We start from the raw sequence: 72,089 nt of genomic DNA, 5'->3' as shown, positions 1-72,089 counted from the left end.
TGTCGCTGTCTGTTTTCTTCTTCTTCAAAAACAACCGACGGAAACCAGAACCGAACCACTGTTTTGGGAAATAAGGAGTTGTCTTTTGAGCCCTACTCCCTGACATTTCAAGGTACAAATTTGCAGGATCATGCTAGATGGTTAAACCATTTTCTGCTATAGAACAAAACACTGCACTCTGTCGTCATGTGAATATGAATGTTTGATAGACATAATTTCAAATTGCACCTTGAAATCTAACTTCCAGGATATTCACCCCGAAAGTCAGACAGATTCGATTCAAAAATGAAATATATTGGCGTGGAGTTTTTTCAAAACAATATTATTTCAGAAACCATGTTATTCTCAATTTTTTCACATAAACTCTTTAAAAAAAAAAGTCTAAAGCCTACACAATTTACCTGCCTTCTAGGATTTTACAAATTTTGTCAGTCCTCATTTTAGGCTTCGGCTGGAAAACAAAATGTGCCAATTGTTGAAAAAGCAAAGCCAGTTCTTCTAATTGCCGAAAAAGACACGAATCCAGGTTTTCAACTAACACTAAAAAAAATTGTGTAACCTAACTCCGTAAATACGGTGACAGCATTCTGCACTTCGTATAGAATGCACAAAGCACAGAGTTCTGGCAGTTAGCTTCCTCCATAGCAATGAAGTAACTTAACTGATAAAATTGGTGTAACGTTATGAGCGATGCGTAACATTACACCAATTTTATCAGTTAAGTTACTCCATTGCAGTGGAGGCAGATTTTTGCCACTGCTTTCATGGAGTAAGGTTACACATTTTTTTAATTTTTTTTACAGTGAATGCAGTCACCAAAAATAACGAAGCTGTCTAGATGTTAATTCTAATATTTGACTCTAGCTATTAACAATTACAAAGAGCCGTTTAAAACAACTTCACTTTTGCACTTAATTCGATGCTACACTTAAAAAAAAAAAAAATAAATAAATAAAGTGTAACCTTTCGCTGTAAAAGCGGCGGCAGCTTAGCTTCCTCCATAGCAATGCAGTAGCTTAGCCGATAGAGTAACTGATAAAACTGTTGTAGCGCTCATACTTTACACCAGTTATATCAGTTTAGTTAAAATGCCGTGGAGGAAGCTAGCCCCCGGAATAAGGTTACACAAAGTGCAGAATGTTGCTAAGGTTAGGGAGTGAGGTTACACATTGTTTTTGCAGTGTACAATTAATTAAATTGTAAAATTGTTTTGTTATATATTGATTTTTGTCTGCTCAACGTGTTTTTTGTATTCCAGAATTCGTAAATAAAGTGAAGCAGTGTGAACTACCTACCTTTTTTTTAATACTAATATTCCCTCTAATTATGTATGGTTAATTTAATTAGGCTAAATTATCTGATAGTTACAAATATCTATACACTCTAGTGACAGAGGTTCGAACTGAACTTTGGTCCATAAAAGGGGTCCTCTGGCTACAAAGCTTGGGATGCCCTGTATAAAACAGTTAAAGACTGCGTCAAATATTTGTAGATCTCAATTAATACATAAAATGTTAATAACCAGAACTTGGTAATTTTATTCAAGCCAAAATAATTTTTGACTTACTACAAAATATTACAATGTGAGTATCAATTTGTGAAAATTGCTTGTATTTTTATATGTTTTGATTTTCAGACGTAACTTTTGCTTACTTGAGTAGACTACATTTCGGACCACATGGGTAAAAAATTATCAGATATGTGGCGCTAAAAACATGGTAAATATTTTACCATATCACTTTGCTCTACATTCCTTCATATTAACGTTATTCAAATCCAACTGTACAAAGTCACTACCAATCACAAAACAAGTAAAGGAGATTATGGCAAGTCATGACATAGATAAATCAATAATCAACTTTGATTACTGAGGAAAAAGAAAAGCTGTACACTCTTTTGTGCTGAATTTTTATAAAAATACTGTCGTCATTAAACTTAAAAATCAAACTCAACACAGCCACTATCAATCACAAAACGAATTAAAGGAGATTAAGCCAAGTTACAGTGCAGTATAATCAATGAGCCAGCTTAATTGTTCAAAAAAAAAAAAAAAAACTCTACATTTTATTTATGCTGAAATTTAATTACATTTACTTACAATAGGGTCATAAGTTTATCTTTATCTAAATAGACTCAGCAACATCCAGTTGCCGCTACAATCACAAAATGAATCGCAGAAGATTGCGCCAAGCCACGGCATCGTGAAATCAAGAAGCGATTTTGAATGATCTCCCCCCCCCCTCCTCCAAAAAAAAAAAAAAAAATAAGAAAATATATAATGGTACATACCTAAATGCACGATACATATGGATAAAAAAATTCTTTGTTTACCGCTAACATTTATTCAGCATTCTACAACCTTCTCAGTGTTCATATGACATGACCATTCTCAGAGTGAGATCTCCCCTTTAATGAAATATCCTTCAATATTAAAAATTTATTTTTAGTCACAAACGTTTAAGTCAAAAACAATCCCGATCAACCCGTTGTAACTGACTTTCAATAAGAGAAACTTTCAAACACGATATCTAGATAAGTTTAATGCCTGTCAGAAAGTATGATAGTGTGTCAGAATGTGGTCTCTCATTGAAATTCAGATTTGAATGAAGAAGTTTTGGAAGTTTTATGATCGTTGGAATGGATAAGAAATTCTCTCTTGCTGTCAGACATGATGTAAGCTCGCTAAAAGCATTCTTTAAATCTTTTTTTTTTCTTTCGGAGTATGGATTCAGGAGTTTTTTTTTTTAAAGAGTAAAATGAATACTATTTTCGGAAGGATTTTTCGGGTGAGTTTCAATTTTCTTGCTCATGTTTTAATATAAAGTAGTTTTAAAATTTTCAACAAAACAGTGAAAGTTTTTTTTCCCTTTAATTGTATTTTTTTTCTTGAACACGCAGTTTGCACGTTTTATGCAATTTATGCCATTTATATTGCTTTATTGCACTGCATCTTAAATTAGTTTGTTTTTGATGGTTTTGCACAATCAATGTTGACGCTTGACATTAATGACTCCTACGAAAGAAAAACAAGTGTCAGGGTTTTTTTTTCTTCCACTTTCCGGAATTATGTATGCTTTTTTTTGTCAAAAATTAGACTGAATTGATGTATCTGATAAAAAAGTATTTCATTTTTAGTTTTTTAAGAAAATAAAACAACACTGTAAAAAAATTCCGAAACGTTACTGGTTATTTCCGTGGAACGTTTCGTGATTTCAGAGGTTTTCACCTATTTCCCCAAAAAATCAAGTATATTCGCAAAAAAGTTTCCTGAATTCCTAAAAGATGCACGAATGCAGATGTTTCACTGGTGTGAAAAATATTTTTTGCTACCAGTTTGAATATTGACGGAGCGTGTTTATTAAGTGTGTCGGCTTTAGGTGGTTTATGGTCTGTCCGGACTGACTAAGCTTCCAATGGGAGCAAATAAGTCACTGGATAGCTTTGCGAGGTGGGAATTGCAGGCAAGGAATATGCTAGGTTCTGGCTTGCAATTTTCGCGTAGCTTGGCCGTGGTTGCTCTAATATTTCTGGAGCTTTCTTGATAATTCAGGAAAGTTCTAATCAAATAAATTGAACCTATTTAAGCTTCCTAGAAGGTTCACGACTGGATTTAATAAGGGAGATTGCTTAATATTTCAGAAAGGTTACTGACTTTTATCGGAAAACGTTCCTGGTTTTTGCAAGATATGTTACTGGCTGAAATTGGGCACATCAGCTGCCCATTATTTTCCAGGAACGTTTCTGAATCGTTTTTACAGTGAATATTTAAATGAAAATAAAACAATATTTAAATGAAAGTCATTTACTTGGAAATATTTTGAATTTTACTTGTCTGACTAAAAGTGAAGGAAAACGAAATACACCCAAACCTGCTTATATGCGGTGGATAGAGACCGCATTGAAAAAATCGGATAAAAAAATTGTTCAAAACTTTACGAGTGGCTATAAAAAGTTGTTTTCACAGCAGTTTTTTTATAGGGTGACTAGGGACCGCATAATAAAGGTCTCACGTAGAAAATAAACTAAAAAGTAATCTTTAAGTGAAACCAAAGTAAACAAATGAGGATAAGTTTGCTGACTCTCGAAAAAATTCCTGAATATGGAAATTTTTGGAACGTCACTGTGACTTCCCTTCCAGATACCCCTCTCGTCACTTAAAGATACTGCCTCGCACTTGTTTCATAAATAATTTCCTCTCGTTTTATAAATAATTTTAATGTGCCGCACAAAAAAAACACACACACACACACAAAAAAAAAAAAAAAAATCTGCATAAAAAAAATCACAAAAAAAAAAAAAAAAAAAATCATCGTACAAAAACATGTTTGGGTGTATTTCAAAAAGTGAGTAGATTAACGCCCACCGCAGTTATCATTAATAAAATTACACAGTTCTGTACATATTTAAGTTTTCTGGCTATGATTAAGCAACCCTTCTACAGCGAGTTCAGTATAAGATAACCTTCACAGTTAAGTATAAGATAACCTTTTTTCCATCACATCTGGGTTATTCAAGAAGTAGAAACATTGAATTTTGAAAAACAACAGGAAATTTTTGACTTCAATATGCGTTGAAAAACTGTTCTCTAGTATTCATTTATTTCTAAGTTCTTATCAGGATTGTCTTTATTAATATTCCTCAGATATATTTTTTATTCAGACTTTAATGATTCCTTTCTTTGTATTTTGCATTGCTGAATCTAGAATGAATTTCATTATTTTTCTTTTTAGTTACACAGTTTATCAAGTAAATATACATTTTTTGTCTTACGTTATGTATTATGGCATTTTAGTTGATTGGAGAAGCCTCAATCAGAAGATTATGGATTTATTGACTTCTTTATTTCTGATAAAAGATACATCAAACTAAAAACAAACTGAATTCTTATAGCAATTTGATTACTATTCTTAATAATCGTTATCGAGTAGGGTTTTGTGCTGTTATTCTCAATCTACACAATATGCCTTTTTTAATTGTAGTTAGATAACGTCGTTGTATGATAATATCTCACGCAACGTAATGAAGTGAATCAAGAGTGTCCTTCCAGTGATATAGATAGTTCCATAGATTTCTTAAATTAGGGGTCCATGATCGAAGGTCCACCATTCTCATATCATACTCCAACTCACATCCAAACATATCTTGATTTTTTCGCAATGTTGGGAACAAAAAAAAAAAAAAAAACGTGTAAAAATGTTTGAGTAAATACTAAGCATTAGTTAATAAAATGAATTTATATGAAAACAAATTTTTATTTACTATACCAGGAAGGGAAATAATAAATGTTATTGTTCTCTCATAGTTAAAATAAAACCAGCGAACTAAAATAATAATTATAGAACAATTTACAGTATATCCTCGATTTATAGATTCTCAAGAGACTGGAAAAATATATCGTTAAATCCAGGATATCGTTATATCGAGGAAGATATATAGTAAATGCTGTCAAATCCAGCCCAGTGAATTGTATCATTTAATTGACGAAGGTATCGCTAATTCGAAGATATAATGTATGTTCACATACAGTTCGATTTTTTAGGGAAAGAAAAAGAGAAAATTTAGTTGATTTATTTATTTTTTAAATCTAAAAAGTACAGTTACCATTGCTTGGAATTATTCTATATACTACATGCATAGGGTTGTAGTCAGTGAAAAAAAAATCAAGGGTAAAGGGAGGGTTCTGGAACCCCTTGACCCTCCCTTGTGTGCGCCAATGGTTCAAATATCTTGTGTCTACAGGCATAAAAGGTAATTGCTTGAAAAACAAAACACAAAACTAATGCAAGTTAAAAATATGTTTATTGTTTGAAAAGTTAGCATACTAACTAGAAAATATCTATAGAAATACATGTCTTGTGAAAAAAAAAAAAAAAAAAAAAAACGAGAATGGGTTTGGAAAATTTCCATTCGTCTGTATCACTAAAAGTATACTTATAAAACTAAGTACAAATAAACTTTTTTCCCATTCTAAGAAACACTCCATGGCAGCTGGTAAAAGTAAATTATTTTTATATTTCTCTTTTGTATTGGGATCAAGTTGTGCTCTAAAACTGCAAAGTTACACAAGAATTTTGAACATTAACTACCATGTTATTACGGGTAGTCTGGTTCTGCACTGTAAAAAAATTCCGAAACGTTACTGGTTATTTCCGTGGAACGTTTCGTGATTTCAGAGGTTTTCACCTATTTCCCCAAAAAATCAAGTATCTTCGCAAAAAAATTTCCTGAATGCCTAAAAGATGCACGAATGCAGACCTTGCACTGGTGTGAAAAATATTTTCTGCTACCAGTTTAAATATTGACGGAGCGTGTTTATTAAGTGTATCGGCTTTAGATTGTTTATGGCCCGTCCGGATTGACTAAGCTTCCAATGGGAGCAAATAAGTCACTGGATAGCTACAGCTTTGCGTGCCAGGAATTGCAGGCAAGGAATATGCTTGGTTCCTGCTTTGCAATTTTCGCGTAGCTAGGCCGTGGGTGCTCTAATATTTCTGGAGCTTTCTTGGTAAATCAGGAAGGTTCTAATCTGATAACTTAAACCTATTTAATTTTTCTAGAAGGTTCACGACTGGTTTTAATAGGGGAGATTTCTTAATATTTCAGAAAGGTTACTGACTTTTATCGGAAAACGTTTCTGGTTTTTGTAAGATATGTTACTGGCTGAAATTGGGCACATCAGCTGCCTATTATTTTCCAGGAACGTTTCTGAATCGTTTTTACAGTGTGATTGCGTCTGCAGTCTGGTGGTCGCTGACAATCAAATAGGCAAATAATAAACGATAAGAGTAATGACTGCCCGGAACTACTTCCCAAGTAAAATCAATACTTGGCTCTGACAAATATATTTTATAAATAATTTTATAAATAATTTGAGATGATGGAGAAAAATTGAAAATCATTTTAAAACTAAGCGCTACAATACACTACATATGAATTCATTACAAAATGTTAAAATACATGAAACAACAATAATTTCAGACCAGTGTTATAATAGCTAGTCTTATTATGATTTTTTTAGGTTTTGGTGATTTTTATTTCAATCGAAATTTAAAATTCTTCATAACTTCTTGCATAAGTCAATGTTACTGAACATCATTTAAAGAATGTTATCAATGTCTCGAAATGAAAAAGGTGCACATTAAATATTAAAAAATATGCATATCATTATAAAAACGAGCTAATGTGTGCATCACATGACTTCCTTTTACTCCAATTTAATGTCATTTTCTCATTATTGGCAGTTTTAATATGATTCAATAGTTTAGTCTCTAAATATCACCAACAGTGGCCAAATTAAAACCAATTTTTAAAAAAATCGCCATATTTGTTGCCAAGTTGGCGACAAACCTTGGCGACCAAAAGACTGGCGATATATCGCCAAGTGTCCGGCAAAATATAACACCACATTAGTTTACATCGAAATTAACAATGATTTCCCCCCAAAAAGGAGCAAAAGACCCCTTTGGAGCATACTGTTACAAATTCTGTAAATAGTAATTATTGCAGTAACGTGACCTGTAAATAGTTTCCCGTAATGAGTATACAACCCCTTAAAATTCGGCTATAGTATACGATCCCCCCATTTCTTTTTTTGTTCATTGATAAAATTTGATAACGGTCTACGCATTTCGAGAAGCATTTGGAAATTTGTAGAATATTTGAGAGAGTTCTTTCGATGTTTATAAAAGCGTCCCACTGGATAAAATGTTTAGTTTCGATTGAGAATTTGTGTTGAGAGTGTATTAGCTCTGTTGATTGCGAGGCATTTCGCTGTGTTGTTTTTCGTATTTGGAAGTAAATACGTGTGTAACCGTTGAGTTTACGTTTTGTGTGATATTTGCTTAATTGCTGACGATTAATTTAGCAGTTGTTGACGATCTTCCCTGTACATAGTGTAAAAAAAATTTCCTGTATTTTTAATCAAGAACTGTGTCGTCCTTTCAAGAAAGTTGGAAGTCTCACCGGATCAGTTACAATTTGGCGCCCAACGTGGGGCTACTTTAGGACTTTCTTGGAGTAAGTGTGACTTTTTACATTTTTTTCATAAACACTTTTTAAATTTGGACTTTATTTTTATGGTGATTACTCGCGCAATGGATGAACAATTAAAACAACTTCTTGACGCAATCACCTCTATGAAGAGTGATATGGCGGCTAATCAAGAACAATTGAAAAATGATATGGCGGCTAATCAAGACCAATTAAAAAGTGATTTGACTGCAAGTTTTACTGCAAATAAAGAACAATTAAAAAATGACATTGCGGCTAATCAAGAACAAGTGAAAAATGAATTAGCGACTAACCAAGAACTGTTAAATAGTGATTTAACTGCTAAAATTACTACAAGTCAAGATGAAATAAAAAGTGACCTAACGTCGATGAAAACCATGATGGAGAATCAACTAACCGCCATGGGAGATAAAGTCGATGCTCTGGAAGAAAATTTTGATACTGTGGAAGAGCGCATCGCCAATGTGGAAAATAAGTTGGAAGAAGAAGACAAGAAATTGACTTCATTTAAAAAAGAAATAGGGGGATCGTATACTATAGCCGAATGTTAAGGGGTTGTATATTCATTACGGGAAACTATTTACAGGTCACGTTACTACAATAATTACTATGTACAGAATTTGTAACATTGTTCCCTTCCTAAGGACTGCATGTCCCGGGCAGTACAATCCCCAGAAAGGGTGCCAAACTTCTATCACATGTTCACAAATACACACATTAAATAATAACCAATAATGTATAGGAAACACAATAATAACAAGAAATATTACTAATTATTAAAAGCAAAAAAATTATCTACAACTTTTATGTTATCAACCATGGTTGTTTACGTAATACTCATGAACTATGGCCATAGTATGGGGCTAACCGATCATAATGTACAACCCTAGGTTTTGCATTAGGTGATTTTTGGATCCTCACTACGACGTCATTCAGTCGGCTAAGGACTTTGTAGGGTCCATCCCAATGCGACTGCAATTTGGGAGAAAGACCTTTCCGTCGGATGGGATTCCATAACCAAACCTTGTTGCCTTCGTTGAATTCATGTCCAGTAGACCTTGTGTCGTATCGGGTCTTCATCTTCTCCGCCGCGATGTTGATTCACTCTCGTGCGAAGTTATGAACGTCTTCCAACCGGCCCTGGAGATCCTGGATGTACTCCTCAGGCGATGAAGGCGCATCCGGAGGACGACCGAAGACGAGATCACAAGGTAGCCGAAGCTCTCGTCCGAAGAGCATCTGAGATGGGGAATATCCGGTAGTCTCGTGGACAGCACTGCGGTAGACCAGCAGGAACAAAGGTAGCTTCTTGGTGTCAGAAGTGGGATAAAACAGCTCCGATGCCCTCGTTGCTCGCGTCAGTGTCCAGGATGAAGGATTTTTCAGGCTGAGGATAGGCGAGGATAGGCGTTGATGTTAAAGCTGAATTCTGTGTTGTGTATGCGATGAAGTTGGAGGCCGCCCAGCAAGCAACCCGCAAGGATCGCCATTCAATCCGCGACGTGAAAACTGATGAGCTTGATCCGGTTTCGTCACGTTTTGCTGAACTTGAAAAGCAAATAAAAGAAATTGCAGGAACCCTCAAAAGGATTTCGGCTCCCAAGGACCAAAATCGACAACCACTTAAGTGCTGGAAATGTGGCGGCGAGGGTCACTTACGAAGAAACTATTTACAGGTCACGTTACTACAATAATTACTATTTACAGAATTTCTAACAATACGAATGCAACCAAAAAAGAAGGTGCTCAACTAGACTCCAGTAGGAGTCTACGTATCAAATTTCAACTTTCTAGGACATTCCGTTCTTGAGTTATGCGACATACATACACACAAACACACATACGCACATACGCACATACATACGTACATACCTACGTCACGAGAAAACTCGTTGTTATTAACTGGGGGATGCTCAAAATGGATATTTCGGGTGTCTGAACGTTCCTCGGCACATGTCCACGTGTGGTCGGGTTGAAAAAAAAGCTCAACATTCATTCGGGGGCAATCAAAATGGAAATTAAGGCCGATTTTTGGGTGAAATTTTTTTCGCGAATACAATTTTTCCTTTTTTGTAAAAGGAAGTAAAAATAATCAAAATAAACTTACTAATCGACCCGTGCGGAACTCCGCACTGTGCTTCGAATCGTTTCATAAGGTATTTCGCTCTTTAAGAATTTCAAAGGAAGAACATTATGAAGAAGAACCGAAAAAAAAGTAAGCGCAGAAGAGAAGGCATGTTATTTAAAGACATCAGTAACAAAACCTCGTTAACTACAACGTTGTGATAATTTGATCATCGCTCACCTTTTGGTCGTACATATTTTCAATTCAAACATAAATATCATTAAAAGTGTGGCTGAGTAGTGACTCGTGAAAAAGCAATAATTGTGCATGTAAAAAAAAACAGGTTGTGGCAAACAGAGTCCTGCCCATGTGAGCATCTGACGGGAAAAAAAGAAATATTAAAGAGATATTTATTGGCACGGATTCGAATTGGCGCCATTCTGAGTAACAGCCCGACACCCCAACAAACCTAGCAATTGCGCCTTCCTTTTCGAAAGCTATTCATTGAAGGAATGCGTAGCAAAAAACAGCAAAAAAGCTTTTTGCCAAAAAAAAAATTAATAATAATAATAAGATCATGCTTCTATGTTTTGTCATTAACCAGCATGATACGATTTAAAATTATTCGAAAAGCATGGAATTTGATTAAAGAATGACGAAGATCTCACGTAGCGATTGAAACGAACATTCTAGAGAAGTAATAAATTAGATTGAAAATAAATGTTTTTATCTTTGAATATTGAACTATTTCACATAGAAGGTTGCTTTAACAGTTACGGCTTAAATGCCCGCACATGTTTCTCTTTTAATCGAACACTTAAAATTCAAAACCAAAACCAGTTGAACTGAGTCCGTTTTTTAAGTGTAATTTTTCCAACTAAGACAAAATGTTTTTTTTTTTTCAGCAGAAAGCAGAGGAGTAGAAAATGATTTCTTGCTAATGAAGTTGATGATAATTTTAATGCTTTATATCGTATTCGCGCGAATAAAAAATTAAAGGTTTACTGGGTGAAACTCGTAGTTTTAATTTGGCGTAGTATTTTTTCATTTGTACAAAAGGTCGAACACTGCTATTAGAAACATCTACATTTCAGCATACAATGAAAATGTTTTTCTGCACAAAAAGGATTTCCTTTTGGTAAATATAATACTTTTTTATGCTTACATTATGCTGAGTGGTCTGGATGTAGTCAAAGCTTAAAAAAAGGAAGAACACTCTTCGATTAACAGTCAACTTATCCGAATGAGAACTGTAGCCTGCATAAAGGAGTCGAAACACCAAGTAGCAATCCCACTGCATTTTTTTATTACGTTTGTATGTTATGAGTACATGTAATGCGTAATACTAATATAAATTTGATATTCTTTCGGACAGCCCAAACTTGCCCGAAGTTCGAATAGTTTATAGCCGAACGCTCTACCGAAAAAAAACTTATCAATTTAACCGAACAACTAAGTCCAGTGCTTTTAAGCTTTATTAAAATATGAACACACACACAGGCTTTTTTTTTTTTTTTTTTGCTGAAAGCGACGTAAAAAATGGAAAACTGCATTAGAACTTTGCTTTTAAAAAATGCATAAGAACTACAGGCAGCATCAAGGTTTTGAAACAGCAAGGGGCGTTTTCGAAAACTTGATTTTTCGACCGTAAGTCTATTTTTCTTCATTAGCCAGCCTGATAAGTTTTAAAATGAGAAGGGAATAATATATAAGATAAGATATTTAAGAAACATTTTTTTATTCTTGAAAATGTTTACAATTTGTTACCGCAGGCTGCTTGAACCGTTATGACTTAGATGGCAGCACGTGTTCATCAATTAACAGTACGGTTAAAATACAAAATAAATTGAACTATGCTCTTTTTTTAAGCGTAGCTTTTCGAATGTAGTAAAAATGTGATAAGCTATTTGTTTTTTTGCAAAAAGAAGAAAAAATATATATTTTACCCTTCAAATTGAGGTAGTAATTTTTTTATTTGTACAAAGAGTCAAAAACTCATTAGAAGAATATATATTTCAATATACGATTTATTATTTTTTTTCTGAACAAAAAACAATTCTATTGTAGTCTGAAATCTTAAACCTGTTACTTATATTTTCGCTCACATTATGCTTTAATTTTCTTACCAGAGCCAAAGCTTAAAAAGAAAGAAAAATACGCACAATTCCGAAGAAATTTAGCACAACGTCACTTCAAGTTTTCATATCAGCAAGGAGCGTTTCCTTCTCATTTATTTTATTCCTTTATATTCGTTATTCACTTAATTAAGTGCTCATGTAATGCGCGATATTTCTCTTAATTTTGTGTTGCAGATTGTCCGGACGTGGGCCCGAACACGGATTCTCCTGGTTACGAAAAGAACACTCTGCCGATCAAGCTATTCAGCTCTGTCGGTCATAGCGCAAATTAAAGTTATAAGTTTAACCGAAAACCTCATTCTGGTTCTTTAAAACAGGTTTTTTCGGCTGAAAAAAACAATTTTTAGACCGTGGGTCTATTTTTCTTCAGTAGCCAGCACCATAAGCTTTAAAATAAGGCGTAAATCAAAGAAATCGATCAAGAATTGAGGAAAATCTGGCGTAGAAACCAAAAACAGGCTACAGAAATAATATATAAGGATTAAAAAAAAAACCTTGTTAATAAAAACACAAACGTTATTATAAATATTTTTACAAACTCTCACTATAATGAAACTGTACCAAAATACTCAAGTTCAATATTTACTGAGACCAATATTTTTTTCAACAGTGATAGAAACACGCTTTTGTTAACACTTAGTTACATATGTCAAATGTTACTGAACATTATTTTAAGCATCCTATTCATGTCTCGAAATAAAAGAAAACTCATATCGTGATGTGAAAACTAAAGGCACATTAACTATTAAAATTGATGCATAACACTATAAAAAACAATCAGATGAAATTATAATTAAAAAATTATAATATTAAAATAACATAAATGAAAAAGCAGGTTAATAAGAACAAGAAGTTTTATAATTATTTTTAAACACTCTTACTATAACTGAGCTGCAACAAAATACTCAGGTGTAACATTACTGAGACTAATATTATTTTTAACAATAATATAAACATTACTTTGTTAACACTCAGTTACAAGTTTTTTGTTGTAACCATCACGATTTTACCTCTGAAACTAGCAACGTTTACTTCCTTGGAAAATGGCATTCTATGTTATTTTTAGTTGCTGTATCATGTTTTAAAAGTCTTTGTCAACTGAAGGGAAAAAAAGAACAAAAAACTGTTACCGTTAAAAGCTTTTGAGAAAAAGAAGAAAAAGTAGTAAAAATGGAACGAAGTGTTAAGCGAGAGCAAGCAGGAAATAATTTTGTTTTGAAGAAAATATCAACATGATTGTCTTTTCCTTTCATATTCAAGAAAAACTCCGGAATGAAAATTGATTGAAAGAAGCGAAAAAACCTTTATAAAAAAGTAATTTTTATCCAAAAATCTTTTTGTTTCTTTGGTGATGCCAACAAAAATAAAAATATTTTGAAACAAAGTCTTTTGTTTCTCTGTTTTTTACTTCATAAAAAAGGAAACTCGATCCATTCTTTTCTCTTAACGAATGAGGCCAATTGATGTTCGATAGTGTTGAAAATAGTGTTGAAAAACCCTCAAAAGAATTGAAAGTTTCGGCCTTTGAAAAAAGAAATTTTAATTAGATCTTGTCTCATCTTATATTTTCGTCGTAATTGAGCAGAGCATTAAACAATTTACGAAACATTTATAGATCTCACTTTCATTAGGCTAATTGGATTTTTAATAGATGCATGTGCATCGATGTTTATGTTAATTAATTATAAAAACTAATTAAAACAGTAAATTTAAAGAAACGTTCATGTTTTAAACGCATATATAACTATTATAGTAGCTTACCCAATAAATGGTATTTAGATCAACCGTACTGAGGTTATTAAGGGGATCCGGGACACATATTGAAAAAAAAAAAAAAATAAATAGTTTAGTTTTGCACTGATTCACCATCTATTTAAAAAGCGAAATCATAACATAAATATTATAAAACCTTATTTATTTATTTATTTATTTTGTCGATTTTCATTTTTTTTCAAGAAACTATGCCCAAATCTCTAAGTTTTAATTTTTATGTGGCGATTAAAAAAATATTAATTCAACAAAAAATAGGAAGTATTTGAAGAAATAGTTCGAAAAATTCGAAGATACATTTTTTAATCATATTTTTTGAAATAAACGTTTTTTTTAAATTTTTGGAGTAAAAAATAAAATAAACTGATTGAAAAAGATATGCTACAAGTTTCATTATTTTATCTTTATCAGTTTTTGAGTTATAAGAGTTTGAATAGACAAAATTTGGAAAAACTGCATCATGGAGAAAAAACGTTTGAAAATTTCAAGTTAAATAAAATTTTAGTTAAATGCATGCAACAAAAAATTATATCTTTTGATATAATTAAGATAGAAACAAGATACAAACTTTCTTTTAAGCAGAAAAAAACGGATTTTTTCATATGATTAAAAAAACTGCAAAATTTAACGACTTTTTTTTATCCCGGACCCCTTTAAATCTAGGTAAATTAAGAATTATATATTTTAAAAAACAATTTGGAATTTTTCTAAGTTACAAAAAGTCCGGAGTACTGGTTTTCGTTATATGTTTTATAAACGGGTTGTATTTAAATGATTTACGTGTAACTCTATCCTAGTTTAACTCGAGTAATAATTTAACAAATGCTTTCCCAATTATTTTCGGCGTCAGAAAATATTTTTGCTAGAAAATTTTCCTTTCTGTTTCTCATACTTACGACTCTTTTTAACGTGTTCAAAGTTCCTATATCAAAAAGTAGCTGCGCACTCTATAAGGGTCTTTTAGTATGTATAGTACTTATGATTTCGTAGAGTTAATTTTGATATTCATGTCAGAGTCGTCATTGCAAAAATAAAGATAAATAAAAAATCGATAGAATAAAATGCGAAACATTGTGGATAAAGTGTAAATTGAATATTTCTTCCGCGGCTATATGATAGTTTGTTGTAGATATGTTGTACATATGTTTTATTACATTGAACTATACTTCCTATATTTTAGTGTATTAATACCTTATAATTGTACTATATTTATTAATTGTTACTTACTACTGTTCTTTGAGTAAAGGATGTGCGGCCAAATCCAGACGGTGATCTATTGGTACCTTCAAACTCGCCATATCTTGAAATTTGTTACGTTTCTTAAAATTTCGCTGCCTATAATACCTCATGTCTCAATACCGAGTGCACAAAAGAAAAAATAAATCTTAAAAAATGTCTCAAAGTGCAACTTGATTGCTGCCTCATTCAACTTTTTTCGTCATTGCAGTCTTCGTTTGGTTCTCTGGTTAGAATTAATGCTAAGCATTGACGATAGTTACATGATGTATCTCTGTTAAAAAGACTTTCTTCGGTTCGTCACAACTTAAGATGCATACTTTTAAATTGTTCTTTAGTCTCCTTAAAGACAGGAGTTTCAAATATTTCACCACAACCAGCAAAATCCTCAACAATGCCGGTGGTGTAAATTTAAAAAAAAATGCCAAGAATCAAATTGACTAGTTCTTTAATATTTAAAGGAATTGGAAGTTTATTTGGCTTCTAAAATCTGAGTGAGTTGAAAATTATTTTATATGCTCTAGACGGTATGATATATAATTCGAAAAAAAAAACTCTTATACTTAATGTAAAGGAAAAAACGTATTTCTGTACATACCTACTGACGCGCGAACATAAGTACCCGCAATCATTTGCTTTTAATTATTGACAAAAATACGTTATATAATAGGCGTACAATAGTCGTCAGTAGTACACATCATAGTTTTATTCAGGCGTACAATAGTCGTCAGTAGTACACATCATAGTTTTATTCAAATAGAGATGATCAGTGTAGCATTGTTTCTTGGCGCATATAAACAACTTTTCCTTTTCTAGAGACAGGTGTAAAGGTATGGAGACTACTAATTGGCCACCAAGAAAACACATCACGCAGCTCTTCCTGTTTGGTAGCTTAAAATATTGTTTCGTTTCCAAACAAGATCTTTTACGCATCATTTAGGCATCATTCGAAAACTGGGGGAGGGGCATTCATACTTGCGTTGGATGAGGGGGAAAATGCATAGTCAAACTTTTTGAGTCGGCTGGTCAGTCAGAAGTCGTAAAACCATTAAATTGTCTATAGCTCAGTAAAAGTTGTTTAAATGCTTCACCGACTCTACGTTCCTACTTAACGCAAAAGATATACCAACCGCAAGGTTTTTTCTTCATTCTCTCTCTTTTCCGCCTTTAGTATTGAAAGTATAAATTACGTGATTTTTTTATCTTTCAAAATGTACGTTTTGCGCAGAAATCTCGAACTCGTGCTTCTTTACTAAAAATGTATCAGATAAATAAAAGTTGAGGTAATATGGGGAAAAAATTTCACCTGTGAAAAACCGTTCCCGCAGATTCTCCCTCAGGCTGTAAACTAAGGAAATGAAAGAATCAAAATATAATACATTATATCTTATTTTAAAAGCGTGAAACTGAAACAATGTTTCTCCAGAAATTAATTAACAAAAAGCGTTTTTTCTTCGTTTTTTCACTTATCCGTTACGATTAAGAGAAAATTATCTCAACTTCTCTCGTCACCTTAAGAAAAAAGGTTTAGGTTTTAAATTAAAAAAAAAAAAAAAAAAAAAAAAACATCGCAGCAAATAATCTTTTTGTTCATCCTTTTTGTAAAGAAAGGTGTTAAGTTCTAATTTGACACAAATATTTTCATAAAAACTGAGAAAACGTTCTAATGGCCGAGATTTTAATTTCTGAATAAACTGTTTCTTGACGAATAATTGCTTTCTTTTAAGTTTTAACATTTGTCTATATTGTTATTTTTTAGATTTTTTTTTTTTTTTTTGAGAACTCAAATATTTATTTTATTATTTATTTAAATGTTTAAAAATCCTTTAAATGTTTGTCTTTCGCGCAATACAGTTCATATTTTTTTAGCAAAACTAAAGAAATATCGTAATAATGTAATATCTTCAATTTTTTCTTTCATTAAGTTACATATTTATATTAATGCTCGAATGCTGGTATTTTTTCACTGATGGACCGTCGCCGATTGTTGGCCCATTATTTAAAGACGACGGATAGCCGATTACCGATTTTTCTTGTTTTGAATGGCATATGTCCTCGGCTGGTGGGAACACCAAACTAAGAGCCGTTAAGTTGTACGCATCAATTTTTGCTTAAGGAAGCAAAAATTACATTGTACAAATCTAACGCAAGGCGTAATTTAAACAAGAAATACTTTAAACAAGAAACATAACAAATCTGGCACCACACTGCCGCGGGTCAGATTTTATATGCTCGCCGCCACTCCAGGCACGCGGACCATATTTTGGAGACTCCCTGATCTAAACTAATTGCCAGGTTTTGAACCACAGTTGTACTTTTGAAAATAAAAAAAAAATCTTTACCTTTTTTCCATACATTTCTTTCTCTTTTTTTTTTTTTTTTTTGTTTTATTTTTGCAGGTTTTTTCTTAATACTTCGTAAAAATGCAAAAGAAGGACATCATATTATTTTCTTGAAAAATAATCGAATAAATCACATTGTTGCTGTTTTTCGAAAACATACCATTAAAAAATACCGTTATATTGAAAAAAAAAATGGATTTTTAAATAACCGTTCTAAGCGTAAATTCCTGGTACGGGTAAGCTAGTATCAAGCAATAGCGCATTATAATTTCATGTATTTTTAATGTACACCATGAAATTTTTCACACAGTTGCAAAGAAAATCATATGCGGATTAACACCCTGATTCACCCTATTGTTAGCACTTAGAATGTCGAAAAAAAATCTTCATTTTTCTGAAACTGAGAAGCGACTTACTGGTAGATTAATACTAAAATTACTTAATGTAACTAATTTATAAATAAAAAGCTTACTTTTGTTTTATTGAGTATCGATGTTTTATGTTAGCGGTACTAATGCCGTTTCTGAAAATCTAATTTGTGTCGTAAAATAAAACGAACAAAAAGTTTATTTTTCCTCATTCTATTTTTAAAAACAATTTTAATGTATACTTGTCTTCTATAATTGCTTGTTTTTTCAATTTTCGGAAGGGTTAAAAATAATTTTAATCTAATCGTTGATAATTGCGATAAAAAATGACTTGGCAATATTTTATTCACGTAATTTTAGTTTTAAAATTTCGAAATCGAAATATGTTATGCTATTGTCAAAAAGAGGATTACTTTCCTCTTCTTTTAAAATCAAATTTAAAAATAGTTTCGTAAAACGTTTTAAAACATAAAAAAACGCATTAAAGGTTTCACATAGTTGATACTGATCAAAGAATACATACGAGAAAAGTTTTATTCAGCATTTTTTTTCACTATTATTTGCGCTTGTTAAGAATAAATGTACTGATACAGGCGATAACGACATAAGGGGCTTTTAATAATCCATTTACATCTAATGCACATGGTTATCAGTCATTATTCGATACACCTTTTAAACCAATTAGGCACCTTCACAAAAATACTGTGATAAATCTTATTATTTTTGAGATGACTATGCATTTTTCTTGGGCAGTCCCATTTTGGGGGGATTTTTTCCTTCTCAATTTTTAGTTACAGTAGAGAAAAGAAATATCCTTGAGATTTTAAAAGTACTTATATCTTTGAAAATAATAATGTTTATAACTAAAAGCAGTAAGTATAAGTCCATAAAATATTTTATGAATCTAAAAATGCACTATAAGCTTAAAAGTCATTTACGATGGAAATATTATTTTTAATGCGTTGTGAAACTAGACTATATTTAGTTTTTTAGAGTGTTCTTTTTGTTTTTGTTTTTCCTTATCGCAATATGACATGAAACAAGTTATAACTATTGCAAAAACACAATACTTACGGGAACGGTTAAACCTTGGGACTCGGCTAATTTCTAAGAATATATTTTTAGCGGCCATAGTTTAGCAGTAAATGGTACTACAGTAACAATCAGCATCAAATGAGCTAAAATGAGGATTTTGTGAGATAAAGAAAATTTCAAAGCTTCAAAGTAAATATTTTCTTCGTTTTTATTTCACTTTCTCTTTATACTTCAAAAACTAATCAACTGAATTTTATTTTGTCATAGAAAAGAAGTTCTTTAAGTATTTTGGTTATAAGAAAATGATGATAGTGCATTTAGATTGATTACCGTTTTGGTTTTCCTAAAATCACGTCCTGATTGTACCTTCGGGCCCCTAAACATATTGTACTTTAAGAAACTTTCCAAGGTACAGCATATGCATAGTTTTACTAATTAAGATGTGTTTAGGAACATGGAAAATGTTCTAATCTGATGTATTTTTCTTAGCAAGATTAATATTAGATAATAATTCATGATTCATGATACATTATTCGTGATTTAATCCATTACCATGAAAAAAAAATGTTTTTTTGGTGCAAAATTGGATTAAGTATAAGGATGTTTCCTGAATCATGAATAGTTTCCCATGGTACAACATATCGTGTTTCAAAGTACGAAGGGATGTTGTATCTTGGGACAGTTTAGAACTCTTTCTTTAAATGGCTGGCAATATTTTATTTTCAAACTGTCTGAATTTTAAAATATTTTAGGGTATATTAATGTGACTTTTAGATTTTACAATTTGATTTAAAAGAATTGACAATAACTAATTAAAATATTAAAAATGTCCCAAGAATACAACTCTATTCCCCTATATTTAAAAAAAATTCTGTGCTTTTCCGCGCTTTGAGATACAAATATTTCTTCCTTTACTACTGTTGGATTTGCAATAACACTAAAAATAGCCAGAAAAATGGATGATTTTTCACGTTTTACGTAAAAAATACGAGGAATGCTTTAATTGCCAATTCCCGTACGCCGCCTACGGTGGCTCAATCAACAACTCGTCCTCCGCAGTATAGCAAAGGGGGCTTCGGATTTCCTTCTTCCCTGTGGTTGCTGAGCAGTATTCCCGCCTTCGGCATTGTACCTCGAGGGCTCTATCACTTTACTAGTGATTTGGCGATATTTCACCAAATTTGTCGGCAGTGCAGGTAATTTCTTCCGAAAACTGGAGTTCAAACATGATAAATGTCGTCAAATTTAGGGCTGCCAGTATGTCATTAAAGAATTTCAATGGTATATGGGCGAAATAGCTACTTCCAAAAAACTGTGCGGTCCTTCTACATATAACTAAGTCATATGCTGTTTTTTTTTTTTTTTTTGTATTGATTTGGCCAAATGCATACTGGGAAGCCCACGAAATGTAGCAAAACTGAAAATTTTTACGAATCAAAAATGTGTTTGATTAATCAATAGCATACATAGCTTGGTCGAAACTCTGATCTGTAACTATACATAGCACATTTTTTATATTTATGTCACGCCGTAGTTAAATGCTGACTTATACCAAATTTTCAACAAACATTTTTGTACATGTATATTGCCTATAAAAATTTGCACATTTTGCAAATGTAATCGAATATTCGTTTCCCCAGGTCGACCGGAATTTTTAGCAGTCACAGGAGAAATGGGCAGTCTTCCCTGCAACATTTCCTACCCCTTTGGAAGACGATGCAGCCACACTAATTCTATGGTACAGGGAGGACCTGGACAACCCCATATACACACTGGACATCAGGAAAGCTGCCTTGAAGAATGCTCGACACTTTCCAAGTCCGGAGATGGAGGGGAAGGCATACTTCGACACAAGCGTCCATCCGCCTTTGCTCAAGATATACCCCATTCGAAAAGAAGACGAAGGGGATTACAAGTGCCGAGTAGATCTCAGAAGATCTCGAACGTTCATTCATTACATCCGTCTAAAAATCATAGGTAATTTGAAAAATATTTTTTTTTTACCTGAAACTTCTGAAAAGGATATAATACGTAGTAACAAGTTTATTTATTTTATTTTTATTGCAATGCTAATACATTTTGTAGTAAGCCGAAAACTTGCGTTTAAAACAAGCAGGAAATACCATATCATTTATTAGCACAGAATTTTCTAATAACTTAGACCAATGTATGTTAGGCAAAATATCTGTTTGTGTACGAGTAATGTAACAGCAATGTATAACGACCAAGCGTTTCTTTAAAATAAGTCCTTTTTATCACGTGACTAATATATAAGTAGATTACTTTAATGTAAGTGTTAATCATTAACAAGGAATTAATAGTGTAGAAAATTGGTATAAAACGGTGTCATATACATATATATATATATATATATATATATATATATATATATATATATATATATATATATATATATATATATGCATATTTGATGAATAGCATTTTGCCAATGCAAGCAGTATAATATGTTTTGTTTTGTTTTTGTTCTGCAGTGCCTCCAAAAGTTGTGATAACCGATATACAAGGTCAACCTTTACAAGATGTCATTGGTCCCTATGACGAAGGATCTAGCGTATCTTTAATTTGTGAAGCTTCTGAAGGTGAGTATGTTTCAAATTCACTCGTCTAAAAAATTAGTAAAGTACTTGTATATTGAGTTCTTGGTAAGAATATTCAAAGAGATATAATATGCTGAACAACGTCCTCCCGTGAGCAATTTTACTTATTGTATTAACAATAGAATTTTCAAAATGTACAGCACAATAGTATTACCGGGTTGAGCTATAGCGGGAAATTTCAAATTGTAATTATAGCACGCTCATCTGATACCATGGAATGATCCATGCTGATAAAATACTTAATAGCCAAAGTTCGATCCTTGTCTGCTTGGCCATCTGGTGAAAAACTGGAAAGTATAGGCAATAAAATTTTATCTCTTTGTACTCATCAGTTGAGCTATGGTCAAGAAAAACTTGATTCAAAAGGTGTTAAACATTTATGATGCTCTTATTACAGAGGAATGTATCTAGTTAAGGGGAGTTGCCAGGTAGTAATGACCTGTGACGATTTGAGTGAGTTCGACAGGAGAGCCTGAAGGGAGCAGGTGATCCACCAGATCAACTTTTATAATCTCGGTCAAACTTTATTGTTGTGAAGCGGTCAGAACCTGCACTCTGATCTGCAAATCCTCATCAATGCAGACAACTTAACAGGAAATAACAGCATTTAGACAGCATTAGTACAGGGTGTGGGTAAAAAGAAAAATAATCCTCAGACAAAAGTTCCGTCCTCGAACAGAAGTAAACTTGTTTTTTTTTTATCAGTGTTTTTATTTCTTTTGTAAACCATTCTAATTCGAAATTATTTTATAATGTATAGTCTAGTTTACATATTTATACTTTGTCTTTTTTTATTTTGTAAAGCGAACGATCTGCTGTTTTAAAGTTGTTAAACAAGAAGAACGACAGTTCATTTGCACAGCGTGCCTCGGGAAACGTTGTCTGATGCAATCAGACTTATGAATGATCTTGGAAATAATAGTTTCTGGCGGGGAATATGACAAATGCGTTCAGTAAAAAAGTCCATTTTTCGTAAAACTATCAAAAGGCGAGCTAAATTAATTTTGTTTGTCTCCACGAGGGAGGCCGAAATAAAAATATGTGAGAAGTCATAGTGACTAATGGAAAATTAGAGCTCAGGAAGAAGCCGAATAAGTTCATTAACCTTTCATTAAAGAAAGAAAAAAAAAAACAAGGCAAAAACTTTTGTAACTTGCCACCAGTCAGTACTGACAGAGATTCCATTATATATATGAGAAGCTCTTTATCGTCCAACCAGATCATCACTCGAACGAAAGGAATTATTCTTTAGATACTCCAAACTAAATGTCAAAGTTAAACATGACCCAAAACTTAATGTCTTTGTTAGTTGCACAAGCAACAAAAAATCTTTGGGTTTTGTGTGGGTGAGGATGTTTAAATAAATCAAAACTTCTACCAAAGGCTCCTTTTAGCAGATCTTGTACTTGCTTAGTCCAATAGGAACTTCAGCAATGAAGCCTGGACAATTTTGTATGAATCTGCCTCGGCCAGCAAGGCGATAAAGACATCAAAACACGGCAATTTTTCCTGTTTACCTGAATTTACTGGATAACCTACTCACTACATCTCAATCTCATAGAATGCAACGTTTGATAATTGCATCACACATAGAGTAAAATCATAATATGACAACATGCAATGATTTTTTTTTGTTTACACGCAAGACATTACAAGAAGGATTTACATCTCTCGTGAGAGGAAGAACAACCAGGGAACCAGCAAGAGTTGAACCCAGAATGTGCACACGGTGTAGAAAGTAATTGTTCTTACCACTAAGGCATGCATGGAGTCCTAACCCACTATTTCAGTTGTACAGGGTTTCTAAAAGCCTTTAACTTCTTAAAAAATATCATCAAAAAAAAAAAAAAAAAGCAAATTGTGGTACGAATATGCGGTTTGCGCCATAATACTTCGCAGGCTCAAGATTTTTTTTTATGACATCGTAAAACAAAAAGTGCAAGTATAAGTACCTTACTTTGGTGGTTGTATCATCAAAGTAAGGAAAACCGGATACAATTATTTTTGCTTCTTTTTTTTCTTGTCCTAAACTTAGAGAAGAGTCTTTAACATCTTTTCGTGCTGCTATAAAAACCTTTTTATTTTTCTAAAGAAAACTTTAATAAATGTATGTCTTACAGGCGATCCTCTTCCATCAGTCATGTGGTGGAAAAGCAGCAGTCTTATAGACGATACCTACAACATTACTACAGAAGATATCGTACAAAATGATGTGATCCTATCAGATTTACAACGATCAGATCTTTTAACAGAAATATCATGTCATGCATCAAATACTAATCTTTCAAAGCCTAGAACTGCAATGGTGATATTAGACCTTAACTGTAAGTAAAAACATTTATTTCCAATATGTTATAATTATTATCATTGTCCATTGATTATTTATTTTATTACTTCCAGTTTGTATGTTTAAAAATTAATGCTGTAAAGTTGATAAATAATGTGAAAAGTTACTTAAGTGGAAAGCGTAATGTTTGCCCTACTTCCCTGGAAAACAACTGGCACTTTTTACCCTAACAAAACTTTTAACTAAGCAATATGCTGCAAATTACGAAACAAATAACGTACATAGTTTTTTTTTATCATTTACAACTGCACTGTTAAATAATTAATAAACTTTTATGGTAAAAATTAATGTAAAATGGAGTGTTTACAGTACCGAAAAAAATGTAGTAAATTGTACTAACAAAAATAAACGAATACAACGCCAATCGATACACCATGTGACTTAAAGAGTAAAGCACATAACAACGTATTTCCCTTCACTCGATGTGTCGCGACTTGTATGATAGGCAGTAGAGGCGCCGGGTAATTCAAGGTTGAAACCTGCTGCACGCATTTTGCGTTTTTGAACTCTCGTTTATTCTAATCGAAAATGTTACAGTAAAAATTGATTTTACGAAAATAGTTTCTCGCAACATGGATGTCAGTAACTTTTACCGCAAAATTTCAACAGTGTGGGGAAAATGTTCGTGATAGTAGAAAAGTTTTTTAACTGTACGACGAACAATACTGATATCAAGAGCATACCAGAAGGAGAGATGAGGCAATTTTTTATTTTTCTTTCTATTATTTTAAATAATGGTTCAGTAAAACGTCATTGCTTGTTTTTGACCGTAAAAGTAAGAGAAATAATAAATATGCGAGAAAGGAGACTTTATTTATCTAAAAAGTACCGCTAAAAACAAAACAAAAAAAAATATCAAAAATTAAACAGATATTTAAATAATTATCAGAAATTAAAAATTGGAATATTGTGATTCAAGATACAGAAAATGTGTATAATTCGGTCTGTTTGTCTCCTCCCCCCCCCTTTAATAACTCTCGAGTGAACAGTATGATTCGAACAATTTTTCCATCAGTTTTTAACGTTTCAAAGCACTTAAGATAGCTTCTACTAGCAAAACTAGTTCAAAAACGCCGACCCAGGGAACATTTCAGGCACATATAAAACCGACAGTAAGAAGCAGATTTGCTTTAAACTACCTTTTCGGGGAAAATTCGTGGGTAAGAATAAGAAACGATTTTTTTTTTTATTTGGCTATTTTAAGGCTATTTTTTGAATAGTTCAAAACTTTTTAAAATTAACGACAATGCAAAAAAATGGCACCAAAGAATTGAAAAAAAAGGGACCGATTCCAAATACTTTCGCAATTTTTGGTTTCAAGAAATCAAAAAAAAAAAAAAAAAAACATTAATTAGAAATTAAATACCACATTTCGTACACTTAATATTGACGCAAGAGATGAATATGATTTATTTAAAAATAAACAAATTTAAGGCGGAAGGGGGTTTGGATTCAGTAGGAAAATGACCAACTCCCAACTTCGGCTCTGACTTATATAAATTTAGGGCCTTAGATTTCAACTCTTGTAAATTCTCAAATCGGTCTGACTCCACTTCTTCTTCCGCAACCTTGTCATATATACATACTCAGAGGGGAAATGAATGACTCCGACACATTAAAATTTACTCCCGGCTCCGACTCCAACTTCTTTACCCCATAATCAATCATACTCCGACACCCTGACTTCTGATAAAAATAAATTATTGTTGAGATGATTTGTTTTTATTTTCATTCTAGAGATTTAACTAACTAACGTTTTGTTTATCAACGGGAATTAAATAGAAATTCGGAATGTTTTACTTTTTATCAGAAATAAAAAGATGTACTCGTATGGAAAATTTTGACGAATTATTTAAGAGGGAATTCTACTATGTATGAATATATTTTCTAAAATATACTTATTTTTTGAGTGTTTTAAATCGGGGGAAAAATAAAACCTGAGGCGTTTAATTTGTGTCAAAACAAAAAAAGAAGAAACGTTTTGTTGTTAAATAAAATCTTTAAGTTTGAGGAAATTTTTATTTTAACTTTTTTTTTGAAGAAAATCTTTTAGTTTGCGAATTTTTTTTTACCTCTTAAAAAATTAAAAAAATAAAAAGGACATATTTTAGGAAAACATATTTTAGCTGCATTGTTTAAAAATTCTACGACTTTTTTTTGCTGTTTTTTTACGTATCTATTTTATCAGATGAAAAAGATATGTTTTTAAAAATTAACTGCAAAAGTTTAACAGGTATGTTTGACATAATTTGCACCGTTAGCTTAAAATTTAATACTGATCAGATGCTAAAAAACCGATGTTAGCATACGAAAACTTAGACTCGTATAGTTCAGGAGAGAACTCTTTGTTCCCTAACAGTTGGCACTCTGGTAACGTCTGTAGCACTTAAAACATTTGCAATATTAGTTTTTTCGTCATTGACAGTGCTTGTAATTCAGGCTTCATTGTAAATTGCAATCTGACTAAACTTTGGTAACTTCTGTAACTCTTCAAACATTTGCAATATGTGTTTTTTCATTATTTACAGCTTATAACTTAAACTTCATTGTAAAAAACAAGCTGAGCAAGCTCATTGAGCTGTGGAAATTGCACAGCACGTTGATTATAAAAGACCAAACTGTTCAGAGCAAATGCATCAAGTTTTGCAATAAAAGAATAACAACTAAATTTAAACCATACGAAAGAAGCAGACTGCTTTCAGTGAAGCTTTCTCAGCATTTTTCTTGTACTTGTTTTTGACTTTTTTGTTAAAAAATATTTCTCTTGTAGCTCAAGAAGATCCTTAAATGTCTAATATGGCCCCTTGCGACATTCGGCTATTCCCCAAACTAAAGAAGCCATTGAAAGGTTAGGGCAGCTTTTATCGGTTCGTCAATTTACGTGAAATTAAAAAACCATCCCCAAGTGCAATACAATTCACATCAGTCAAACTCTGACTGTCAGCGACTGACACCATTTTAATTTTCCTGACTTTTACTAATGAAATTTCGTTCTACTTCACAGTAAGACCAATCGAAGTGAAAGTGGTGCCCAGGAGACGAGCCCTATCAGTTGGGTGGATAGCTCAACTGGTTTGTGAAGCTCGTGGTGCTCGCCCTCAAGCAGTCCTAACTTGGTGGAGGGAAGACAAAGAAGTGCAGGGTACAACAGAAACTGTAATGGAAGATGGAAACCTCACACTCAGCACATACGCATTTACGCCAAGACCGGAAGAAAACGGGAAAACTGTTACTTGCAAAGCTAGTCATCCTACACTGAAAATGGAGCCTATACAGGACACAGTCACCCTTATAGTTCATTGTAAGTAGATTTGACAAATTTGTACACTTCATACTAATTTTGCATTTAAAAGTTAGTCATACTCTTCTAGAACTGAAATACTAGAGGCGTTAAAAAAGTAAATTACACTCGAACAATTTAGGTCAAAAAACATTTTTTGAGAAGTGTGCTATAATACAATACTGCCGTGCTAAGTGCACGGTCGTGCTAAAGTCGTATCTGCAGCTGAGGTCAAACCGAAAAACTGCTATTTAAAGTTTCATACCTCCATGTATTTGATCCAGGTTTCACTTTTTTAGATTTTTTTTTAAAAAATAGTTCAAATCCACAAATGACAATAAAACATTGCATAGGGGTAAAACATGTTATAAAGAACCACCTCGCGACAATAACTCAATCTTGACAAAAAGTGTAGATACCACTTTTGTGCTTAGCACGGCAGAATAGTACACAGATACATCACACTGTTTTACTAGAAAACCTCCCAGTCGCTGCAGACATTCGTCGAACCGTAGCAATAATCGTTCGATGCCCTGACGATAGAAATCTGCTCCCTGGTCCTTGAGCCAACTTAGAACAGCTCTTTGAACCTGGTGACCGCTGGTAAATTTTCTTCTACCCAATGTTCTTTGAGTTTGCCGAGCGCGTGGAAGTCGCAGGGCGCCAGATTGGGAGTGTAGGGTGGATGCTGTCAGATCTCCCCTCAAAAACTGCGAAGCAAATCCTGTGTTGTGCGCGACTTGTGAGGTTTTCCATTGTCGTGCAAGTGGACAACACGATGAATCTATGTACTTGTTAAACGTTTTTCCCATAAAAACGTACTGTTCCGCGGACTTCATCGTTGGAGTACGTTTCCAGTTGCCGCGCCATTTTTTTCTTGTGCTACGCAGCAACGATTCCAACTATCCGAATGAAATTAGTACAGTTGGAAGCTGTGGAACTAAAGTATCGTTTGCGCAAGTTCCCTTCTTGTTACGGGATGCTGCCATTTATGGGGAAACAAGTGTAACTTACTTTTTGAATGCCCTAAATGTATGAACGATAATTTACACAGGTAAGTTGAGTAATCCTGCAGGAAATACAAAATGTGCAGTAAAGGATGTATGTTATGGGATACGTTCACAACTGCATCAAAACTGTTATTTAATTACTAGCCGTGCTCTTCTAGAACTGAAACAATAGTTTACGCAAATAAAATAGTAACCCTGTAAGGAATACACAGCGTGATGTGCAGTAACGAACGTATCTTATGACATGCAATCGCCACTTCTTCAAAACTGTTATTTAATTATTGTTTCTGAAAATTTTTGGAGTTTAATTGCATTACGTAGAAGTAGAAATCATGTTCTTCATGAAGTGCATGCATTTGAACGAGTATCTAATACATTTGGAACCTTGTAGAGAATATTGAACTACGACAGATGCGTCTGTTACCGTAGAAATTGAAATCTGTTGCCATATGGAACGAAATCAATAGGATTAAAAAAAATTTGGAAATAAATGATTGATCTAGTTCAAGCAAAAATATTTTTTTTACAGAGTGAATGATTATATATTTTTGTATTTTTTTAATTCTACAATATTAACATAAACAATAATTAGAATTGAAGAAAATGCATTGAATACTATGAATTGACATTGTGGATCATCCAGTAAGTATTTTATTGCGATGCAATATATATGCACTTATTCATATTTTTTCCCGCTGTATCTCAGTTAAATATTTACAATTTGTTCATTACCCTATACTTATATTTACATTTGCCATAAGTTTTTTTCATTACAAGTTAATTTTTCACTCACTTGAAATACGAATTTGATTCATGAATTGAAATTGAACTTCTAGCTCGCGCATATAAGTAATAGCATCTATTTTGCATTTATATACTTTTTTCTTGCATTCTTTTTATCATAACGCAATCTGAAAGTATCGATAAACTCTGCAGTTAAGTGAGTATTAATATAATATATATTTTTCATGATTAACTTGATGCATTTGTTAGTTTTGCGGTCATCCAATTTATATTAAGAAACTAGGAAAATAAACACAAACTCACGGTGATCTGTATGAATACCGTGATAGTGGATGAACACTTAAAAATATGTCTTTGAAAGGTGTGGTTTGATAGTTTAAATTTATATTAACATTATAGTTGTTTTGGTAACAGAGTACATTGTGCTTTCTTTAATATTAATAAAAGTCTTAAAAATACTTTTAAACACATTATTTTTGATTCAATTTAAAACTCCCTAAGCTTCGGTTTTTTTGTCTAGAAGTAGTACTTATTTATTTTACATTCAGGGTAAATGTCAAAAATAATAATTCCTATGTTTATGCTCTCAAAGTTTTGCTTGCATTTGCATTGAATATAACTGAAGTAAACAAAGAGATTTGATGAAATTTCCCTTCAAAAGAATTTCACGCAATAAAAGTATAATATTTCAAAATATATTTCTTTCGCTTGAGAACTTTCAAACAAATATTACCCGTTCCTGACTTCAAAAATTTTATACGCAGTCTGAATTTACGACCGTTGAACTAAAGGTAATCTTTAGATGTTTGAAAAGACGAGGCATTCGAAACTCGCAATAAAACTGCAAGTTTGAAAAATGTTTACATGCATAAAAATTTTGATTTTAGAAGAAATACTCTTGTTTCTAGTTCTTGCCTCCATAAAAAAAATATGTACAGAAATGATTCCACTGTGAATTAGCTAGTTCGTTTACATATAAAAAAATAGAAAAAAGGTAAAATATTGCTGCTGAGGTAATGTAGTAATTCTTTAATCAATTCTTAATTTTTCTGGAATATATTTCTATCATATAGGAAATATTTTGTGTTTTAAAAAAACATATCACATTTACCAAATAAAAGCAAGAAAAAAAATACAATTACGTGTTTAGCACAAAAATATATTTGCTCAAACCAAAATGATATTTGGAGAAGTAGGATCTGGTGATAACGGGCTCACTAAAGTGCACGGCTTTTTCAACCTATATGTAAGCATTTTAGTTCGTAGTTTTTCATACAGATTCATGAAATATGAATGGTTCCATTTTAAAATGGTTAAATATAGATTTGAATGAAAATATAGATGAATAAAGTTGTATTTTTAAAAATTCTACACATTCCATCTATGAATGGAGTGACATGGTCATATAATTATATATTTAGAACTGTAAAGGACCTAAGTTAAATATTAAATACTAATCTTTGTTTTATGCTTCTGGAGTAAAAGATAAGAATATTTTCAGATTTATCTCATAAGGTTGAACAGTTTTTTTTTCACACCCATTACACTTCATCTTATTTTATATCAATGTAGGCACATACTTGAAGATATAAATATTCATTTTGAGAATATTTTTTTCTTTCCATTATCAAATGACATTTTCTTACAGTACAGCTTCGAAAACTTCTCAACATATAGGTTTCTCTTCGTTCATAAAATATATAAACTATAATAAAAGTTTTGTTTTACTACACAGATTTATTTTTATTTACTACATGCAATTTTCAACTAAGAGTAATATAATTTATTACTATACTTGTTGCAGTTGCACCTCAACTAATGTTGGCTTTGGGAGCCAGCAATCAACACTCTGGCATCAAGGAAGGCAGTGATGTGTATTTTGAATGCAACATTAAAGCCAACCCTCCTGTAATGAATGTTTCTTGGTTTGTTGGGAGTGACCAGTTGAGTAGCAACGTATCTAGAGGCATTATCGTCGACAATCAATCGCTCATCTTGCAACGAGTAACCAAGGAACAGAGAGGATTTTATAGATGCAGAGCAGCAAACACTGAAGGGGAAGGCGACAGTGATGTTGTAAAACTAGACATTCAATGTAAGTAAACATACTTTGTAAACATTATTTGCAAATAGTTAACTACTACGCTTTGTTTTAATGTGTATGCTTTTTTTTCATGCAAATTAAAAGTAGCACTACATAGTTATACAATTATACATTTATGCACATACATACAAATCTGCACATTTTGACCAGATTTTTAAAAATTTAAACATTTAAATTTTATTTATTAGCAATGCTTTGAAACATAGATTTTGAGTCATAAAAATATTTTTACTTAAAGAACTGTGGCAACTGTAAAGAAATTATGAAACTTTGACACCTAAGTAAAAACACTCAACCGTGGTAACTTTGTCATATACGGTCTGGTAGGGTTAGAGGGTCACAAAGTCCAAGTTTTTTAACACAGATGCTAATAAATAAAATAGATATTTAAACAATTGAATTTTTTGCTGTTATTTTCTATTGCAATGATAAACAGCAAAATGTATTGAATTTTAAGGAGAAAAAAAATATCAACCATTAGTGCAATAATTTCTTTGAGTGTTGTTTTATTCTTCATATTTGACCAACACCTAACAATTCACAGAAACACTGAGTTTCAATTTATTGTTCGTGTAATTTATCTAACACTGGAAATAATCTAGATTATATGCAGTTTGATGAATTTTTGATGTATTCACTATGCTGTATATTTTCCTAAATGTTCGTGACAACGAGAGCTGTTAGCTGTTGCTGCGTTATTGAAAGCCATGTTTAAGTTTTATTTGAATTTGAGGCAAAGACCTGCTGACTTACTTCACATTTTGCCCGTAGTTTATACAGTTAAAATAACAAAATATATAACTTTTGATTTTGTTGCGTCATTAAAATAAATATCTGAGATTTTATTACTAGACATACGTTACGTGGCACTTTCTTCAACGATGTGCAGTAGAGTACGCAAAAACCAATAAGAAACATATGAAGTGCACTTATAAGTAAAAATAATTGTCTCTCTAAAGTGGTTAAAAACGTATATGATGAAGTTTTATAATGTATAAATATATTCAACCAAATCAATTACTGAATTATGAAAAAATTGAAATGAAAACGTTAAACAGTCTAATCTTGTAGCAGTTACTTACAGTTAAGTAGTTTTTTTATACATTCTACGGCCTTTTAGGTTCTAATAGCTAAACTTCGAGTCGAGATTCGTTAAGTTTCTATTGAACGATATTAAAAACGGCTTTAGCTCTTTTACGCGTCCTTATGCGGAGGCAATATATTATTTTATAACTTTTCATGCAGTTACAATGCAAGTTTCTAAGGAAATATTTGTGATGATGTCATTTGACGCTAACATGAGCAAAACTTTCCTCCAAACGTATGCACCAGTTGCACATCTGGTAAATTGTAAGAAAATATTTGCAGAATCATGTCAATTATTCTTGCTACTACAATATAAGTTTCTAAGCAAATATTCGTGTTAGTGTCGTCTGAAGCTAACAGCAACTAAATTTTCTCCCAAATGCACCAATTGTGCGTCTAGTAAATTTTAAGAAACTATTTTTCACAATCATTTCAATGAATCATGCTACTTCAAGATCAGTTTCGAAGCAAACATTTTAGTTGGTGTTATTTGAATCTAACTTCAACTAGATTTTCTTCCAAAATTATGAATCCGTTGTACGTCTGGTAAACTGTAAGAAAATATTTGCAGAATCATGTCAATTATTTATGCTACTAAAATATAAGTTTCTAAGCAAATACTTGTGTTACTGTCATCTGAAGCTAACATCAACTAAATTTTCTTTGAAAGTATGCACCAGTTGTACATCTGGTAAACTGTAACAAAATATTTTCAGAATCATGTCAATGAATCATGCTGCTGCAGTATAAGTTTCTAAGCAAATATTTGTGTTTGTGCCATCTGAAGCTAATATCAACTAAACTTTTTTCCAAACGTACCCACTTATTATACATCTGGTAAATTGTAAGATAAAAGTTTCAGAATCAAGTCGTAATAACTATCGGTAAAATACTGATTTAAATCCATCTTAACCAGTCAGAAATCTCAAGTTTGAATTAAACTGCAACTCCTAGTTAAAAAGACTAGTTCTTCTTGCATAAAGGTACCGCACAATATTTTTCTTACTTAATTTAAAGTTGTTTTAAATCGGAAATTACTTTTGTCTCATGAGCCGAAGTTCATGTCAAAGAAATTATATCACTGAATTGTATATAACCTAACTAATTCCATTTGAATCTCGCGACCAACTTATAATCTTTCACGTTCTAATTCTTGCACTAAAATAAGGCATCGACGAATTTCACAAGAAATAGCAGAGTACAAAACTCATTACTGGTAATTACAAAAATTCCCAAATTCCGAGTGAAATTTTCTAAGTAATTAAAGAAATAGAAGTATGTATGTGTACTGCGTCCAAATCCGAGTTAGATTAGTCTCAGAGTATAACGGATGGGATGGTGAAAGAGGTGGAGAAAAGTCACAAAACTCATTTAGTCCAAAACGAACATTTTTCACGGGCTCATCAATGCGATTAGCTCTGAGTCCCTAATGATCATTGAGGTACTTACATATGCATTGCATCGAAACAACATAGGATGGGTGTGTTTTTTTCCCTCTTAGCTGCGTAAGAGATTGATAAAAGAAATTATTAACGGTATCTCTTTGGTTCGTTTCATGGTTCTTGTATTTGTAGGAGAAACGGGACACTGATATTGTTTGTCTTAATTATTATAGCATGTGAATAACTTAAAAATTAGTAGTATGTATACAATCATTATTAATAGCGTTACTATATTATATTTTACTGAAGACTTGACACACAAATCTTTTGCGATAGTGACAAATAGTTCAATGGCATCCAAACTTTTTTACACAACGCATTCATGTGTAACGAACATTTTACAAACATTTAATACGACCGAAAACATGTAAAATTTCGACTTACGCGAGCAGTCTTGGAACGCATCTCTCGAGTAAGTCGGGACTCGACTGTAATGGACGATGAATTTCTCGCTAATATGGCTATGTTCATTTGCTCGCCTATGTTACGGTTCCACGTTATGATAATTTTGTAATTTACTCCTGCACGTTATTATAATTTGCTGAGTAAAATGTTTTAAAAATTGGAATAGAAAAAGAACAAAATCGAATTTTTGAAAAATCGCTTCGAGGTGCACACCCCCATGCTACAAACTAATTCTGCACCAAGTTCCGTGAAAATTGGCCGAAAGGTTTAGGCGCTATGCGCGTCAAAGAGATCCGGACAGAGATCCAGACACAGACTTTCAGCTTTATTATTAGTAGAGATTTAGTTTTTAAAAAATCTTAAAAGTCCAGATGAGAGACTGCATTTCTATAAAATTCAATAATCAGTATAATGCTTATGAGTGTTTTATGCATTGCATATTATTATCGTAAAGTGTTTCAAAAAATTAATAGGATAATTCTAAGACAGCAACGAACATTTTACGCATAAACCTGGTATATTGAATTCATCAACGTGGAAAAATAGTGTATAGAGAGAGTAAAAATAATAGTTTTACATGAATTTTTTGTGCACCTTTAATTATTTTCCGATTAAAATATTTTCTTTTTTTGAGCAATCACGATTGCTTATTGTTCTCACTTGACTGTTTTGATGTCCTTTGATTTTATTTTCCCACTGCCACCTTCTGCAGCATCACCGTCGACCGGGTCCTCACGATGCTGCTCCTATAGTGACAACCGCCTCCAGGTTGCATCCATGTCCTACACACACGCACATACATACAACTACACACACACATACACACAAAAACACATACACACACTCATACAAACAACTACCCACACATTCATGCCTGCACACAGACACAAACACATATGCCTACACACACATTCATACACACACATTCATACACACAACTACTCACACACATATGCCTGTACACAGACACAAACACACATGCCTACACACACATACACATACCCCTACACACAGCACACATACCCCTACACACAGCACACATACCCCTACACACAGCACACATACCCCCAACACACAAACACACACGCCTACATACACAAACTTGTGATTGCGAAAAACATAATTTGAGTTCAAGATGTCAAAATTCAAATTATTTTTTTTTCTTTTTACGAGACATCAAAACAGACGGTACGGTTTTATCTTTTCCTTCCGATATTTTGCCGTTGTATTGCGAAACTAATGTAAATAGTTGCTTGATTCTGGTTAACTAAGTTCGGATATATAGTTTTTTTTCTTTTTTTCCTTAATAACTAAAAAAAAATTTTTTTTTCTTTTTTATTATTGTTGGAAAACATGGAAAAGTAGAAAAATATACACGTATTAAGAATTGTTGCTATCATCACTTAATGGTTATTTTGGCAATGTAAACATTTACATTTCTTTTCCATAAACAAATTTCTGAGCATTTGACCCCAAATTTGTAACATCATGACTGATTGTGTGGTTTTTATGTTACATGTTATTACGCCAACGTTTGTTCATCTTTGGGTAGCATTATTGCGTAACTCATAGTAATTACAGATACACAAAAATTAAGAATACAGTAGGATAACGGGCAAATATATAGTTATTTTTAAAAAAGGAAGTACCACAATACCGTCGTTTCATTTTTATACAAAAAAAAAAAAAAAACCCACCAAGCTGGATTGCAAAGTTAAATGTATGCTGAAGTTCCGCTGTGTGCTTCATCTTTTGTTCCCTGAAAAATGTAAAGATTGAATAGTTCAAGCAAGGCCAAGTTTCATTATTTCACTGGTTTAGAATAAGTAGCGATGAAACAAGACGAAAATCGCATCACATTGCACAAAAAAAAAAAAAAAAAAAAAAAAAAAAAAAGGAAATGACGCAAGCAGTCTTGTCAAACAGTCGGATTTTTCTTCTTTTTAAATGTCACAACTTATTACGAAAACTTTTGCTGATTCTCTTTTTTTCTCCAGCCATTTTATTCTCTTGCATGATTAATAATTTTGACGGTGGAGTAAGAATTTCTCTTCACAAGATTAGTTTTTTTCCAGTATATATCTAGATTATTTTTAGTTTTGTGATGATTCTACTAGTTTAGAGCCCCCACCCCCCTTTCCCACGCTTGCTTGGTTCTTATTTCTAGTTTTTAATTATCAGAACTTCGGATTTTTTACACAATTATTTTTCTTTTAACTATTTCAGAAATCAGTATTAAGTTTCAGATGTGGATTTTTAACGAATTTCACTACTGAAGGTTATTTTTTAGCCTCCTTTTTCTATTTCTTACAAAACGCTCAATTACATTTTATTTATTTAAAATAACTTAAAAACGACAATAAATTGCTATTGTTACTTTTCGAGAATTTTTGTACGTCATAAAAACAATTTTATATGAATTTTTCAAGATGAAACCCCTATATTTTACAAAAATGCAATGAAGGTTAAATGTTTCCAGATGTGTAAGGTATTTCTGATTAGTATCCCATTAACTATTGCTTCATTCGTGGAAAAATATTGCTAAATTTAAACATAGACATAAGTCATTATGTCGCAACAATCGCGAGTTTTGTTTGGATAAGAAGAAGTAGAGTACCAAGTAGCCGGCGAATGTGAAAAGTATTGCACAGTCAACTCTTAAAGACCCGAAGTCCCAAGGGTCCTTCTAAAACGTTCGCGTTAATGGTAGTTCGAGTTTCCACTACAGTAACAAAAGTTTAAGACCCGACGAAAACTTCGAGTCAAAGGAATATTCGAATTATAAGCTTCGAATTATCGAGATTCCACTGCGCTTATTTTTATTACTCGAGAGAAAAGCCTAGAAAAGTGACACATTGACCAGTCTTCTGGCAACAAGTATGTTTACTTCTGCTTTCTCCTTTCCTTTGACGCAGATTAGGCAACTTTTTTAGAACGAAAACAGAGACCAGTAACTTACGGCTCGCGAAGAGCCAGTGGTTCTTGCGTAGTTGAAACATCGCCATTGCCAAACAATTTTTAACATTCCAGTAGGCATGACCTCTGTAATATTCACATGTGAAGTCTCCCGTATTTCTTAGATATAATACTGTAAAAAATATATTTCTAACAAGAAAAACATAAAATTATGTTGTGATTAGCTAAAAATTAATGAGTACATTTAAAAAAATCCCAGTTCCTCCCCCCCCCACACACGAAAAAAATCAGCACAAAAACGACATAAAATGACCGAAGCATGGTTAAAAATTACAGTAGAACATGTACAATTGTCTATATTTTGACTCATCTATGTAAATTTGGAATATAAAAGATTAAAAATATTATGAATGTTTAACAAAAAAGCAATATTCAAATAATAAAGTCAAATTAAAATACGCAGTTGTGCGTAGATATCTCAAACACAAACAGCAGATGAGCAGACTGCTACTGACACTAGAAAAAATAAATGACCGTTAAAAAGGTGTAGGAAAGCGAGCTATCAATTAGAACCTCACGTCTGAGTTCTAACTAACTTCAAGCTATAAAACGAAATTACTTCTTAGTGTATCTTATCTGCTGTTGACGCCTCCTGTGATGCATTAAACGCTTTTCACACAAAAAAATGCTATGCACGTCGCCCATTAAGTGACCTTCTTGACCATGAATTTCGAACATATCTGCGGATGACAAGAAAAAAAAAAAAACACGGATCTATCTTTGCATTTTTTATTTTGATTATTTTCGCATCTGATCATTGCTGCGAGTTCTGAATTTCCGCCATTTTCATTGCAAAAACAAATTAAGAGGTACCTTAATGGTAAAAGCAATCTAACATTGTTAAAAAAAAGTTCTGAATAGGGCACCAAAGTTTGAGTAACGTGCAATCGTTTTTTACTTTCTTTCTATTTTCCCCGTTTTGATTTGTTCTGTTAGCGAAACTGAAATTCTCACTGAAATACGCCTTTTATAAGGTTTGCTCTAGTTAGTCATAATCATAATGAATGATCAACCGTTTACCATAACTAGTTCAATTTTATGTTCTGTTTTTTTTTTTTTTTTTTCTAAAATAAATGATTTGTTTTTACAGTCACCGTTCTCCCCTCCCCATAGGAGATAACCATTAAAATATTTATTCCAAAGTTAAAGAGCTTTATAATTATAAGTGGTTCTTTAACAATTTTTTGTTTCGCATCTGGGAAAAATCACTCTAAATTCCAACTCTTGAACTAAGATGCCTTAAACAGTTATTTCTCGGAATCGCCCTACTCTTCGGAAAACACTAACGTTGATTGCCTTTTAGAGTAAATAAATTCAATGCTAATAGTACAAGGTATACAAATAAACACTTAGTATGAACGCCTAAAGATTTTAACCATAAAAAATTTGTAACTAATATTTTTTATTAAACAAATACGGCCCAATAAGAAGTGATGTTATATAGATTTTTTTTTCTGTTTATTTAGTCTTTCTGCAAAAAAAAAGTATATTTTGACATTTTTTTAAATACGTCTAGTTTTTTTTAACCTTTTAAGACAACTTTATTTCTTTTATTGTATAATTTAGTGTCAATGCCGCAACTTTTTTTTGTGTTTGTGTGTGTGTGTGTGTGTGTTTGTTTTTGCTTTCGTTAATAAGGTTTTATTTATCTTACCTTCATCAATTTTAACTCTCGTATTATATCATGATTCTTATTGAAAGCATGATACTAAAACATATATGTGGCTAAAATAAAAGTAAAATATATGTCTTTCTAAGAATTTAGATTTAAAAATGACTTTCCAAAAACAAAATGTTCTTCATATTTTCCACCACTCACCCATAAATGGAGCCTGTTGCTCATTGTATTTTCTACAAACCCTGGAGAAAGTAAATAAAGGCACTCAGTCCTGATGTTTGTGCCAAATAAAGGTAGCTGCACTGTGGTCATAACGAGAGTAATCAATTACACGCATTTCTTATCTTCGGAAGTCCACATGGCGCGTTTGTCACACTCCACTGTCCCGCCTTTCATAAACAAAAGTGTATGAATTGTCCCACTCTGTTATCTTTATCTGTGTAGGTTTGCAATAGTTTTTTTTTTATTTCGACATAACAATTAGTTATACTTTTATCGAAATGTTGTTATTTTATCTGACCACCGTAGGAAGCTGAAAAAAATAGCGTAACTTTTTCATTAATGTTTAAGCATTCACATGAATTTGCAAATCATTTACAGTAAAGTACTTATCACTTATGTAAGATATTTTCTAAATTAATTGCACTGCTTACTAATAGGTAATTTTAAGGAAGTGCACCCTAAATATGTTTTTCTTCAATATTCATCGCACCTTTCTAAAACTTTGTACGATTATTAAATATGACATAAATAACACATTTTTTAATAAAAAGCCATATTTTTAACAAAAAACTACTATTTCCTCAACACACACACACACACTTTCCGTACACTCACTTTTTCATAATTTTTAAAACTTTTTGTGCCGATCCCTTCGTTAGAGTGATATGACCCTCTACTTTGGAAATAGTTAACATAAAACAGGTTTTATGGGTAAATGTTAGAAACTTTCCCCCAAAAAATGTGCTTTTTGCCCTCTAAGTTTATTTGGTCATTATTTCAAAACAACATATTGCTTGTATGTTAGCTTTTCGAGGTTTATATCACAGTAATATGTTCAATTACCGTTTTTGAAAATTTTCAAATCTTCAGAATCAATAGTTTTTTCGCTTGAACTGTTGGCGTAACTAAAAACTTTGAAAACGTGGTTATGGGGGAAAAAAAGAAAGAAAAATTCCATTTCAGGTAAAATCAGTCGATCTGAGTTAAGTAAATTGCTTCTAGTTTTCTCAATAATTCACCAATTTAAAAAACAACTGCAGATTTAGAAAGAAGAACCATGGAGCTCTCTAAATTTCTCAAAATCGATTTTTTTTTCTCGAAAATTAGGATGTTTATCTAAAAAACGATGTGAAATATTCTAAAAGTAAGCAAATAATGTTTCATATAATATACACAAGCATTAATATGTTATTCAAATAGTAATTAAACCAACGTAAACATTCAATATTTACATATAATAAGCACAATTTATAATTAAAAGTAAATAAGAAAAATGTCACTAATTTCTTTAATAAAAGTAATTTTATCAAATATCGTTATTTTATTTGTCACTGTAGTGAGCTTAAAAACGTTTAGTAAAAATTGGATGTTTTAAATACGTTTTGTATTAATTTAAAAGCTTTTAAACGCCCTTGGAAATTATTTTCATTTTCTGTAAATTATTCATTTATTCAGTAAGATTTTTGAAAAAAAAAAAAAACTGCTTTGCTTCATCTTTTAAACAATAGGAAAGTTGCTTTAAACTCAGCAAGGTTTGCATTCAATATACAGATGGTTTAAAAGGCTATTGAATTTGTAATTAATCCTGTGTGATTGTTTTATATTTGCATATAACAACCATAATTAATGAAACTTTAATAAAACTTAAATCAGTTGAACGAATAAATACCTTTGTTCTGAAAATTAAAATTATTAATTATCCAACGTTTTGAAGCGCAAAACTTGCAAATTACTGCAGACACGTGTTGCGGTGTTTTAAGGAACACCTTTTTCAATGCAAAGCAGTATGTGTTTCTGAATGAGAAGTCATGCTAGAAAAGCAACACGATGGAACAGGAGACAGTATAAATCCAAAAATAAGAAATTTAACGAAACGAAAAAGACAAAAAGACACCCGGAGCCGAAATTTATTACATGATTCCATCAGGAAAAAAACCGTTAAGTAATATATTTTCAAGAAAACCCATAAACAATGCAAATAGTCCAAAAATAAAACCACTCTGAATAAATGAGCAATAAATTAACCTACCCGAAAAATTATGTACGGAAGTAATGTAACAAATCGAAAAATGTAGGAAAAAACAGTGAAGGATAAACAAATTGCAATTAGCTGAACACAAAACGAAATAAGAATGCAACAAATGAAAAAATACAAGTAAGAAATGTACGACGTGTATATAAAAAATATTAAAAAAACTAAACCTATTTTAAAAATGGAGTCCACAGAAGAAAAATACGCTTCATCTAAGCTATGTGAAAAAACAACAGCAGAATAAATACAGTATTGTTCAACACTGTTGGGATTCAAATCACTGTTTTCATTTTAACTCTTATTAAATTATTCAAAAATGCCTTAATTCCTTGGATCTCAATTTTTTGAATCATTTCACGTCCTGCGGAACCGATCTAAATTAGTTAGCGATCTTACTGCAATTCCGTATTTTTCTTCTGTGTGGACTCAATTTTAAAATAGATTTAGTTTTTCTAATATTTTTATGTAACCGTTGTACATTTCTTACTTTTATTTTTTGATTTGTTGCTTTTTTATTTCGTTTTTTGATCAACTAAATCCAATTTGTTTATACTTCACTCCGGTTTTTTCTCTTTTTCTCCATTTGTTACATTTTTTCCATATATAATTTTTCGGGTCGGTCAATTTATTTCTAATTTATTCAGAGTAGTTTCATTTTTGGACTATTTGCATTGTTTATGGGTTTTCTTGGAAATTTGTTACTTAACGGTTTTTTTCCCTGATGGACATATATAATAAATTTCGGCTCCAAGTGTCATTCTGTCTTTTTTGTTTTGTTAAAGTTCTATTTTTTTGGTACTTACTGTCTCCTATACCACCGGGTTGCTTTACTGAGATGACTTTTCATCCAGAAGCACATACTCATTTGCATTGAAAAAGATGTTCCTTGTAACTCCAAAACACGTGTCTGCATAAATTTGCAAGTTTTGCGATTCAAAACGTCGGATAATTGATAATTCTAAATCTTTTTTTTTTTTTTTTTTTTTTTGTAATTTAAGTAAGAAGCTACATTTTAATATTTGATTTTACTTATATTACTTTCTTACTTTTTGGCACATTATTAAACTCATAAAAATTAGACAAAAATTTAAAAGCTTTAATTGCAATGCTGGGTTGTTAGAGTTAGCGCTTCATGCTACACGCCGTAGACCCGGGTTTGATTCCCGGGTTACACCTGGTCGAATTAGCTTTTCATTCATTCAGTGGGTCGATAAAATAAGTACAAAGCGAAATTGGAAAATTATGCCTTGTGAGCCGGAGTTCGACTGACCACCAAACCGGAACATTTGCTTAACATTCCAGATCCATCTGATCCTAAACTTGAGATGGGCGCAGTTGGTTTTGGAGCCTATGGGCTGTTGCTGTACTAAACTTAGTTTAACTTGAGTGCAGGTTACAACATTTTAAAACTAAAATTTTTTTTATTGTTTATTACGTACAATGAGTAATAACCATTTTTAATAAGTGTGCTTGGACTGATTAAAAATATAATCACAATTTCGTTTTAACGAAACTCTTCTGTGTTGTCATTGTTTTTGACAATGCGTTTTGTTGTCTGCATTGCATGTTTTTGTAGTTGTGCAAAGAAATGTTCCTGAGTATTTTGTAATTATTTTTACGACTGCGCACACTGTTAAAACTACAGGATGCATTCGGCACCTTTCAGGGAGAAACGCTTGTTCACCAGCGGCACCCAATACGGAGCCGAAATCGCACCTCTAAATAGGGTGAAAAACAGGCACCTTTTAAAAAATAGACAGGCGGAGTGAAAAAAAGGAACCTTGGGAGAGAGAAATGGCACCCTTACTATACATCCTCCTCCCCCTCCTCCGTATTGTGTGCGTTTTTGAATACAGTTGTGTATTTTGTTTTCTTCTTTTACGGTTTGTTTTAATTGATGATATTCTACGCTTTGGACATTTTTCACATTGAACTCGGTACTGGAAGTGATTAAAACATGTAATTACAGCAATTGATCATATTTCAGAGTTTTCAACATAGTTAAGAAGTGCTCAATTGCTCTAACTCAGTGTTTCTCAACCTCTTTTGATCCACGGGCGCGGTAAAAGCAAATGAAAAACTTTGCGGACAAGTGAAATCTTTATCGTTTTCTTAAAAAATCATAAAATAAATAATATTAATAATAATTCTGGGGCCGTTAAAAACATGTGAAAAATTCAGAGTTCTGATGAGTTTTTTTAAACAAAAACTAATGTTAAGAATTAATAAAACAATAAATATCTACCCCTTTACTTTCTATCAAAGATCTGTCACAAACCGTTATAATTTAAAGACGAGTAATTATTTAAATAATGTGAGAAATTATACATTTACTAAAACATGACGTATTCCGAAAATGAAGCATAGCTGTATTTATGGATTATTTACATGAAGAGCCAAAAATATTCACGTATATTACAGTTACGGAAAAACAAAATCGTTTCATAAACGTTAATCAAGAGTAACAAAATAAAATGCACATGAAGTTTTTCGACAGTTAAAAAACCAAAAGAAATTTCTAACGCTATCGAGACATTAACCGCTAACAGGAAATAATTCTAACACTTGAATGAAAAAGCAAAAAAAAAAAAAAAATAGCTGGACTGAGAGAGTTTTTTTTATTGCTAGCTTTCTGTTATAATCTACGAAGCACAAGAACCATTTTTATTAAGATTCTCACTTGTTGATTATTAATAATCTTATAGCAGGTTTTTTTTTTTTGGTAATTAATAAAAGTTGCTTATCGAGTACTCAAGAAAATAATGACAGATACTTTTAGTAGCGTTTTGAATGATGGAAATTTCACGATGTTACGGTAAACTGAAATTAAAAGACAGTAACGGTAACTGAAAAGCAATAAATGCACTTTTAAACACTTAACTATGTTTGAAAGCCCTAAAAGCTACAAAGTGATCAAAAGCTGTACTTGTAATTTCGGATAATTAATCCTAGAAAAGTTGTGTCTTAATCCAATAATGTACTTCATTCAATGTGAAAGACACACAAACGCAATCATCATTTGTCCGCCATATTGAGGTGGTTGAATGTATGTCTAAGGCAAAAGCGCATGCGCAATGAGTCTTTTTGCGATTGCATGCTGTTTCGGCTCCTCTGCTCTATTTTCTGGCCTGCATTGCACCTTCAGGCACTATACTTTCACCTTAGAGGAAATATGTTCACTCGCCTGGAACCCCTGGTTATAACAGTTCAACCAGCAACATTGCAGTTTCTGTATCTCAGAGCCAAGGATGCTCGTGTAATTTCAGAGGTTATTACCTCTTTATGATAATTTTACAGACGAGAGGAAAAACTTTTTTAACGCATGCAAAGGATGGGACGCTCGCTTTTTAGCCAAGGTAAAAAAATAAAAATGATTTATTATTTTTTAACCAAGGTAAAAAAAAATAATTTATTATTATTATTAGTATTTTTTTTAATTTAAGAATTACGTTCACATGGCTCGATGCGTAATAGGCTTCTACATACAATGCACTAATAAACGAAAATTCGCATTTGTTGGACTTACGTCAGTCGGGCTCTGAGGTACAGATTTATGGGGACAATTTTAAGAGAGAAAAAAATGAACTTTGATATCTTGAATTCAAATTATGTTTTTCGCAATCACGAGTGTGTGTGTGTGTGTATGTATGTAGGCGTGTGTGGGGGGGTATGTTTGTTTGTGTGTGGCGTATGTGTATGTATGTGTGTGTAGGCATGTGTGTGCGTGGGTAGTTGTGTGTATGTGTGTTTGTGTGGGGGGTATGTGTATGTGTGGTTAGATGTGTGTATGTGTTTGTGTAGGTGTATGTATGTATATAAAGATATGTGTGTGTGTGTGTGTGTGTGTGTAGGAGCGTGTATGTATGCGCGTGTGTGTAGGATATGGATGCAACCTGGAGACGGTTTTCACTGTAGGAGCAGCATCGTGAGGAGCCAGTGGCACAGTGACACTGCAGAGGGTGGTGGGGGGGGGGGAATAAAATCATAGGACATCAAAACAGTCAAATGAAAGCAATAAGCACTCGTGATTGCTCAAAAAAGGAAGGAAAAAATGCATGTAAAATATCGACTTCTTTGTTTTCCAAACGAGGAAGTTTAGTTTAGGTTTTCTACTCTAAGCATATTTTTATTAATAAGTAACAATATGGGAAAAAAATAGATTTACGAAAGCGTGCTGTGCATTTTAATAACTGAGCGTCTATAAAAATAAGGGAACAAAAACTGAAACTGGCAGTACTTTTCCAAAAGAAAAAAATCTAATCTTAATATTCTTCAGTGAATTTGTTGAAATTTTGAGATTTAAAATAAATAAAAAAACCCGTGATTTGCAAATAAAACGAGTAAAAGTTAGAAGGAGAAAAAAACACGATTTCTTTTTTTTTTTTTTTTTTTGGGCTTATTGCAAAAACTGCAGTAAAAATTTAAAAGTAACTTTCTTTCTTTTTTTCCCTTTTTTAAATAATAGTAATATGAAAAATGTGTGCAAATTTCTACTTATTATGTTAGTTTTTGCAACAAAGAGTTAATCCTTTTCTAAATAATTAATTGAATTCATTAATGTTTTGGAACATTCATTAATAGTTTTAACAATTGAGATAAACCAGATACATATTCTAAATTACAATGCCATTCAAATTTACGGGCGCTAAATCTTATCTTCTCGTTTCCTTGAATTCACCGAACCGTTTTTAACGGTCGAAATAACTCTTGTAATTACTGTTGTTAGTATTTGAAAATTAGTTTGATTATTTCTACCTCGTTAAAAGTAAAACCTATTAAGACAAAATGTAAAAAGTATAAAATAATAATCGAAAACAGCGTAGTAAAATTAGAGTTCCAAATATTACTTCGGCGTAAATTTTTACAATGAATTAAATCCTTTCATTAGCAGACAAAATGTTTATGCCGAACAAATTAGTAATGAGCAATAAAAATTGTCCTTCCAATTACTTGAAATTATTACGCTTAATTTATGTGCTAGGTATAATGACTTTTGATAAATGAAGTGAATTAGAAAAGAAAGCCGCTACAAATATTATTTTATTTTTAATCAACACAGCTCTGCTTTTAATCCAATTATTTCTTCCCTTTGACGTTAAAATATTTTACCACCAATTTATAAAACCTTTTCTATAAATATCACTGACGAGGTACCTGAAAATAGCTCATGATTTGTATTTTGGTCTCTGGATCGTAATTTAACGTTTAATACTTTAAACCAAAAGGACACTTCATAAAAAGATTCCCTCATGTCTATTTTTTTTTAACTTTCATTATTATTATTATTATTTTTTTTTTAGTTTCGTTTACTGAACGACATTTGGAAACGGCCACTGCTCTCAGTAAACTTTAGCATAAACATTGATCTGGTTTCTAAGCAATCAAAAGAAATATACAGAAACATTTTCTTTTTAACTTTATGTGCTTTATAAGGGATTTTTTATATTTATTTCTATTATTATTTTTTTGAAAAATAAATAAATAAATAAAGTTACTTATGGGGATCCCGAATATAAATTAAAACTTTAGCTACCATAATGTAAAACGTTTACTAAATTTCAGATGTTTTATTTAAATCTATTATAGAAGTAATAATCTATCATAGTTTTGTTGTTGACATGTACGTTAATATGGAAAGTTTGAATTCCATCGCATTTGTATTCATTTACATGCAAGATAACGCAAGAAGGATTCACATTATGAAGTCAGGAAATGACACAGTGGGCACTAGTGGGAATCAATTTCCCAAACTACTCTATTGTGTGCACGATTTTTCGGCTATGGTGGTCCCATAACACAGTTTTACAGTTATTAAGCGTAATATTTATGGTTGATAGTGCGATAGTTTATATATGTGCATTAATTAACCGACTTCCAAAAAGAGGCGGTTATCAGTTCATACCGTATGTATGTTTTTTTTTTTTCCCACTCACAGCGTCTCACCTAGTGAACCGATTTTGATGATCATTTTTTTTAATGGATAGGAGATGACTCAACTTAGGTCCGGTTGCTTTGTTTGACCATATTTGTTGTTTAGAAAAAAAGTTATGGGCAATAAACAATAAATTTCATGCAATTTCCCTGTTAAATGATAAAATTTAAAACCCATTGTTATGAAAGTTTGGTGCCATACGACAGTAACATTAGTAGTAATTGTAATGATAATTTTGAATGAAGGCTTCTCTGAAGCAAGCATCAAGTTTCTTCAGGTTGATATTTCGATAATCGGGAATCTGGCGCTGTCGTCTCATTTTTTGGCGAAAATAATTTTATTTTGGTGACCCTGCTGATTTAGAGTAACCCTATGTGGATTATCGAAATCTTCCCTTATTCAGTGTTATTGCTCCATAGTGGGGTAAACCTAACCTGGTATCGAGGTGATGCAGTGATTGGGATCTGCTTAGCCTTTACAATACTACCATTAGGTTTGCCTCAACTACAGTAGTATTTTGATCGTTATCGTCTATGCCACTAACAGATGATCGGGGCTAAGTAAGAAGATACAGGATTGCATCATAAGCAACTTAGATGCTGTGAAATGAAAATTAGTTAGGAAAAACGTAATACTTAAATAGTTATAATTAAATTAACTACACATCAATTCCGAGAGGAAGAAAGATAAATTTTTAGTGCCAATCGCTTAAAGTTTAACGCTTGTTTATAGTTTTTTTTTTTAGTACGGAGCATTTTTATGAAAAAAAATAAGGTGAAGTTTCCTGATGGTAACTTCTTAACTTCTTACTATTTCTGAAATACCTACATTTACACTAAAAAGAATGAAATAAAAAATTTTGAAAAAAAATAGAACCGACTTCAAAATTCCTCTAAACAGTGAAAAATAATTTTATTCTTTGAACATCATCGATAATGTTTTTAAACATAATTTTTGAAGTTGGCGCAAAAACGATAGATAAAATCATTCACAGACATAACTCAACTGCAACTATAAATTTAACCAGACCCAGTTTCTTCACTATCACATACATTATGCATTGCTGACAACATATTTGAATAACGATATAAATGCTTCGTTCGTAACTTTGGATACTTTTCTGAAAAAAAAAAAATATGAACGAAGCATGGTTACACTGGATTTTACGTTTTGTTTTTGAGTCAACTTCAAAAATTATGTTTAAAAGCATTATCGATGATGTTTAAAGAATAAAATTATTTTTCACTGTTTAGAGCGATTTTGAAGTCGGTTCTATTTTTTCAAAATTTTTATTCTGATATTTTGTATAGGAGACAAAATTGAAAAAGGGATGTTAACAGCTATGGTTTTTTTAATATTGCAATATGTATTTTGTTTCTGCGCTGGTTGGTTACCCACTTCTTTACCTTACTTCTTTAAAACTTTTCAGCCTTGATTGTTCTTCATACAATGTTTTTTTTTTTCTTTATTTTTTTTAAATTTTTGTTTGTGTTTTAAATTATTAAATTAGTCAAAGGGATTTCTTGTTTAACTTCAACACGTGACTGTAAAAATCTAGGTTTATAAAAAATTCAATATATTCACAAATTCAAAGAAAAAAAACATTTACATTTTTATAACTGAATTTTCTTCGATTCTTAACAAGAATCTTGAATTCCAAATAATGGCCCATATTTTCCCTTAACAGACTCTCCGATTTGCCAAGCCGAGGTACTTACATTCAATGTCATTCAAGGAGAATTCGTTAACATCACTTGCGATGTCGATTCGGATCCCCGGCCTAATGCTTTCCAGTGGACTCTCAACAACACTATCCGAGGGACGGTTGATTTAAAGAAGAGACATCCCAAATCCTTCAACATCCTGCACTACGTCCCGCGTTATTTGGGGGATTACGGCACCATCATGTGCTGGGGGAAAAATGATGCAGGAGTTCAAAGGATGCCATGCATTTTTCATATCATTCCGGAAGGTAAGTAATATCAAGCTCAGTTGAGGTAATGTATCGCTAAACTGTCGCAAAGGCTGTTTCAATTTTGTGTGTCCAACCGATTTATTCTGGATAATATTTTAACCTGCGTGACCTAATTGCAATTTTTCGTTTCAAGTAATTTAAAGAGCATTAATTTGCATGTTGCGTCACATCATTATTTTTATTGCTGCTTTTGTAATTGTAGTTATAATTATTGTTGTTCGTGGCGATTTTATGGTAATAATAATAATACAAATAATAATAATAACTATACTACTACTACTACTACTACTACTACTAATAATAATAATAATAATAATAATAATAATAATAATAATAATAATAATAGCATCAGCATTAGCATTAGCATTAGCATTATTATTATTATTTTAATTTTAATTCGCAAAGTAGTAAACATTGCGCAGTCCATTTTTTTTTAAATCTACTTTTGTATGTGTAAAATTTTGAGAATGTTTAAGTTTGCTATGATTTCAGGACTCAAATAAAATCACTAGATTATATTTAATATCAAAATATAGGTACTTATTATTTTTTTCCTATAAGGACATGTGCAATACATTAAAATAAAATTAGTGCACGAGTTCCAAAGTGTTAATAAGTACACACTTATTTATTTTTGGTTAAAGTTCACTGCAATTGAAAATAATGAAGTTTATGTTTTACTTTAGAAACAGTAGGGATATTATCTAACTTTTCTTTTCTACAAAATAAGGAACAATTTATATCAAATTTAATATTTTAACAATATGTCATGCTTGCTGAGGTTATTTATTGAGCAAAGGAAATAAACAAAATTATTATATTATATCTATATTTTAAACATTGAGATAAATCGCCGCCGGTACAACAATGATGGTTTGGATGGACTTAAATGGATTCCAAATCTGAGGCTCCAAAAGGGCAGTCTTCCAGTTATGTCGAACTTTATGACAATCATAAGTTAGAAACAATTACATTTTCGTAAAATATACCGCCATTCAAAACGGAACAATATAATGAAGCATTTGAAAACAATAGGTCTATCTTAAAGTTATATGGCAAAATTTCACCCGAGGCGCTGAATAATACTATATCGTGACGTGATTTTCAGCTGAGCTTTAAGTTGTGCAGATACTTAAAAGTGAAAGAATTATAATTTTGGTAGATCCTCATAATCTCAAAAAAAAAAAAAAAACATAAATTTAAAAAAATCAAATTTTTTTAAAATTCAACACAAAAAGTAAGGTTTTTTTCAGGTTGACTTATTTTTACTTCCTTTTACAAAAAAGGAAGTATTGTATTCGCAAAAAAAAATTTAACTCAAAAATCGGCTTTAATTTCATTTTTCTCACCCCCGCATGAATGTTCGGGTTTTTTTTTTTTGACCCGACCACACGTGGATACATGCCTAAGAACGTACAGACACCCGAAATATCCATTTTGACGACCCCTGAGTTAATTACAACAAATTTTCTCATGACGTCCGTATGTAGGTATGAATGTGCGTATGTGCGTATGTGTGTATGTGCGTGTGTATCTAGTATAACTCTAAAACGGTATGTCCTAGAAAGTTGAAATTTGTTACGTAGACTCCTAGTGAGGTCTAGTTGTGCACCTTCCTTTTTGGTTGCATTCGAATGTTTCTAAGGGGGTCTTTTCCCCTTTTGTTTGTGGGGAGGAATCGTTGTTGATTTCGATGTAAACTCAAGTGGTGTTATAACTTGTCGAACACTTGGCGATATATCGCCAGTCTTTTTGTCTCCAACGGCACATTTGGCGATTGTTTTTAAAGTTTTGTTTCAATTTGACCACTTTTGATGATATTTAGAGAGTAAACAATTGAATCACATGAAAATTGCCAATAATGGGGAAATGACATTAAATTGGAGTAAAAGGAAGTCATGTGACACACACATCAGCTCGTTTTTCTGAATCTCGAATCATTACCAAAATTTAAAACCCTAAAAACAAAACATAAAAAATTACTTGATGTAAGAAGGTCAACGCAGCTTTTCAACATTTTATATTATTCAAAACAAAATTTTAAATTTCATACCATCGATTCTCTGTTTTTTCTCCGGAAATCAGATTTTACTAATTAGTTGAAAACCAAGTTTAGAAAACGCAGTCCTAGCAGCCAACGTCACAAACAGACTTCAACCTACGTACAATAACACCACCGATCGAAACTTTCTTCAACCAATACGAAATCTTTAGTTGGTGCTTTGCTGATGTTACAGTCGACTGGTAAAAAAGGAGGGCTCAGCGGATTAGATAAAATGATATATATTTAATTTTTCAATATGATTTCAAGTAAAAAAAATGAAATGCATATATTTTTTTTAATATTCTTTACGGTTTAGGTGAAGTTACAACTGACTTGGGAATTCTAGCCCCTTCAACTGATGAAGAAGGAGGCTCCATGAACGGAAGAGGATCTGGATTTGTTTTATCTCCAGCTGTAGGAGTTTTAGTTGGAGTGGTTGCAGCGTTATTGATTATGATCTTTGTAATTGTTATTATAATGAGAGTACAAGGACCTCCACCAGCTCGTAGTAAGTATAGTTTACTGAAATTTCTACCATTCATTTTATGATTGCTCAAAAACAATTCAAGTGCTTGAATTTATGAGCTTATTAATATATTGTACTTACTAAATTTTAATGATAGAAAAATTCAGATTATGTATAATTGCAGCAAAAAAATTTGCAACTATGTAGTGTGCTTTGTTGCGCTAAATGTTTTAAAGTACGTTAGCAATGTTAAATATTTGCCATTCGAGGATTAAAAACGGGTTTGCAGTTTAAGAGTCAATTCCGGTGTGGTGATATCGCAACATACACTTTAGTTATGCAGATTTACTTCCTTAATGCTGTAGTAGCTACCTCATGCAAATACTCCCGGACAAGGTTTAACTCCAGTTTCTGGATGCTGTAATCGAACTGTTTTGCATTTTTTTATAGTGTGCCTTTGAGTTCCGGCACTTTTTGATTAGTGCAGTAGACCATCGTTTTACGCAAGGGTTACGTTCCACGGAAATACCGTGCAAATCAAAACCGCGTAAATTGAGACCTAATACTCGTGATAAAATAGGGGTTTGGTTCCGTAGATAAAAAAATACTTCATTCTAGTGATGACTAATTGTATAATAAGTTTAATGTGTACTTATATTGATTTCTATGCACAACATGTATAAAGAAAATATAAATTAATTTCGTGTCCTGTTTATAAAGAGGAGCTGGCTATGATAGTCTTTTGGTTGTCATTAAGAATTTTTCTTTGTAATTCTTTACAGAGCATTAACGCATCCATGATCACTTGAGTCATTTCCATGATAAAATCTTCCTTCACTAACAAATCAGAAAGATCATTTCTACTGTCTAGGAATGGCTCAAAATTGTCAATGTGAACGTTTTTGGTTGTGCGTCACCGAGGTCGGTATCTGCATTAGTTTTGACCTCCTTTGTCCTCCTAAAAGTTTTTCTTCCAGTGAGTTCTGAACTGTGTGAGTTTAATAACTTTACTTCTGGAAAGAACTCTAGAACAAATCGCATAAAATGTCTTTAGTGGCCCATGCTCGATTATTAACACGCCAAAATCCAATTGATTACACGTAATCTGCACTCTTTAGGAGTTTGGATTTTAAAAGAGGGAAAATTTTATCTGTTTACATTGCCGCATCCACATTAAACCGAAACTCATCCGCGTAAAATAAAATAAAGGTGTCAAATCTTAAACCGCGTGTATAATCGAAACCGCGTAAAAAATCCGCGTAAAACGAGGATCTACTCTACTCAGATTTTTCCTTTAAATTATGAACTGGAGTCATGTTTGCACAATTGCGCCAGATTGTAAATTTAAGTAACAAAATGAAGATGACATCAGCTTCTGAGATATGTCTCGTACCTCTAAAGGTGTTATGGCTACTCCAGACTGACAGTCCTGGATCTGACAGCACTTCTGTAGGAAAGTTTGAGTAGGGAGAATTTTTTTCCAAAAATGCTTAGTAGGTGTCCTAGAAAGTATTTTGGACTCGGGTGGACATCCGCCACCTGGTCACTTCTCCTGCTATGACGTCATCAAAGATGGTGGCATCTCGATCACATAAATGCTCATTAATTTTTTTAATACTTGACTTTTTTGCGTAATTCTTGCACATTTTTATACTAATTTATATTAACTAGTTTACTTTTCAGTTACAGTGTTAAAGTTTTCCGAAAACGTAGTTAAAAAAAAAATATTTTATTGTTTTTTATTTATTTTCCTTTTTTAAAATTCATTCTTTAAAATTATTTTTTCAATTGTCAATCGTTGAATAACCGTATAAAATTATACTCAGAAACTATTTACGTAAACATTTTTTTTTTGCCATTTTCACCTGGTGTGACTAATCAATCAGAATGTTCATTAGTCGCTCCACTTAAGCGCGCCACTATAGGCGGCGCAGTGATAACACTCGAGCACGTTGTTATTCTTCGAAGTAGTAAGTTGGCAGCCATTGAATTATATGATGTGTTATGAGTGAGACTGAGAGTGGTTTTTGAGATGATGAAACGCTGTTAATCTAAATGATTCTTTTGTTCGAGATTTATCGAAATAAAATTGAGATATGGATATTACTAAATTGTCGAGAGTGTCAAAAGACAGCATAGGAGACCATAAACCAGTTGAAAAGACTTGCATTATATGTAATAAAAGCAACAATAGTGTGATAAGTACAGAAAATGGTCGTGAAAAAATAAGGGCCATTGCGAAATGACGTAGTTACTAAGTGTTTGAACGCGTTAAGTGAGGAAGAGTTGTTGTACTACCATATGAATAATGCATGCTATAAGCAATACTGTCATAAGAAACCTCTTTCACAGCTTCAAAATGAGAATGAAAGATCAAAAGGTGAAGATGGCAAGTTACTGATAAATTATTTACCAGTAACCTGTGACAAAGGTGTATACGCTATTGCACGCGAAGTGCAACTTAGCAATCCAGATAAATTTTCAATTATTGTACTGGTGTTGGGTGCATTCCATATGGCTAAAATTGTGCTATGTTGTTTAGGTAAATATCTTCGAGGAAGTGGAATATCCGATGTGTTTATTGAATGTTCAGTCTTTGGAGTAAATGTGTTACGATCGGTTTTACATGGAAAGAATTATGTGAGAGGTGTCAAGGGGATGTTCATGTTGGGAGAAACCATGTTCAGATTGCAGGCGAAATATTTTTTGGAAGAACGTTGCATTGAGTCCTACGCTACAGAGTTTGAAAACTTACAGAACATTCAGCAGAATATTTCTCTGGCATGGGAAAAAAATCAGATCATATAGATGTAGATGGTTATGTGGAAAAACTCTTCTCGGACTTCGAGAGGTTTGTCAGCCGAGGAAGGAAAATGTCAGAGCAATTTTTGTGCTGGGACAATTTTATGAAACTCGTCCAACTTCTCAGAAATTTGATTCGTTCAGATAGACAAGGTCTTTGGGAATTACATTTAAATACAGTGCAGAAACTTCAACCAGTATTTGCCGTATTTGACTGTGTCAACTATCAGCGACGGTTTTCTCTGTATTTAGAAGACATGAGGAGACTAACCAAGACAGCCCCAGAGGTGCATGAAATGTTCACGAAGGGGAACAAAGGTAATCCGTTTTATATGCATATGCTTCCTAATCCATTGCACAATCTGTTAACAAAAGCACTGGTTTCCCAAGATACAAAGGAAAAAATATTAAAATTATTTAAGACCGGCGAAGAGATGTATTGTACATTGCAGAAAACACGATACGAGGACAAAACAGTAAGAATATCAAGCACCTTCCATACAGCCATGTTGCCACCATTTCATTGCACAAAAGCGCAAAGTATAGGTGCTACAAGGAAAGTTACTAAAAAGATATCGAACAAGTCATCTCACCGAATGATACAAGTAGCTCACACTCGTTCGTATGACATGCAAGAGCTCTTTCGTTATGAGCTATCTGAAAACTGTTCATTGTTCAATGACCAAGGGCTAATGGTAAAATAACAAAAAAAGTGCATTGTTAAAAGAGCTGGAAACATGGTAGCACCAGTGATGATACCTGGTTCAAGTCTGACGATAAAACCTGTTTTATAGTTGACGTCATGAATTCTGTACGAAAGGTTATGACAAATGAAAATAAAACTTTTGGTGGAGCTATTTCAGCTTTTTCGTCATACATCGGGAGCATCACCAAGAACTGTGGAAGAGTACATTACATTTTTGACAGTTATCGCAAATTTTCTCCTAAAAAGTCTGAGAGGGTGCAAAGACAAGGTAGCAGCATCGTTATAGATGTGGTCAAAATCTCAGAAGATATATTCCATTGCTTGTCCGACTCAGCAGCTTTTGGGGATCTTCAAGAAACAAACTGATGTTGCAAAAGTTCATTGCCGATACAGTGACAGCTTCTTTGACTCCAAACACCACATAATACCAACCACACTTTTAGTGCCTTTCATGGTGATGAAGATGATGATGTAATGTTTAACTATACATCTGTGCAAAGTGGGAAACAGATAAATAACCCAGAATTAAACTGTCTGACAGTAGAGGAAGCTGAATTCAGAATGTCGATTCCTTCAAAACATGCATCCCTGTGTGTGTTCACTAAAATCATTATAGATAGCGCCGACACTGATATAATGATGTTAACTTTGTTTCACTATCTTACTCTTCAACGATTTGGTGTTCAGGAACTTTGGGTGCGTACTGGAGTTGGTGATTTTACACGATTCTTATCTGTTAATGATATTCACTGAAAAAAGGTGAAAACTTATGTTCGTTGCTTTCTGCCATCCACGCACTATCTGGATCAGATTAAACAAGTAAATTTCGTACCATAAAACCTGCTCTTCATTGTGCATCTGTGGAGTATTTGGAGAGTTTTGGCGTATCATTTGACTGGATTTATATAGAGCAAAGCCTTAAATCTGCAGAAAAATACTTAGTGCAAGTACTGCGGAAAGGGTCATTCTGTAAATCTTTAGATGAATTTTGGTTATGGCTGTATCATCATGCAAAAAATATTGACACTGATAACTTGCCGCCTACTAGCAGAAGTGCTAAGAGCCACTTATTAAAATAATATTTTTACACATACCTACAACGACATTGTATTGACGATGTTGCTGTTAACTTAGATCCTTGTGAATTTGGTTTTGCAATGATGATTTGATGCTAGAAAAGAACTTACACAGATTTCCAACCGATTTTATTGGAGCATGTAATTGCTTGAAATGTGCCAAATCTTCCTGTACTAGAGCAAATGAAGTAACCTGTTGCTCTTTCTGTAAGTGTCATAGTACGGGTTTGCCACAAAGGCGCCCATATAGGGGGCAAGGGGGGCTTGCCCCCCCTTTAAAATTAGAACTTCCTTGCTTTTGGCACTTTTTGCTTTGCAAAAATGTAAAAACATTTATTCTCCAGCCATTAATGAATAAGTTATTAAAAATGAAATATTTTAATGACTCTAATCTGTCCTAAAATCGGTTTCCATGGAGAAAATACCCTCCTAACCCATGGGGAAAATATCTGAGCCCCCCCCCATACTATTTTGCATATGGGCGCCCTTGGTTTGCAACTAACTTGTAACAACCCCTTTTAAATATAATTTTATTAAGTGCAACAAAAAAATAAAAAAAATAGTTATTAATAGCAGCAGTAAAAATACATTGCTATTCGCCTTAAAAACACTAATTGTAACTTACTGGTCGAATTTTCATTTTTGTTGGTTAAGTATTAACATAAATTTGGGCTTATATGGGGACGAAAGCGCGGGCCCGCCATCTTTGATGACGTCATAGCTGAAAAATGTACGAAATGTCAGATGTCCACATAAGCTCTAAATACTTTGTAGGACACCTACTAAACATTTTTGAAGCAAAATTCTCCGTACTCACTCTTTCCATCGAAGTACTAAGCATTTATGAGAGCGAGCGGCCGCCATCTTTGATGACGTCATAGCAGGAGAAGTGACCAGGTGGCGGATGTCCACCCGAGTCCAAAATACTTTCTAGGACACCTACTAAACATTTTTAAAAAGAAACTCTCCCTACTCGAACTTTCCTACAGAAGTGCTGTCAGATCCTGGACTATGATGGTCTCATGGAAAGGTTCAGTCTTTAGATGCCATGACAAACTGTTATGTAATTTATTGTAGTTACGTCTTAGTTTTTGTAACTATGTTGTGATACTTTTAACGTTATGATCTTCACAAGAGTCACGATTTTGATAAGATCAAGAATAATAACTGTTATCGATTTTATCTGATTATAGCATGAGTTCTGGATTGAACGTAGCACATTTGTTTTTCCTTCAGCCGTCAAATGATAGGTTGCATTTTGTTTGTTACTATTATTATTTATTTTAATACAATTATTCAATATTTTCCTATTAATTTCTGTATTTATGTATTTATTAATACATTTATTCATTCTGAGATATTGCATAAATTTCTTCAAAGTTATTCACATGTTTTAAAAGTTGGAAAAGTAATTAAACATACGTTAAATTTAAAGCTTTTTGTTACGTCCAAAAACCAAATTTTGGTTTTAATTATCGGGAGGTATACATTTTTTATACCGTTAAATTCCATTTTTTTCATATAAGTTAACAATTTTATTTATTTATTTATTAGTCTTAAAATTTCGTCTTTTTTGACTTTCTTTTTCTTTATAGCTATTAATGTATATGTGTTTTGACTTAAAATTATTTCAAAGCCTTACTATCTTATATTTTGTTTTTATTGATATACTGTTCGGTTTTTTTTTTCTTACTAATTAGTAGTAGGGGAGAAGTAGGTACAGTGAGACAACATAATTTTGTTTTTTAATTAGATATTTCCAGTCTGGTAGGACTATTGAAAAGTCAGATTGACATACTGTGAACAATATTATCAAAACACGTTTGCTTTCAAGTATCATGTAAGAAAAATGACCACGTCATCATAGTTTGAACACTTTGCACTCACTGTTTCTAAAGTGTTAGATAAACTTTACAGACTGGCCTAATTGATCTTACATTAGCATATTAATTAATGTCATTTTTGCAGTAGAATGATGTTGCTTATTTCCTTTGTCTAGATAATACAAGCTATTGAGTTAATACTTTGAAATGAGGGAGCAGTCAGAAACAATTAATTCGTTGCTTACTGTTCCCACGGCACTTTTATATTTAAAGTGGAGAAATTATACATTGCATCAAATTTAATTACGACTTGCATCTTAATGTAAATAATAATAAAATTACTTGTTGCAGGGCATTTTGGAAGCCCTGCATCAACAAAATAAGCATTCTTGAATGAAATTATGACTATTACAGCTATATAATATCACATAATTATTTTTATTTCGTACTTGTTTTTTTACATTATTTTTTATTGTTTCATTTCAATATGCTAAATGTAATAATATTTTACCGCATTTCAAAAATTTTAACATGCCTCCAGAAAAGGAAGTTAGATATGCTATTTTGGAGGTTTTCTGACACAAACAGGAAATAAGCTGTTTTAATAGAACTAGACAAAGGCTAGTGAAAACATTCCATCCTTATCCAATGCTACATCACAAGATGAAACATTCAGTCAATTAACTAGTCCAGAATCATCTAAATCGTTCTATCTAGGACCCAAACAAATACGTGGTTGATTTTACTACTGTGTGACAAGCCGACATTATATTTACATTGCGCAATAACTTATTTCAATACTAAGCAATAATGAATACTAAGCACTCATTCAAATTTTTCCAGGTGAATTTACATTGCTTCAAAGAGTTTGCTAATATATATATATATATATATATATATATATATATATATATATATATATATATATATATATATATATATATATATATATATATGTCTGATGTCTGACTGTTCCTACTTACCGAAAGAACAGTGAGACACAACAAACTGCATTTCGTTTTTTTCCCTCGTTTTTTGTGAATTCATAGTTCTTTCAAGATCCGTTTTTGTAACACATATTAAAGTGACAAATATTTTACCATTTCAAAGAATTTAATTTCTTCTTTTTTTAATAATAAAAAAATTAAAATGAATTTTCGTACATCACTGTACAAACTCTTCTCCATTTTTTTCCTTGCTATTTCATCATGTAAGAACGTGTTCACTAGAGTGTTTACTTCTTATTCTATTTTATCTTAAATAATTAAATAATTAATTAACACATTTTTTTAATATAAGAAAAATAAAAAGAAAAAAAAGTTTGAAATGGAATAGCTGGCTTCCGCATATGGCTAATGATCATATAAATATTTTGTTTTGGAAGACAACGCTATTAGTGATTTTGTTTGATCTGTAAAAGCTATCTTTAATTTAATCAAATAATTAGTTATCATGTGTTTAATATACTTTTATTATTTTTTATTTTTTAGGAACATATTTTGAGGAAGAAAAATTCAAGTTAGTATAATTTTTTTTAATAAAAATTGTTCATAAGTATTTGTCTATGTTTTTAAATAACTTCCTGGTTGGAAAAAGGGAAATGTGGAGCAAAGTTAACTGGTGAAATATTTACTCTGCTTTTAGCACCCCTGACTAGTAATACTTTAATTGTGTAGTAACATATGTAGGCTATTCCACTCAAGGAAAAATTCCCTCAGAAAATCAAATCATATAATACAAGCAGTTTTTAAAAGTTGCTAATCAAACTGTAATATTTTGTTGTAAATAAAAATTGATTTTGATATTATCAAATTATAAAGTTATTTTTATTAACATGGTAAATATTAATTGACACCTTCTAATAGTCAGTGCATTTTTTATTTAGTTAATATTTTGTTTATTTGTATTGTTAACATGTTTACCGATTAGTCAAGTGCATGCGGGGCATAGTGAAAGGGGCAAAGTGAAATAGTTCATTTCGCTCTTATTCATTACTATGTTATTCACTCATTTATTTTTCCTCGTGTATTGAATGTTTAGCTTATTTATTTATTCGTTTATTGTGTCATTATTTTTTAATTTATTTAAATGTACTTTTATTTGCTCATTAATATATTAAAACATATTTTCAGAATCGAATAGAAAATATTCCGAATATTATTTTATTTTTCACTTCACCCCACGACAAAAAAAAGGTAAACAATTTCCACTTTTCTTTGAAGGCCCAATTTTACTGCCAAAAATTTAAAATAATTTTTCAGTGCAACTTTTATTATTAAATACCATGTTCTTTCTTTATGTACTGTAATTTTCAATTTGTTTATTTTCAAAAAGCTAAGTCATCTTAACTATTTCACTTTGTCCCACATTCCCCTATTAATTGTCGTTAAGTTGTATTATCAAATATTAAGACTGAAAACTACTTGTAATGTTTTTCATGTAGAGGCTTTTGTCGGAATGTTTCGAACACAATATTTCACGTTAGATAAGCTTTTGCTAGAAGAAAATGATCAATTTAGAAACTAATAACGCACATCTCTTATTTAATTAAGGTTATTTTCTCAATAGCATTTAATGACATTGCATTTTATCGAGTAGCAATGCAACAATCTATGGACACAAATTGCAAAACAAAATACTTAAGAGTTTGTTTGTGTTAGCAAGACATAATATTGTTTAAAAGTCAGTTTAAGGGTAAAATAATCCTTCTTATCCCGAAAGTATCTTTACTGCCATAAGAACTGAAAATTACGTTGTTTTAATATTTTTGTTGTTTGAAAGTTTTAGTGAAATTAATTAAACCTTATGCAGTTTCAATAAAATATCTGATATTCTCCTAATTAAGACACGACTTTTTAAAGGCCTTAGGGAAAGAACACTCTTCCTCAAAAAATTGGAATAAGAGAGTTTTATTTTTCTCCTTGACATTAGTTTTCTAAATACTGAGTTTTATTTTGTTGAGTTATTAATTAGCAAGACGTACTTGTGTTATTTTTCCTGAATTTCCAGAAATACAAAACCACTTAAATACATCGAAGTTTTATTCAAGCATTACTGAAGAAAAAATTCTTGATTTGCTGTATTTACGTTTAAATGTCTAAGAAGTAAACTTTCCTTTTAAACGTAAAAACTAAGTTAATTAAAATACAAAACATTTTGTTAATTATGGAAGTATAAGCATTTATTTAATCTCCGATAATATAATATCAGAGGTTAGAAGTAAGAGCAATTAGGTTGTTTTTTGTGTGTTTGTGTGTATTATAAAAAATTCTGAAAATCTGTCATCTGCACTCGCGATAATAATTTATCTATTTAAGTGTTGCGCACTTACGTGCTAGACGTTAGTATCCACTACCGGAAAATGGTTCTGTACTGTAGATCATTTGAGAGCATCAGTTGCCAAATTTATTAACTAAACTTTTTGAAAAAAAATCCTTTCTTTTGCTTTATTAGTGCTTAATCAATGCTTAGAATGTGAATTTATATTAAATTTTTGGTTCAGTACAGTTCTGATCCTAAGATGTAAGAAAATGTAACACGAGGGCCCATTCACTTCTATGGATAACACTATCTTCTTCATCACTTTTCTCGACTTTTTGTTTTATGGAGTTAATCGATTTGGCAAGTGAAGCACCCATTTAGTGGTATGCTACAAATCAAGAATCTGGCTGACTACAATAAATGTTTCCTAATTTGACTGTTGTCTAGTGACATTATACTATATATTAGGTCTGCATGTTATCACCAAAACATGATAAACTAAGCACCATTCTTTGCTTTCAACTACTAGGTGGCAAATTTTCCTCTTTGGTGCAGACAACACCTAACACTTCGAGTGGTTTCGAAAATGAAATCTAATGCACGAGTCGAACGTTCTCTGCTTTTGTTACTTGGTGCTCTAAAGTCATCTTCGGAAGAGAACATCAGGTTAACATAAAGATCACAGTTAAAGCTTCTTTTCTGGAACTCGAAACATTGTAGCAACAAAATACACTATAGAAAGCGTTAAAATGTTTGCATCAATGTATTAAAAAATATGCTTGATCTTGCACTTACAATTGTTGAAACTTAGGTCTAACTGGAAATATTATATAACGCATTGATTTACGTATTTTAAGCAATCACGAATTTTTTACTGTTTTCATTTGACTGTAAAATGACGTCCGTATTTTCCCTCCGCCTTCCTCTACAGCACCACTGTCGACCGGCCTCTCCAGATGCTGCTCCTCTAGCGAGCACCATCTCCAGATTGAGTCCATATCCTACGCACACGCGATACAAACACACGCACGTCTACACACATAAAATCCTATACACACGCGCGTACATACACAAACACACCACTACACACACGCGCGTACATACACAAACACACCACTACACACACGCGTGTCTACATACACAAACACACCACTACACACATGCGTGCCTACATACACAAACACACCACTACACACACGCGTCCCTACATACACAAACACTCCACTACACACACACACGCCTGCATACACAAACTCACCACTACACACACACGCGCGTACATACACCCACACACGAACGCCTACAACTACACGTGCCAACATGCACCCCCACACAAACGCCTACACACACGCGCGTACATACATGCACACACATACACAAACACGCAAGTGTCAACATAGCCTATATACTGGCACGCGCTCGTGATTTCGAAAAACATTGCTTGAATTCAAGATACCAAAAAATCAAGTTTTATTTATTATTATTATTTTTGACTTGTTTCAAGTAATAAGGATAGTTTTGCAGACGGTGTTACACTGTTCAAATCAACTACAACATAATTCTTATTGTGATGGCAATATATTATATTACTGCACAAAACAGAGGTGTTACAGTTACAGCAGATTTCAACGACTCTGAAAATTTTAAAAATACTGTTTGGTGCATTTTTTGTTTGGATGACAATATATATTCCTAAACAAAAAGGCAAAAACAAATTCTAAAGCACTGATCAATATTTCCTAACTTTATTTTTTGGAGAACAGCCTACCTTTTTGAGCGTAAGATGCAATGTAGGACAAATTGAATATAACTGCTTTTGATATGTTGGTACTTATCCATCTCTTTAGCTGTCAAACATATTTAGTCAAAAAAAAAAAAATGGCATGCAACCGAATTAATAAAATATTCCATATCTACTTGAAGAATAATACTTAACTAAATGACGATGAACAACTGAAAAATAATTCGCTACTAGGTCCATTACGAAAGAAAATTTTTGTACCTCGTAGTTAAGTATTAAAAAGAATTCTTTTAAAATGTTCATCTATTCGATTTTCTTTCGAAATGCTTTTTGGTTTTCTGACTCTCATGAATGTTTTTTTTTATTGTCTCTATTGTTTAGGTATCCCTCACCGATTAAGAAAGAACCGAATGACAGTCTTGTGGATGGTAACGAAAAAAGTCCAGATATCATACCTCTTCCATCTGAAATTGAAGGTAATAGCACCGGTGTTGAACATTGTACGTTAACATCGAAAAAAATACAACATTCGGTGCTGGAAATACAAATACGATTTTTTATACATAAAACTCGCATAACATCATTACATTTACAATTGATGCATTGAGAAAAATATTTTATCGTTCTGAGAATTTAATCATTCACTATTCTGCGCATTGTCTTCTTCTTCTTCTTCATCAGCACAACAGCCTGGTGCAGGCCAAGGCTTTCTCCGTCTGCTTCCTCCAGGCGGTACGACACGTTGCCAGGTTTCTCCACCTGTTCACTCCCAAAATTTTAAGGTCCTTCTCAACACTATCAAGCCACCTTGTTGCTGGTCTTCCCCTTCTCCTTGTACCCTCAATCCTTGAAAAAGTTAGCTTTTTAACCGGGTCCAGATCTGTACGCCTAAATACATGCCCCAGCCATCTGATTCTATTGGCTTTAATTACTCTTAAGATGTTGGGTTGTCGGTATTTACGGTATACTTCAAAGTTGTATAAACTTCTCCAAGTGTCATTTTCTTTAACTGCTCCAAAAATTGCCCGAAGGATCTTTCTTTCAAAAATGAGAAGTCTATTTTCCTCTGTTTTATTAATTGCCCATGTCTCACTACCGTATAAAATGATCGGCTGCGCATTGTCTACCTACCCACAAATGTCCGTCTAAATCGGACAACTCCTTCTTGGTGCGTCGATTTTTTTTATAGAGTGCATTTAACTTCGTATTCGAAAGTAGTTTCATGTTATTTTGGTTTTACCACAAAGTTTCAAGGTGTACGAACACTTTTAGGAGCTACTGTATGTACATATTTATATCTGAACTGGAATTAAATAAGTTAAACTAAGAAGCAACTATACGGTTTTGTTGTTGTAAATTTGATGCTGTTTGAAAATTCATTTAAGTCTGATTATTTTCGATGGGTGGTTCTTTACCTTGATGAAAGTTAAACTTTCTTTTTGCAGTTTTGTCGGCCTTTTTATTTTCTACATTTTTAGAATATTTCTTTTAATTGGCAGCTAAGAGTTCTGCCCCTTCTCATGAGTTACGTGCGTTGTTGTAACCTGGCTAAGATTAGGAGCAATATATATTTTTTGGTTCTAATAGTTCCAGGTTTTGCGACCTGCAAATTGATTTACGTCGTTCTGATTAATAGTTTAAATAAGAAATTGACTAACTCTTGTGTTCTATATTTTACGGCATTTAAATATTTGCCAATATCTAAAACAAATGATCTGAAAGATGATTGCTGTTAAAAAAAATGAAATATAACGTTAATCGGTGGTCAAAACTTTTGGTAACAAAACCAGGCTCTTATCTCTTCATAGCAATTGTACAGCAATTTAGCTAATGAAAAACAAATCAATATCTAAGACGACGACCTGAAATTCGAAATATTTCCTCAGAAAAAAAAACTTACTTCTTACTTAAAAAAAGTTACTTAAAAAGCAAAGCAGAAATGAAAATAAATAGAAGCGTGTGGGACAAAGTAAAATCATAAGAAATTTTTCTCTGTATTATTAAAGGTTTTGTGGAATTTAAAACAACTTGTTCAAGAACCGCTGTTCAAGGCGGTATTATTTATTTAACATTAGGCATGCTTTCCTTTTCAATATTAAATACAACAAGTCAAGTGCATTTGGTTAAAACTGATTTGGACTTTAAGTGAAAAGGTTTTATTTCCTTTTTTTAATTTACTTATTCACTGACATAACTTTGGCGTCCTACACAGACGTACTTATTCACCCATTATTTAACACACTTACATTCATTATTTTGATCATTTTTTTTCATTCAGTTATTATCTAATTCGGTAATTTCATTCACTTGTTTGTTTACACATTTATTAATTAGATAGTCATTTATCTCTTCATTTAATTATAGTTTCATTTGAAGAAAAATGTTTTCAATAATTAAATAGATGCAGTTTCATTATAAAAGTTTTTCAGTTATAACTTTGCTCACTTTATATGAATTGACCACCAAAAATTAAAAATAGTTATTTGAAAATACGTTGCCTTATCTTAATGAACTGCAATCTTCAAAATAAATTTTGTTTTTTCTTAATTTTGAAAATATTGTTTCACTTACATTCCCCAACATGTTATTCATTTTTGTTAAGTAAGTCTTATGCAGCTTATAAAATGATAAATCAAAATATCTCGTAATGATACGTTTTTTTTTTCTTTCGCAGTGTTTGCAACCTCAATTGCTGTTGAAATGTGCTCGACATCTCCTCGATTACCTAAAGATGCAGAAGAAGTGTACTACACCGTCGAAAGTCAAACATGCGTATAAATGTTGAAAAAAGGAACGATAGGATTCTAAGGTAAGTATTTTTATAAACTGTTCTCTATTTTAGGGGTAAATAGCTTCAACTCTTTCACTTTTTCTGTATTCTTTCGCTTTAATGGAACCTTATTATAAAGTTTTATATTTATTATTTCGACAATACATAACTTATTTTTAAATCTTTGTCAATTTTACTACACATTTTTAATGTAACTTAATGATGAGTTGCATTTATAAAATAAAAACTAAATAAAAGTTTACAAACAATTGTTGAGAGAAAATACTGTAAAAAGATTTATTACATTTAAAACAAAATGCCGTAAAATATTCATCATTGGAATTGTATTTACCCACCTACTGTTGTAATGTTTTTTTGTTTTTTTTTTGCTATACTAAATGCCACTAAGCTGAAATCATGATCAATTAAAACATTTAAATTAAAAAAAAAATTAAATGCGTAAAAGTTCTGTAATAAATGCATACATATTAATCATATAAAACACATCATTATTTCAAAAGAAACAATCATGTCTCATACTTTAAAACATCATCGTATTTTAACACATAAAATTCAGGAAAAACAAATTACCATTCGAGCTGCTACCAAATAAGATTCCTGTACACAACATGTCTTTAAAACTACATTTTCATTTTATTTTACATTTTTTTAACATTTACCGATGTTTGCTGCACTAAATGGAAACCGAGATTGAGTTTAATAATGTATTTACGTAAGCAGTATGAAAACCAAATTCTGGGGTCATTTTGACCCTGTTGGTAATTTGTACCATAGATAAAAATGAATATGGAAAATATAGTTTTGTTACAGTATTATTAGGAAACACAAACTTAAAACGAGCAAAATTATTTTTGTCGAATCTCACTATTGTAATTTAATTACAGAGAAGTTTCAATCAGTGGATAGTCGCGATGATTTGGATAACAATTCACTGCAGTAGGTTTAGGAGAGTTAAAATTTTCGCTAGTGAATAGGAAAGGGTGGGGCACAGTTAAACGTGGGGTACCGAGAGAGAAAGTTTTTTTTGTTTTTTTTTTGGATTTTTAAAATACAATTGATGAATGTCGCTAGGTACCCAAAAATCTGCAGCAACTGACCGGGTGGACTCTGGGATGTTGTTGCTTGTGCTTATAATGAAATAATCGTTATTTTCCAGATTTCAAGCCAGCAATGATTTTTTATTCCACTCTGGCATGCTTTATTTATATGTTATTTTCTTGTATGAATAAAAAACTTCCGTTTGATCATTGTTCTTATTATGTAGCTCATTATGTAGCATTCAAAGCGTTTATAATTGGTTTTAAAAGAACTCGTTAAATGTTTTTATTAGAAGAAAAGGACCGTGTGAGGTACAGTGAGACCGTCGTTTTTGGGACAAGGTTAAACACCACCACTCTGTCCACTCCTGACATCGAAAATAATTCGAAAATCCCAAATCCGAAATATCCAAATTCAAAAAGGAGGTTTTTTAAAAGGTTAATTCATTATTTAAGTGTTTTCAAAATGCGGTTTATTTTCAATACATGTATTTTTACCCCATCAAAAATGCGAATTAAACCACGTAAGGCAAAAATAGAGACATTTTCTGACGATTCCATGCGAAATTCATTTGTAAGTTACATTATAATTCCAAGGGGCACTTCAGATTAAGTAGATCACAATAACATGTAAATTATAGATAAAAGTAATACAAAAGAGCCCCCCTTGCTCTATTGTAGCTGTGAGTGTTTTCTTAGGTTCTTAGAATTTCAGAGGATATCCAAAAACTCAGGTGAGAAAATATTATTGCAAGTGATACTTGCAATAGTGGAAAACAAATATCCCACCAAAAGCATTCTGTAAAAAACTAGCCAAGTCTCGATGGAGCTGCTTGTTTAATCTCTAAAAAGTAATGAAATCTGGACAAAGTCATGACAAGTTTAAGGTTCCTTACTGCGATTTCTTTATTATTATAGTTAATGTTGTGTGACTTGGCCGTTAAGCATACTTTATATGTTAGTGGGTACAAGTCAATTTTGTTTACACGTTTTCCAAGTGGAAATTTTCCATCGTCAATGGGTAGCGGTTCTGGCGACAGATTGGTGCAATGGTGTCATGGAGCACCTAGTTTTGTACACTTGTGTACCATTTAACGGCCAAGTCACACACAAGTAGGCGCTTCATCCACTTTAGAATCTAAATTCTTTAGCTTCTAACTTTTAAAATCTATTTTTACTTATTTATTCACTTGTGCTTCACTCTATTCTCGTCTAAATAATTGAATATTTTTTTTTCTCTACATAAGTTCCTTAATGCGTTGCCGGGATTTCTTGTCTCTTGCTTAGTGAATGTTGCTTATTTTAAAACCAATTACATACACGTAGCCAAATTATTTCGGCTTTCTGTTTTATAATATGATTTAAACTAACTTGCAACATTTACTAGGTTTTAAATAATACAACCTACTGAAACGTGTATTGTAATTTTAAATGTTTGTTTATAAACAAAATTGTTAACCTTTTTAATCGCTTAACAAAAATATATTCCGATTTTGGGCTGAAAAATCTACATGCCATATAATCAAAAAGCAGCAAATACTTCATCATTTTTAATAAGCATATATATATATATATATATATATATATATATATATATATATATATATATATATATATATATATATATATATATATATGTTTTAACTTAGTACAGAACTACAAGTAAATAAACAGAAGCAATATGCCAACTCACTTTTGATTATATAATAATGGTAATTTTTATTGAAGACCTAAACTGATGAAATAAATATGCTGTTTCACCGAGACTGCATTTTGTATACATGTTGTAAAAATATTGTTCTTTTAACAATAATTTATGCTTATCCTTTTTTAAATTGTCAGTTTTCAGATCCTGGCATGAAAAGCATCATGTGAGGTATTTAGAAGTTGAAGCGATACATTTTCTCGACGTCTTCTACGGTTGTGTAGCAGGGAGAATCTTTTTTTCTATGGACTAACAGTACATTCAAAATCATAAACTAACTCGTCAAAGGAACTGATTTATTATGAAGTACCAGAAGAGAAATTGCCTTTTCACTGTATATTCCATTTTTTGTATATTGAGATATATATTTCGTAATAAAAAATAAATCTATGTATTCAGGCTATTGTTTTTTAATTGCTTCGGCTGTTTTATGTTTATATACGTACATAGTTTGAAACTAAGTCATGTCAAATATATATATATACATACATACATATATATATATATATATATATATATATATATATATATATATATATATATATATATATATATATATATATATATATATATATATATATATATATATATATATATATATATATATATATATATATATATATATTAGGGTGTCCCAAAATATAATGGCGAAAAAAAATTGTGAAATCGCGCATACCCTCCAAATTTTGCAAATTTTGCAATTTTATTGCAATTATTGCAATAAAATAACGGGAACCCGTGCCGACTTGAGGTCAAAGTTGAACCTGAAATCTTAAACGGTGACTACAGTGGAAAGATTGCTAACTGTATAATTCCTTACTACAAGCGACATCAATTTATTTAAAGCAGGTATTTACAACAATATTATACTACAAGAAACATTACTGTACATATTTTTATTCCAATGTTTGCTTTCTGCAGTCCGAATAGAGCTTCCAATGCACTTCAAATAAACCTGCACAATTTGGAACACTTTGTTTTAGAAAAAGTGATCCTAATATGGGAATGTGATCTATGAAGTGTTCTGAATAAGCTCAGTCAGAAAGAAATTGTTCCGAATTTGTTCTGGATACTGAACCTCGAGTGCCAACACACGAGTCTAGGTAGCAGATGGTTCGTCAACACATTTGAAAACATGATTGGTCACATTTGGGCACACTTGTAAAATCATTGCTTTCTTTGCTGCAATGAGAATGGCTAGATGAAGATTGGTTGTTTGTACTATATACCGTATGTATACACTATTAAATTAATGACGTTATTTTTACTGTAAATTGTCTTACATTTTTTTCAATACCCTCACTCATAAACTTAATTGAAAGAACGTTTTGCTACGAAATTGTGACGTATTTCATCACGTGTGCCAAATTCTGCGAAGCTACGCAGAAAGTATTAGTAAACATTGATGTCGATTTCAGAACTTTCATCTGTAACTGTTTTGGTCTGGTTTGGAGCAATTTAATGCAAGTTACTTATTTCCATTATCATTCTTTACATGATGCTTAAACATTTGAAAATTGACTTAGCACTCGCAGATCGTTGAGCTTTATATTTTGTGTACATTATGCGTTAGCATTTGTACATTAAGCGCTTGTACACCTCTGAGCATTCACATTTTGTTTTAAATAAGCTTTTATTCATCATACTGTTTAAGTTGTAGAAGAGTTTAAATAACTTAATTTTAAAATTATACAATTGTAATCCAGATGTTTGACCATCGATTATGCTTGGAACAAGGATCACTAACCTTTATTGTTATTTGTTACACTTTATAAATGTATGAAATTTGAGTCTCACCATTTAAATTTAACACAAATGCATAGTAAAGCAAAAAAAAATGATGTTTAAAATTTCTACTCTGAGCTCGCAATATATGCAAAAAGTTATATCAGCTATCTTGATCTGATTTCTGAAACTACTAAAGCTTATATAGCTTGTATAAATGTATGTGTGTCTCAGTACATATATCGGGCCTGTAATTGTTCAAAACTAGGACTGGGAAACAAAAGGTTTAAAACCACTGGTTTAGAAGATAATTCTGAGAAATTTACCCTTTTTTGCCTTATTTAAATCAATTTTTCAGTTTGCTGTTCGACACGTTAATAAAAAAAAAAAATTTATATTTTGAAAAATGACCATGTCCTATTTAAGAAAAATGTACAACTTGATGAAATAAAATTAAATAACATGATGACAATTTTGAAGAAAAACGTTTAAGTATTGGATAAGTAAAAATTTCTGTTGCAGATATGAAAGAAATGTTTCAATAGTATACATATATTTCATGCAAACTATTTAAAACTATAAAAGAGAGGCTCAGGGGGCCACATACTGGAATACTCGGAATTTTCAGGGCTTTTAATTAAAAAAAATTCTAATTTTAGCTTTAATAACGCAATTTTAGGCCATATTTTTAATGTTCGGAAAAAAGGTGTAGGGATACCTTCTCGAGATATTTGTTGAAGCTGATGTTTTTCAAATAACGTTTAAGGTGTCTTTGGGTGAAGTAAAGGTGAGAAAACGAGGGAGGGGGGTCTAGAAAAATGAATTAAATTGGAGTTTTAAAATTGCAATTTCAGATTGGTCCTTAGTAAACTATAAGGGTAAGAGTTTCCATGAGTGATCCCCTCCGAAAACGATTCAGAGGTGAAGAATTAAGAACATTTTTAGGGGACTTAAGGGGATATCCAAACTCAATGTTTCAAAATTTTAATTTTGAAAGTATAGTTTTAAGCTGAACTTAAAGACGTTAGAGGAAGGAGACTCGGAGAATCTCGCCGTAAATTAAAACAAAAAATATCTTAAAAACGTTTCAGCTATATTTGATGATAAAAGGGAAAGAAGGGGGGGGGGGGTGGCTAATTCTAGAAAAATATTATCCAAGAGTATTTAGTGTTAAAGGTGACATGTATTATTTGTGTTTAACTGATGAAGTTTATAAATTTTAAAAAATAGCTATTATAAATTTTTATGGAATTTTACAGTAGAATCGACTTGCATGTAAAAACTAGGAATCCGGAATACAACTGTCCAGCAATGCGATGAAAATTTTAAAATCTGTACAAGTGTCAGATAAATTAATTAAAAAAATATTGAGTTAAACGACCGTTGAGTAGTAAAACTGCAAACGATTTCTACAGATGCGTTTAAAGATTTCCTTTCATTGAAAAGAATGAACATCTATTCAAGCTCGAGTTATAAAAGACTTTTTCCTGACGTCATTTGTATTTAAGTTTCCAGACATTTGAAACTGATATTCATGTTTTTCATATTTTAAAAAGCTTTTAAACAATGAACCTACCACATTAAATTTAATTAAACGTTCGACTGAAACAAAATAAGTCAAAGTTGACCAACACTCAATTAATTAAACTTTTGCCCAAAGACGATAAGGATTCCGCAATACTACTTTCAGCAATGTGATGTAAATTTTAAAATGTGTATTTATGTCAATTAGGTTAACTTTAAAAATATTTTGTTTTACGGCAAGATGTGTTTAGTAAACTTCAAAATAGGAGTTCAGAGATTCTAAGTGCATCAGTTTAAAATGTAAATTAAATACGTGTTTTAATTTTTAGCAGCGTTAGGGAACTTATTTCTTCCTTGAGACAATTTAACTTTTTAAACAGCACTCTGTATTTCAAAGTATAACTAAGCGAGTTTGACCAGGAATTTCTGTGAACTAGTGTTTTTATTTAAAGAAAATCACACTATTGCAAAAAATCAAGTACAACTGAAACATTTTTAGTTGAAGTGGCCCATTCAACCCAAACATAATTCGATCCAATCGAATAAGATTGTATCTACCAATAACACAGCCAAAAATTTGCATTGCCTCATCCAGTTGAAATTTCTCACTACGCTACTGGTAGGTAGCTTTCT

General features: G+C 32.0%; 1 protein-coding gene across 1 annotated transcript; it reads left to right on the top strand.

Annotated features, from left to right (window-relative positions):
- Positions 1–20,190: 20,190 nt before the first annotated feature.
- Positions 20,191–65,475, top strand: LOC129224751 (nephrin-like). The gene is given in 12 exon segments (XM_054859300.1): positions 20,191–20,221; positions 20,605–20,663; positions 20,665–20,941; positions 21,457–21,564; positions 23,703–23,906; positions 26,934–27,230; positions 30,768–31,058; positions 48,468–48,752; positions 51,116–51,307; positions 59,163–59,190; positions 63,056–63,150; positions 65,349–65,475. Coding segments are annotated over 12 exon segments (1,971 nt in total). The 3' UTR covers positions 65,453–65,475.
- The last annotated feature ends 6,614 nt before the right edge of the window (positions 65,476–72,089 follow it).

The sequence above is a fragment of the Uloborus diversus genome, chromosome 6 (genome assembly GCF_026930045.1).
Source record: "Uloborus diversus isolate 005 chromosome 6, Udiv.v.3.1, whole genome shotgun sequence".
NCBI lineage: Eukaryota > Metazoa > Arthropoda > Arachnida > Araneae > Uloboridae > Uloborus > Uloborus diversus.
The sequence above is the reverse complement of the archived record's forward strand: the minus strand, read 5'-3'. Positions and strand labels throughout refer to the sequence as shown.